Source organism: Dermacentor andersoni, chromosome 3, assembly GCF_023375885.2.
Source record: "Dermacentor andersoni chromosome 3, qqDerAnde1_hic_scaffold, whole genome shotgun sequence".
In the NCBI taxonomy this organism is placed as follows: Eukaryota; Metazoa; Arthropoda; class Arachnida; order Ixodida; family Ixodidae; genus Dermacentor; species Dermacentor andersoni.
This window is the reverse complement of record NC_092816.1, coordinates 112,894,667-112,966,755: the sequence shown is the minus strand read 5'-3', so window position 1 is coordinate 112,966,755 and position 72,089 is coordinate 112,894,667. Positions and strand designations below refer to the sequence as shown.

The window sequence follows — 72,089 nt, the reverse complement described above, 5'->3', positions numbered from 1 at the left end:
ATCTTGTAGACCAGCTGCAATGGCAAATGTTTTAGAATGAGAAACATATTATATATCAGTAGTTTATCAGTGTTGTGTTTTTTCGACTTGCTGCCTAGTCATAGGCAAATGTTCTCACGGCGCCTGAAGAAGATAAGCCGATAGCCCTAATTTCCAAGCCCCCGAACTAATAAAGTAGGCAATGATAGAGTGAGAGGAATAAAAAGACGGCGTCAGGAAATAAAACCCTCCTTGACAAGAAGGTAAGGAAAATTATCTAGTTTTTCAGCAGGTGAATGCGTCCTGATATCAATTATGGCGAACGCCTTGCATATACGATGGTCCCAACTGACCACCAAGTCAGTTTAAATAATTTTGCCTTTGCAAGGAAACCACCAGTCTTATTTTGGAATGCCCACATTGTTTAACTTTTTAGGTGACTGTCCTAACCGGCCAACCGTTGTTATAAAGTTATAACTGAGTTATAGTCGCAGCTATATGCATCAAAGCATTCCCTAATGTCGCCATACATTTTTTGTGATTGTGTACATTTCAACAAACCCGTTCTCAACGATTGGTCAGCGTCTTGACTTTCCAAACAATGTCAGTTAACTTAATAAGTAGCCGATGACTACAGATGAAATCTAGTTACCGGACGCAACTTAATCTAATCCAAAACTTGAACTCTTGAAAACTTTTCTTTTATTCGGCCCGCATCGCACTGTGGCAGGCATGGCCTGGAACCAAACACTTCCGTCTTTAGCACTAGAAGGCATAAACACAAAGTGATCACGCTAGAGGACATATCTTCATATAACAACCCTATTGGCTAAGACATTAGGTAAGCCGCTGAAAGAACGCAGGGAGTCTATCTAACCAACGCGTCGAAATAAATGTGTAGTCGTGGAAAAACACTGATGGATAGATTAAGGTAAAAGTGTAGATAAAAGACTTTCACAATTAGGATCACGAGCAAACCCTCATATTTGACAACTTTGTCTGGAGTGGATATGGTTGTTACTTTCTCATGCGATGCATGCTTGACCTTGTGTCTAAATATATTTAAATAATTGCACTAAAAATGAATAGATTGCATCTGAAACTGAAAATCTGCTTATTGCACTGGGTAATTCGCGATCTGTTCATAAGTAATGCCAGTGTGAGTAGGGCCGCTTTTAAATAGCTGCCTATTTACATGTCTCTATTTACTGAAATTTGTCAAAATGTTTTGTGTTTTCTTTGCAGATCATAAACAACACAAAGATGGTTTATCTTAGGCGTATGTTTGGCGTAGAAAGAAAATTCCTAGCATTCAAATGCGTTCGGTCTGGATTTGTTGCATATGATCGCCAGCAACAAGCGGTCCTGCGAACACTCGCATACGACTTCGTAAACGGCAGGTAAGCAGCTACTGGGAAGTAAGGAACCACATCATATAGCAAAAGCAAACTTACGAATGCCATGGTGTGCATTGTGCGGGGAGGATTGGTAAGAAGAGGCAATGCTTGGATGATGTGGTAAGCTCAGACTTGGAAGTGTTCGAGAATTCCTTTGCATGACTTGGAGTGACACTGGTGAGAATCGGTGGCACCGTGATACGCCTAGTCGCTGCAACACGCCTAGTGTCTGTAGCACTTTTACTACTTAAAAGAAAAGGCAGTCTGACATGGCACGTTCATGATGTGCCACTAACAGACCGTAATACAAGCAATTCAATTTGATAGATTAAAGGGATGCCAGCCTTTTAGAGAATAGCTAAAATGAACAAAAAGTCGTAAATACTTATTGCCTTATTGTTTTAGTGCAATAGCAGGTATAGGGACACTCGAGGTGAATTTTGGCCGTCCTTGTTGCACCGATATTCTAAGTAAAGCCGAGCTGCAGTAACATCCTACCGCACACCGTCTACAGTTGGTGCGAGAGAACGTGTTAGGAAGAGGGCTGCGAAGGACATTGGCTTAATGCGCGCAGTCTTCGCAAACGCGTTGAGCGCACGTCTCCTCCACTAGCTCCACCGTTGCTACGTATCGCTGTCAGCGTGGGTGAGTGCAAACGCGGCCCCGTGCGCGTTAGCTCCGAGAGAACTTGAGCCGGGTCCTAAGGCTGGTTGAGCAGATGCGACTGGTGACTTCACGCGCAGCTAGTCCGCCCAGTGTATTACCGCACGCCTGCTCTGCAAAAAAATATGTTTCGCCATTTTGCGGCAAATGTGCTGGTAATGTGTGATTGAACGTTTTTCCGTAAATAAAGAATGGTCATTTCCGCAGAGCGGTTAGCCGTAAAATAGACCGTAATAGAAAATACGACTGCTTTCGTATCTAAAAAACGGAATCCTCTGTATGCTGAATCTGTACTATAACCGTTAAAATAGAGGCGCTGCCCGTATTCAGAAAACGAAAAACTCTGTATGCTTAGTCTGTACTACATGTATGCGTAATCTATATTTCGTCTTACAGAGCATATTCATTGTTTCGAGAATTTACCATCGGGGACAAAATTCACCATGACGCACGAACATCGACCGAATTTTATTGGTGCGCTATCTGCTGTGATCGGCCGCGCCAAGATCTGCGTTCAATATGAGCATGCGTGACACTGTTTGCAGTGGTCTTGAACGCAGAGAGGCAATTTGGTTGACGCTTGCACTTCTAGGGCACTTTTGTCCACGAGAGTACACATCCTTTGGTGCAAATCTCATGAAGGCAACTCATATCTTAAGCAGCAGGTCCCCATTGAGAAAATTGTGTTGTCAAGGCATTGACATAGCTGAAAAGATAAAACACTTTGCACTTTGCGTTATGAGTGCATTGCATAGTATATGTAAAAAAGGTGCAAAATCTCAGTTCTCAAGTTCTTTAGGTCACAGAAGTAACTTGATTTTCTTCAATCACTCGTCTTGCACTTTTTGCTGGTGAAGGTTGTTCTTGGCCCCAAATGCATTGAAAGAATAAACTTGCTGCTGTTAGGAGAAACAAATAGTATTCGTGAATTTCCATCCCAAAGAAAGCGGCACGAAAGGATAATCACAGAACATTACAAAGGAGTACCTTCTGTGTTAGGAAAACATTTATCGTTAAAACAAGGTATCTTGGTGTAGCCGACATTTCAAGAAAAGCGCTTGTCATCAGGGTAGCAAATATTTTCCTTGGCAGCGCTTTAGTGCATAGCTCACTGGCCCCTGTCCTCATTGGGGGAAAAGAAGCTGTGCCTTTCACGTGGTTTTGCATTACTAGCTTTGTAGTGCATCTGCTTGTACTTCTGTCCGGAGACGTTCAGCTGAATCCTGGACCTCTGACAGAAGCTCAGCTTGCAAAGCTCATGAAAGCTGTTGATGTCATTCCTGTAATTGAAGAAAACCAGCAAAAACGTTTGAAGGAGGTTTCAGTTATCCAGTCAAATCAATGCGAATTCACGGAGAAACTAGATTGTTTGGCAACAAAGTTATCCAGAGTAGAAGAGGAGATTGAGTGCTTCAGAGGCACACAGACAGCTGTCACGTCCCTTCAGTCGAGTATTGAATCTTTGACACAATAAGTTGAAACTTTGTCAGAAAAAAACGACGACTTGGAAAACTGATCTAGGCGATGCACCCTTGTTTCTATAGCATTATGGATGCTTTTTCAGTGTCCGCAATGCCATAAAAAACAAGGTTGCATCGCCTAGATCGGTTTTCCAGGTTGTCGTTTTGTGGAAACCTTGGATGAGGCAGAAAAAAATGTTATCTGTTTGTGTAAGGATCTGCTTGGTATGAGCATGAGTCACAGTGACATTGAACGCGCTCACAGGATAGGGCGATACAGCGCGCAAATGCCACGAACGAGAAAGTTTACTTATTTTTTTGTCCTACAAAGCTAAACAGAAGGTCTTGCTTCAAGGTCGGACGCTTAAAGAAACAGCCTACGCTACGAGTGAGGACTACTCCGCGCAGGTTCGCTTAGAAAGAAGGCATCTAATTTCATTCTACAAAAAGGAAACGCACCCATTTAAGCTTCGGTTTAAACATTTGTACATTGGAAACAGCACCTACATCTTTGATAACGAGACAAAAGAGGTGGTACAGTGCAAATCCTAGCAAATCCACGAAGTTGACCATTCTGCGCATGTCAAACTTTGCGGCTTATAATTATCAACTTTCGCTGCATAAAAAATAAAGCTGATGAGTTCGCGCTCGTAATTTCACTGCATTGTCCGGACATTATCATTGGCACTGAATCCTGGCTGGATGACACAGTTTTAAATGCTAAAGTGTTCCCAATAGGCTACACGGTTTATCGTTCGGACAGGAACAGACACGTAGGGGGTGTATTCATACTTGTTTCGCATAAGTTTCAAAGCGGGCCGATCAATCTTTGCAACATAGACTGCAAGCTTGTCAAGTGTAAAGTTGCTTCACAAACTGGTAGGACAGTTACAATATCTCGTTCTACAGGCCCCCAGGAAATGACAGTGCAGCTATACCTAGTCTGTCTGAAGCAATGGCTTTAGTTTCGTATGACGTTGTTCTACAGGGCGGTGACTTCAACCTACTAGACATGTCCTGGGGCCGCGGTCTGCCGACCAATTTATTAAACCCATCGTTACATTCTGCATTGTTGGACCTCACAAAAAGCTTCAACTTTACTCAGTGCGTCGAGTCCCCAACCAGAGTTACTGCTCTGTCATGCAACACCCTCGATCTCCTCTTCACAAATGAAGCTGATCTGGCTTCTCCACGTATCTGTGTTGCCGGTATCAGCGACCACGCTGTCGTTTTAGCCATCGTTTCTTATCCACACCAAAATAGAGCTTGGCTTACTCCGAACCTGATACACTTTTCATCATCATCAGCCTGGTTATGCCCACTGCAGGGCAAAGGTCTCTCTCATACTTCTCCAACTACCCCGGTCATATACTAATTGTGGCCATGTTGTCCCTGCAAACTTCTTAATCTCATCCGCCCACCTAACTTTCTGCCGCCTTCTGCTACGCTTTCCTTCTCTTGGAATCTATTCCGTAATTCTTAATGACTAGCGGTTATCTTCCCTCCTCATTACGTGTCCTGCCCATGTCCATTTCTTTTTCTTGATTTCAACTAAAATATCATTAACTCGCGTCTGTTCCCTCACCCAATCTGCTCTTTTCTTATCCCTTAACGTTACACCTATCATTCTTCTTTCCATAGCTCGTTGTGTCGTCCTCAATTTAAGTAGAACCCTTTTCGTAAGCCTCCAGGTTTCTGCCCCGTACGTGAGTACTGGTAAGACACAGCTGTTATGAACTTTTCTCTTGAGGGATAATGGCAACCTGCTGTTCATGATCTGAGAATGCCTGCCAAACGCACCCCAGCCCATTCTTATTCTTCTGATTATTTCAGCCTCATGATCCGGATCCGCAGTCACTACCTGTCCTAAGTAGATGTATTCCCTTACCACTTCCAGTGCCTTACTACCTATTGTAAGCTGCTGTTCCCTTCCGAGAGTGTTAAACATTACTTTAGTTTTCTGCAGAATAATTTTTAGACCCACCCTTCGGCTTTGCCTCTCCAGGTCAGTGAGCATGCATTGCAGTTGGTCCTCTGAGTTACTAAGCAAGGCAATATCATCAGCGAATCGCAAGTTACTGAGGTATTCTCCATTAACTCTTATCCCCAATTCTTCCCAATCCATCTCTCTGAATACCTCCTGTGAACACGCTGTGAATAGCATCGGAGAGATCGTATCTCCCTGCCTGACGCCTTTCTTTATTGGGATTTTGTTGCTTTCTTTATGGAGGACTACCATGGCTGTGGAGCCGCTATAGATATCTTTCAGTATATTTACATACGGCTCGTCTACACCCTGATTCTGCAATGCCTCCATGACTGCTGAGGTTTCGACTGAATCAAACGCTTTCTTCTAATCAATGAAAGCTATATATAAAGGTTGGTTATATTCCGCACATTTTTCTATCACCGGATTGATAGTGTGAATATGGTCTATTCTTGAGTAGCCTTTACGGAATCCTGCCTGCTCCTTTGGTTGACGGAAGTCTAAGGTGTTCCTGATTCTATTTGCAATTACCTTAGTAAATACTTAGTAGGCAACGGACAGCAAACTGATCGGTGAATAATTTTTCAAGTTTTTGGCGTCCCCTTTCTTATGGATTAGGATTATGTTAGCGTTTTTTCAAGATACGGTACGCTCGAAGTCATGAGGCATTGCGTATACAGGGTGGCCAGTTTCTCTAGAACAATCTGCCCACCATCCTTCAACAAATCTGCTGTTACCTGATCCTCCCCAGCTGCCTTCCCCCTTTCCATAGCTCCCAAGGCTTTCTTTACTTCTTCCGGTGTGACGTGTGGGATTTCTAATTCCTCTAGACTATTCTCTCTTCCATTATCATCGTGGGTGCCACTTGTACTGTATAAATCTCTATAGAACTCCTCAGCCACTTGAACTATCTCATCCATATTAGTAATGATATTAGCGGCTTTGTCTCTTAACGCATACATCTGATTCTTGCCAATTCCTAGTATCTTCTGCACTGCTTTTATGCTTCCTCCGTTCCTGAGAGCGTGTTCAATTCTATCCATATTATACTTCCTTATGTCAGCTGTCTTACGCTTGTTGATTACCTTCGAAAGTTCTGCCAGTTCTATTCTAGCTGTAGGGTTAGAGGCTTTCATACATTGACATTTCTTGATGAGATCTTTCGTCTCCTGCGATAGCTTACTGGTATCCTGTCTAACGGAGTTACCACCGACTTCTATTGCACACTCCTTAATGATGCTCACAAGATTGTCCTTCATTGCTTCAACACTATGGTCCTCTTCCTGAGTTAAAGCCGAATGCCTGTTCTGTAGTTTGATCTGGAATTCCTCTATTTTCCCTCTTACCGCGAACTCATTGATCGACTTCTTATGTACCAGTTGCTTCCGTTCCCTCCTCATGTCTAGGCTAATTCGAGTTCTTACCATCCTATGGTCACTGCAGCGCACCTTGCTGAGCACGTCCACATCTTGTATGATGCCAGGGTAAGCGCAGAGTATGAGGTCTATTTCATTTCTAGTTTCGCCGTTCGGGCTCCTCCACGTCCACTTTCGGCTATCTCGCATGCGGAAGAAGGTATTCATTATCTGCATATTATTCTGTTCCGCATACTCTACTAATAACTCTCCCCTGCTATTCCTAGTGCCTATGCCATATTCCCCCACTGCCTTGTCTCCAGCCTGCTTCTAGCCTACCTTGGCATTGAAGTCGCCCATCAGTATACTGTATTTTGTTTTGACTTTACCCATCGCCGATTCCACGTCTTCATAGAAGCTTTCGACTTCCTGGTCATTATGACTGGACGTAGGGGCGTGGACCTGTACAACCTTCATTTTGTACCTCTTATTAGGTTTCACAACAAGACCTGCCACCCTCTCGTTAATGCTATAGAGTTCCTGTATGTTACCAGCTATGTTCTGATTAATCAGGAATCCGACTCCTAGTTCTCGTCTCTCCTCTAAGCCCCGGTAGCACAGGACGTGCCCGCTTTTTAGCACTGTATATGCTTCTTTTGGCCTCCTAACTTCACTGAGCCTTATTATATCCCATTTACTGCCCTCTAATTCCTCCAATAGCACTGCAAGACTCGCCTCACTAGATAACGTTCTAGCGTTAAACGTTGCCAGGTTCATATTCCAATGGCGGCCTGTCCGGAGCCAGGGATTCTTAGCACCCTATGCAGCGTCGCAGGTCTGACCGCCGCCGTGGTCACTTGCTTCGCAGCTGCTGGGGACTGAGGGCCGGGGTTTGATTGTTGTGTTCATATAGGAGGTTGCGGCCAAGTACTGCACCAGGGTGGCTAATCCGGCTCTGGTGAGGGAGTGCGTTACCGGTTCTGGTCACCGGGATCAGGCCACACTCCAGGCCTGTTTATGCAATTTTATCAACACGCGGATTTTCTTTTTAATCCGGTGGAAAATTGCGCGGCACCGGGATTCGAACGACGGACCTCTTGCACGCGAGGCGGGTGTTCTACCTCTACGCCACCGCTGTACCAACTATAGTTTTACGAGCATATACTTTTACGAGCAGGGAAACTACCAGGCTATGAACAGGGAATTAGCTGATTTCCTTCCAGCTTTCTCAGAGGTTTTTTCAGAAAAAATGTTACCATTGCTTGGAGCGTACTGAAAGATAAAATACTTGCACTAATTTCGGAGCACTATGTAAAAAATAGGTGAGGGGTGCAGACAGGACACAAGAGTAGAGAAGGGGACAACACAATCGCCGACTATCACCTGAAGGGAGCACTCAGGCGAAAAAAAAAGAAGACACAAAACTCATTGCAGTGCTCTCTTCAGTTGATAGTCGGCGTTCGTGTTATCCACTTCTCTACTCTTGTGTCCTGTCTGCACGCCTCACCTCTTTTTTGCATAATGAATCCTTACCAACTAGCTCAGCTTTCTGTCGTTTGAAGTTTTCGGAGCACATACCATCGAAATTTCTAACTGCCAAACGTCGGAAAGATAAACCATCGATCACGCCTGAAATCCGTCGCCTCCTTAGAAGAACATGCCTTTTTCAGAACCTCACAAAAAACAAAATGCCAGTTACTTGTGAAAAATTTTCTGTCCAGCTAATTTGCAAATCGGAAATTAGTGAAGCGAATTGTCATATTTTTAGTACTTTAGATGCAAATATTTGAAACAATGACACAATTATATGGAAGCTTGCAAAAAAACCAGTAAAGAGAAAATTGGTATACGATGCATCACGTCTGACACTGGCACGACAACAAATGATGAATTCAAAGCCACTGCTTTCAACGACTATTTCAGGTTCGCCTTTTCTGCTAATTCAGCGATGAATAATATTCATTTATCGGCTTGCGCCTCAGTTCTTCAGAAAATGCCCGATACCACTTTATCAATTGATGGTATTTTCAAATCCTTACCAGCCTAGGCACAAACAAAGCGACAGGTTTTGACGGCATACCCAATCGCGTGCTGAAAGAATGCGCTAGCTCTCTCAGCAATCTTCTTACAATGTATATGGCGTCATTATCTGAAGGAATCATGCCGGACGAATAGAAACTTGCTCATGTAGTTCCTATCCATAAGAAAAGACCAAAAAATACCTTGGAACAATATCGCCCAATTTCTCTCTTATGTGGCGCTTCGAAAATTATGGAACACATCGTATACAGCAACCTAATAAGGCACCTCAATTTGCAGAACTTTTTTTTACGCAGAACAGCATGGTTTTCGCCCCGGATTTTGTTGTGACACACAGTTAACGGAATTTCCTTTTGACATAAATGCATTAGGTCAATGTACTAGCGTTGACTGTTTGTTTTCACATTTCAAAAAAAAGCATTCGAGAGGGTACGACATGATTGTGTAATACACAAAGTTCAGCATTTAAAAATACTCGCTGACCTAATGAACTGGTTAATTAACTACTTCGTAAATCACACACAGATAACAGTGGTAAATGAATGTTGCTCATCTGCTGTTCCAGACACGTCCGGAGTACCGCACGGGTCTTTTCTGGGCCCATTATTATTTCTTATTTTTATTAACAATATCGCTGAAAACATCCAGTCGAACCTACGATTGTACGCAGATGACTGCGTTGTTTAGCGCTCGATAAACAATCCCAGTGACAGCAAAATCCTTCAAGAGGACCTTACTGGTGTGCCACTTGGTGCATGACACTAAGTGAATTAAAATTTAAGTACCCGTGTATTTCTAGGAAAAAAACTGACGTTTGCCATTCTCACAGGGTGAATAATTTGATCATTTTGAGCGTAACAGGGGCCAAGTACCTCGCCGTTCACTTCCCAAGCGATCATACTTGACAGCATCACATTGCAGAAATTGCCGCGAAAGGGAATTGCACACTCATCTTCTTGGCTCGAAATTTTCACCCCTGTCCTCTGGCAACCAAGGAGTAATTATACACGACATACGTAAGACCTATTCTTCAATATGCGTGCACGATATGGGACCCTTATCAGGACAACCTTAAATACATCTTAGATCACGTACAAAACCAAGCGGCACACTTTATCACTCAGAGCTATCGCAGATCTAGCAGCGTCACAGAAATGAAAATACGCCTAGCGCTTTCGACGTTAGCCGAACGCCGGCGTTACTTGCGTCTGAAATTTTTTCATAAGATCTTTTACAACAATACTGGCATTAATAAATACAAATAGATGCTCAACTCGCATTACATGTCCCATTGCCATGAACACACATTCAAAGTAAGGCCAATGAAGTCGAGAACGAACTTGTTAAAGTATTTTTTTTTTCCAAAAACCATCAATGAATGGAATGCTCTGCCTGAGGACACCGTTTCTAAAACATCAAATTTAGCTTTTTTCAATGAACTTCTTGACATGTGATCAGTTCGGGTGTTTTCATGTTTCTCTTTTCTTTTTCGTTCGCGTTTGCTCGCCTACTATATATATTTATACGAGTTTATATGTGTTTATCTATTCATGTATGCCCAGTATGTGTATATATGTACATATGGCCCTTTCCTTCTTTTTCCTTTTTGTTTTGGAGATACTTATGCTGCCTGCACTGCATTATTTGTTACCGTGTTTTGTTATGTAACCTTAATTACCACTGTTCTACTTTTTTATTATTTCCCCCGCACTGTAATCTTCTCTAAGTGAATGTGGAACTCTATAATAAATAAATAAATGAATAAATAAATAGGACAAGCCAAAGTGTTAAAATAAAGGCAGGAAGGGTGTGTTTAGCAGTGGTGATTGTGATGGAGTGGGTATGAGCACTGCTGTCAGTTCTTGCAAAGAGTACGTGTGATCAAAACAGAAAACGATCTACACATATAAGCGGTCATTAATACAGTAGATTTAGTCTTCCTAGAAGTCAAAATGTTTGCGCATTTGGAAAAAGGCAATGAAAAAATAAGGAATATAAATTTTGTATCAAGATGCATCTGGATAAGATCAGTGTAAATGGGAAATGAAGGCACATTGTGAATACATATTTTGTTGAAAGCCGATGAAGAAAAAATATATTGACGAAATATTAAAAAATAAAGACATTAAAATTAAACTGGGTACGACCATAAAACAGTAAACAACAGCATGCGGAAAAAATGGGATGGGCAATATGATAACCAGGTGCCAGATGGCGAAATGTTGAGCGCTGTTTATATTCACGGTGCTGTTGACGGCTTCAAGTTTATGTCTTCCTGTGGAACCTTTGTCTTACTTGAACAAGGAAATGGGTCATATTTTAAGCAAGTCTAAGTTCAAATGCTGCTCAAAGCTTCAGCATTATTATAATGAAAAAAAATAGCATGGGCAGTTCTCCTGCGTGGTGTTTCATTCACCAGAGATTTCCACAGCTGTAAGTTCAAAATTTAAAGGTCTAAATGGATCTTAGCTCCTGGCAAACGATTGGCTGGTCTTTTTTTCAGCAAAGATATCTACACATTATATATGTTGGCAGGAGCGCTAGCGAACTACATTATACTTGTTGCCAAAACTAAAGTGAAGTTTGGTAACAATGAGTCAAAGAAGCAAACAGCATTCCACAATACTTATTCAAGTCATCACGAAAAGTTGCTCAAGTTATTGTACACCCCCTACCCCATCATACGCACAATTATACACCACACTGACTCTCATGGTGGTCACCATGCTATTATAGCACTTGGCATCAAGCGAGGGAATTAGGGGGTAAGAGGGCACAATTCTTTTTGTTAGAACATAAAATGTGCTTTACATTAATGCTACATTCCAACTAACCGAGACGCAACCAATTTGCGAGATAGTGGCCAATGCATACGAAAGCTCATGAAATTCTGTGCAGTAGAATGTTGCTGATGAGGTGTTGTGCGTACAAGTGCACTCTTTCACACAAAATGACATCCTGCAGTGAAACCTTGTTCCAACACTAGAGTGTGAAAAACAGCACAGTGGAATGCAAAGAGTGCAAAATTTTTTGAAGATTACTAAAAACTATTCGATTATTCACTATGCTTACTGTTCAATAAAGATTCACAGACTATATTCTACGGGTCCTGTAAACATGCACCCTGCTTTTGCAGTCGTAGCAACAATGATCTGTGGCGCAGACAAGCAGAAATGCTTATAAAATTTATGCACGGGTATACCCTACAAATTCTACCCCATTTACTTTCCAATCTTGTAGAGGAGGAAAATGAAAAAAAAAACTATTTTCTTGTGAAGGATGCATACTCCAGAGTAAAAAAAACACTAGAGTACTCTAACCACTTCTGTTGCCGATGCCTGTGCAGTAGCAGTTACATATAATATGGTAGTTACAATTGTTTTTCCACAAGCACTATAAGCTGCTGCCACTTTACCAGTACACAGCGGTAATACATTTAGGGCAAGTCTAAGCACTTTCATGAATTTATCTCATATGAAACAATTGGAATGCAATATTCTGCAAATACTTCAAGCACTATATGCCATCCCTTACAATGAAACACCTCTGAAGAACCTAAATCGCCACCTGGGCGGTGACAAGGTAAAGAGTGTGTTCTGTGTAAAGTGGTGCACCTGTATGGCCTAAAGCTGTGGACAATGCATTTAGCATTAGTTGTGAAGGTTTCTAATTTAAATTCCACACAGTATAAAACTCCATGCAGTTTTGCAAAACGAAACCCCCCCCCCCCCGCCTTTTTGTTGTTTAAAAGTAATGACACGTAGGGTCATAACATGTACAGTATGGGCTTCATTCCCAATCAATCAAAGCGAATAGCACCACCCTAACTATTATGTGCCTTCTGTCTCACATTTGCTGTCAAAAATTGTTAATGTCGGATACTGCAATCCGCAGAGAAAGTGATTTCTAGAGCATCATAAAGTATTAAGTACTGTTATCTCAGTTCGTTCACTGCTGTTTAAGCATTATCGAGTCTTTAAAAAAATTAGTAATAAACACAACATGTATATCTCACGTGGCAACCCTCATGAGATATTTAGTAGTCTGAATTATAAAAGATTATAGATTTACAATGGAAGACAGATTTTATTTCACTGAAAGAATGGCCTCGTGCCAATGATTCTTTCATGTGGTGCTATATTTATTTGTATTTATTTCAGTTGGAATGTGTACGCATTGTCAGCGATATCGCTCGACATATGTTAGATTGACTGTTTTCCCAAGTTAGGCAAATTGGTATTCGCAAATAACGTTGTTGATGATACCAAGAACTTGCTTAGCATGAGTGTTTCTAACATTTGCAAGATGCGAGGCTCTTGAATGCATATATAAGCCTGGGGTGCATGCCGCCTTCTAATCTCATCAGCAAGAAGCATCTACAAGGTTTCTTATGATGAATGTAAATTTGCTAGTATGGGAGAAACAGGGAATTTAAACAGGTGAATTATGCAGCATAAGAATGATGTCAGCAAGAAGCAAGCATCAAGTAGCAATGTCGCTCGTTGCACATCGACTATCAAACACAAGAATTATTTGGGATGATTTAAAATTCTGGCAGTGAAATAAAATATGTATTTTAATCTATATCTAAACCCTTTGAGTTTAAATATAGATTACTACTACCTTCATCAGAAATGTTCATAATCATTATCATATCTAAGCCAAATAATCCTGGCCAATATTCAAGCCTTCATAAGCTGCTTTTTTTTACTGCTAATTTTCTGCAGGAAAGAGGTGTCCGTATGAAGATCATACCATATACTTATTTCCCGTTTTCTCATAAATGATAAGTGAAAAAATTCACACTTAAAATGCATTGAGCTCGAGCAAGTTCTATGTTTGAAGCTGTTGATTCTTTTCCCTTTGCCATCTTTGACCCACCTGGTAAGCTAAGTAGACAGAAAAGCTGCAGGAGAAAGGTGGTGGTGCCAAATTAGACTTTTGCCTCGGGGGAACTTTTCACGGTCACTGTAGGAACTTCCTGTGGTCTTGGTTTCTACAGTCAACTTCTGTGGCCTCGGAATCTTCCTTGAGGACCATGGTCATGTCTAAGAAACCTTGTCTCCACAGGCTGCATTAAGAATGATAATTTTCTAAGCTAACTCTTTTTCTTAAAAGAACACATTTAAGTTGTAAAAGTGGCTTTCCGACACAAAATTGCCACATGACTGGCCATTCAAAGCACTTTAAGTGTATTTGCAGGCTTCTTTCTAAAAAAAACACTTTTATGCAGCACACAATGAGAAACATAATCGTGTATCGGGAGGCTCTCATGTTGCTCTACAATTTCGCTCTCTAATTACGTATTTAGGCAAAATGCACGGCAAACATTACCTTTGTCCTGTCTAGTTACACGGCATTTACATATTTCTAAATCTTGGTGCATGATATCTGGAACAAACTGTTGATCAAAAAACAAACTTACATTTTTCACAATCATGTCGTGCTTGTTATTGGTGGCTATGGCTGCTTCAAGTGATTATTTCAGTAAGGTGCAAGCATATTTGAAGTTAAATTGTTTTGCAGCAAGAGCGTGCAATCAAGAAAACCAAGCAAAAGGTCAACTTGTGTTCACTATTCAGATGTTTAACTAAGAAGCTGCAGAAAAAGAAAACGGGACACAACACATAATAAACAATGAAAAATTTGAAAATGTCCACGGAACAAGAAACCAGTTGAAAATGTAGCAAAGAGCCACCAGCTTTAGTGGAGTACACCCTTGCTATGTATTCAAAGTCATTAAGTTCTTACCGCAATGCTCGGGCACCATATGAACGTAACAATCAGCAACTTTCAGTAGAATATTAACACCTTTAAATGAATTGGGCTCTGAAGGTTCTCGATCTGAAATCCTCATCGACTTCTTCTGGCATTTAATGTGTAGACCTCATTCTGTATTCTTAAAAGCCGGCTCTCAGAAAGCAAGCTAGCAGCCACACTTTCTCTAAAGGCAACATCAGCTTAAGTCTCAAGATGTGGTTCACCTGCAGATAAAGTGGATAGTGCATGGCAAACATCATGAACACTCTTACGTGTTGACCGGTGGGGACTCACTCATGCAGCCATGTAATTATGCGTTGCAGACGCGATATAGGCAGGTTGCGAACGTAGTTCCCGCGCCTACTGGGCGCCCCTCGCGGCGGCGAGTGCGCACTCAGCAGGATACGACTGGCCCGCTTGCGTTCGGAAAGCCTGTCTGTGCAGTGTTTCGCGCGTAGCTGTTGCCTTTTCTTAGCAATGCCGAAGTGCAACCCGAGCTGTTGCTTAGTGAGCTGCAACAGCATGTACATCCACTCACGAGGACCAAATTTTACACGTTTCCGAGCCGAACGTATGAAGCAGAACGGCGTCAACACTGGATCGCGCTCGTCCGACGGCTGTTTTATGTTCCGGCGTTATGCCAAGTGCGTTAACGCTGAATTCGTTGCTTTCACAGCAATGATGGACGCAAGGGGACACCGGCAGTGCGTACCAGGATACGTAGCAAAGAAAATAGTTTGTTTGCTCACTGTACTGCAGCAAAGCTGGGGAACTCTTTCTCAATCCTCTCCCATTCAAACAGCGCCAGTGCTTGCTAAGAGCTACGAGGAGGGGTTGCAACTGCCTCAGCTGGCACGCACCCTTCTGCGCCCAGCATATTAGCTAAGGGGCAGTTGAGATCACCAAAATATTTGACGACGTGGTTTATCGGAACCTCATTTGCATGCACTGAAAAATCGCAACAACATAAAAGTATCGAACTCCCAGTAACATGGGCGGAAATATTTTCCCAGCGTAGTCAAACACAACTGGTAAGTTCCTCACCTTTATTTGTGCTTGGGGAGAGCAACAATTGTAAACCTCGGGTAGGTTTTACGAGCCGTTCGTACGCCCCACGTTCTTGAATGAGATGTGTTGGATTCGCATTTGCCGTCCTGTATGTACAGGGAAACTACCGCGGCGTGCTTGCACTTACCTGCGATGCCAGCACGGCAATCGCAGCTCCCCGCTAGGATTTGTTTGCTATCGCCGATCTTCAAGAATGAATGACACCTATAATTTCATGCGTCCGCACCGTAGCTAACGAAGTAACTTACGCTGAGCTTCGCGCATCTCGCTGGTGCGGTATTTTTTGTTTGCGGAATACACCTAGCAGTCACTTCCGATAAGTGCGAGTTCAACATTTCCCTCACGTCGTAGACGTGCCCCACTTCAAATAGACGACTTCCTTTCTCTGAATTTTTTTCACGAAAAAGGCTGTCAAGATCTTGTAATTCCCGAAACCCGGCTAAAATAAATATCAGCACGCTATTTCGCGCTATCACTACTGTCAGACAGGGCGCCAAACACGCAGCGCGAGCTTCTTACGCCGTGAGTAATCCTACCGCATTCGAGCAACTATTCGTCAGATGGCGCTAGGGGTCCGAACGACAGGGCGCCTCCTAGCACTTGCAACGTGCCCCTATTGAAGCTTGTTTCATGATGTGTTTCGTGCTTCGAAGGCTTCTCCAGATATGAAAACTGTCACCACTACACAAATAAACGATGAGAATAAGAAAACTTCAACATGCTAAAAATATGTTGGCCATTTCCAAGCAACCAGCAGTCTTTTGGCTCCTAGCTTGCCTCGTGCCAATCTACCATGCCACAGTTATTGTTGTGCTCAGTACCTGTCACTTCAAAATGCAATGTGTTCAGAGCCCTTGGTCTTTGTTTCTCTACTTTGGAAACAGTTTATGAAGTGTTCAGTTGGCGTCCAGAAAGGGTGCACAAAACACTGTGCACCACTGAATTCTAATATGTTTTGCTGGATGCCGCTCTCCGCGCTGGATGGAGGTGAAGCCAATGGAAATGCAGTGCCGTGCAGTGGCTTATCCTGGAAGCAGGGAGTATGGTGCACTAACTAGTGTATGTGATCAAAGAATATTGCTGCCATAAAAACTTTTCTTTGTGGTTTTCCACATTTTAGGAGATGTTGTTTCTACATGTATGGTAAGAGATTTTATGACAATCTTAAAAGGGTTCTGCTGAAATTGAGGACGACGCAACGAGCTATGGAAAGAAGAATGATAGGTGTAACGTTAAGGGATAAGAAAAGAGCAGATTGGGTGAGGGAAGAAACGCGGGTAAATGACATCTTAGTTGAAATCAAGAAAAAGAAATGGGCATGGGCCGGACATGTAATGAGGAGGGAAGATAACCGATGGTCATTAAGGGTTACGGACTGGATTCCAAGGGAAGGGAAGCGTAGTAGGGGGCGGCAGAAAGTTAGGTGGGCGGATGGCATTAAGACGTTTGCAGGGACAACATGGCCACAATTAGTACATGACCGGGGTAGTTGGAGAAGTATGGGAGAGGTCTTTGTCCTGCAGTGGGCGTAACTAGGCTGATGATGATTATGATGATGATGATGATGATGATTATGATGATGATGAACCCGTATGTTATAGCGTTTTCTTACATAAAGTGTTTCCTCATTTACCAATGTTTCCAGTGCGCGCCACTTTTGTTAGCGACGCTGTGGGAGCTGCAATGGAAAAATTCTGAACATCTTCTCGAAACGCTGCTCTGGCCTGCTTGGGTAGTTTACGGCACAACAGGCATGTATCTTAGGGAAAGAAATGCCACGCATCCGTACAGACAAAGTGCTGCTGAAAAGTCGTGAAGCGCCAATTTCCAGGACAAAGTTCGCTTCATTCGAGGGCTCTTGATGTGCTACCCATCCCCTGCATTAGATATCAGTTGTGTGGACCCTTTTATACTGGTTTTCCTTTCTGGTCGGAAACTTGGCAACAGCGCACACCCTACTTTTCGAACTTGCAACATGTGCAGAAAAAGTCACATCACTGTGCGTTGATTCTATAGCTTTATATTTCTAAGCGAACCACCTAGACATCCTATAAAATCATTAAAAAATACAGTTGGCCCATATTTACTACCGTATATAAACAGACTATTTGATAGACGTGTGAAACATGTTACCAGCCCTTTGACATAATGCAACAATAGAAACATACACTGGAAAGCTACACTACAATTTAAGTTTACGTGACACTGTATGAGCATACAGCATGGTTAATGTATGCTCTAGCCATGTGTCAAGTAAAACGTAATTGTTAATTTTTTTATGGTGTAGTTCTCCTTATTCTGAGTTATGAAACGGCACAATCAATGTTCCAAGTTTACACATTGTTGGCTTTTGATTGCTTATGTGAATCGCTTCCTACTTACACATGCAGTGATCCCACTGCAAAAATAAAAATGAATTAGAAAAAGAAATGCCGTGATAACCTTCCACATTTTCTGAAGGCAGGAGTAATGACAAATAGCACGTGGTTGAAGCTACATAAATAATCAGTTTTCACACAGCTTAATCGTTCAGCAAGTAATAAAGAGGTACACTGTGTACCTCTGCATGACCAACGCAATCTGTTTACTTGAGAATGCAATGAGGCTAATGTTTGGTACTGTTCGGCAATGCAGTTTGAGTTTCTGCCATACAGAATTGTTTAGGTACTAGTAGCTTACTTTGCGATAAAATGTAATTTGGAGCACAGCTCATCTGCAGATAAATAATGCGACTGCGATTATGACACATGGAGAGGACTATGTGTATTTAGAAAATGAACATATAATGATTAAAACGTGATCCGTTGCCACAATTAAACAGAAAGCAACGCATAGACGTGGACGGCACTTCCATGCAACCAAGATGTTTCGACAGGTCGTGCTTCAGAAGTGCCTGCGACACATTTAAACAAGGCAAAGTGATGTTTCCTCGTGTCTGTTTGAACGTAGCTTCACACGCTGCAGCATTTCCAGTATTGCTGCCCAGTGGTTTAGCTCACCGCAATTTGAAGTGCCAGAATATATAAAGCGAGAAAACTGCACTATAGACTTGTCGCAAACAAGTGTTAGCGAAATCGGAAGCAACGGCTGGCAACATAGGAAGGAGAGATGGCGGCCGCGAAAGAAGGCAGTCGTCATGCTGTTGTGAACTCTCTTTTTTCTTTTAATTATCTATAAAGGAGCGCCCTTTAAAAATCTGTGTGTCCGAAGAAATTCCTAACATCTCAGAAGTGGGATACACTGAAACCTTCGTGGTGAAGCGATCCTGGAAGTCGATGTCGTGAGATTGCGTCGACGGTGATGCTCGCTGACTTTTCAATGGATGCTGCGTTGGTGCCCTCTTCGTGAGGTACTGACCGTAAAAGGGACCCTTTGTGCTGCCTTGAAAACGTGCATGCGGACGCCCTGTGTGACGTCTACGAGATGCAACGTTACCGTCTTAGTGAGGTACCGACAACGAAAACGTGAGCCTTCCTGCCGCCTCAAAAACGTGGGTGCAGACGCTCTGTGTGACGTCGGTAAGCCTAAACGCTTAGCTGGAGGCGAAATGTGTGTATACGCCTAGGGAGACGCCCAGACATCCGTGAAGATGGAATGTGGTGGCGGAACTCATGAAAACGAAATTATGCAAGCTCTGCTGAAGCAAAACCGGCGGTTACTGGACCGCCGGTACGTGGATCGCTTCAGGAAACCTGAAGCGTTCCACGTTATCTGGACCTGAATAAAGCTATCCACGATTTCGACAGCAAGGGCTCATCCCACGAATCTGGGCGTGGCTGGCGAGTATCGTTTCCATGGCGGTCCTGCACGGCGGGCCGGACAGCTTCAGACTAAAAAACGACGGGCTTGACAGGAAGGGACCTGCTCGATATTGTCTTCAGGCCCGTGTCGATGACCTCACTACGTGGGAGGACTTCAAGATTGCCTTCAAAAAGACATTTGTGGGCCAGACAAGCACGGGCGAAAAGTGTAAGCAAATGCACGAAAGAGTCCAGATGAAGGGAGAGTCCATCGCGTCATACTTTCTCGAAAAGACCTTGTTATGCAAGGGATTGGGCCTTGGTATGCAAGATACCAAGGAGCACGTTTTGGTGGGGCTGCAGTTTAGAGACGCATGCATCTCCTTGAAGGCGAAGGAACACAAGGACGAGGATGAATTGCTGGCAGACTTGCGAAGAGTGGATCAAATAAGCGAAGCTAGAATTCAGAAGTCACTAGGGGCTGAGCCACAAGTTAGTCATCCAGGTGCCACGACACCTCGTGCCAAGCCTCTGACCTCAAGATCTTGGACTGCCGCGCGTCCACCTGAGCAAGTGATCACAAATGCATTTGTCACAGACCAAGTAAGTGGTGGGTAGCCACCGAAGAAAACGCCAGAGCCGCCAGAGCGTGATCAAGTGAAGCGAAAATGCCACAGCTGCGGAAAGTATGGGCACATAGCAAGATACTGTCCAAAAGCAAATCCTGTTCGTAACTTCATGCTCAATGAGAACCCAACGAGTGACTGTCGTAAATCAAAGCTCCTCAAAACTGCTACCATCAATGGAACTCACCAGCTCTTGGTTATACCTGACCCGGGAAGTTCAGACTGTACATTGCGTCATTAAGCGGTTGTAAGGTGCAGCCAACAAGTTGTGTGCAGGGCCCCAGACTTGTATGGGTTTGGGAACCCCGACACATCTACAGTTCGGTCTATCTGGACCTCAGAGGTGGACATAGAAATCGATGACGTGGTATGCCGCAAGTTCAAGGTGATTGTCGTCAACAAGTGCGCCTTGCCCGTGGACATGCTGGTTGGTAGAACCTGGACGGAACAAGACCACATTGCAAACCTACGCCCGAGAGATGAACACAGGATTGGCTACCGAGATGATCTTCCATTTTATAACATCGGCCTTGGCCAGATGAAGCCTTCCAAGGAACCACTTCGTGTCGAGGAAACCATTGTGCCCCCCGAAAGAACTGTGTATTGGGTGGCAGTGGAGACCGGCGAGAATAAAGAAATCTGATCTTACCTAGTGAACCTAGTACTTCACATCAAAAACGGAACGGTTGAGATACGCATGTTGAACGACAAAGATGACGACCAACAGCTGATCAAGGAAAGTTTGTTGGCTCACGCTGAACTGCTTTAATAGAGCGAAGAGTCAACTCCCGGAGACCTGCGCCTCAGCTGAAGCCCATTGATAGTAGCTTGCTGAATGCCGGGAAAGACGTCAATGAACAAATGAACAAGTGTATGCACTGCTGAAGATGCTGAATGACTGCTTTGCACTGAATTTGTCAGAGTTGGGGTGTTGTAACGAACTGGAGATGACTATCACAGAGTATTCCGGAAACACTCCAGTCAGCTGCAAACCGTACATGATTAATGCAGAGGAAAGAGAAGCAATCCAAGAAATTGTCAAGGAGTGGAAAGCGACTGTCATTTTAACCAAAATATTCTCACCATACGGTAGTCCAGTGTTACTCGTAAAATGAAAATGGAGAAAATCGTCGTGTCATAGACTATCGACGGCTGAATAGCCAGACAGTGCCGGAACACTTTCCCTTGTCAAACATTGATGACCAGCTGCAACGACTGTCCAGAGCACGAGTGTACTGCGTGTTACACTGTGCAAATCGATACCTTCAGCTTCCACTGAGTGAAGAATCGAAGGCCAAAACTGCATTCATCACGCCTGATGACACCGGGCAGTTTGAGCGTATGATGTTCGGGTTGAGAAGCGGTCCTACTCTAGTTTAACGTCTAATGAACAATGTGCTCGGATCTCTGCGTAACACTGTAGTATTGCGTTACATGGACAACTTTCTGATTCCAGCCAAGGACTGGGAAGACTAGCTTGTTCGGCTCAAACAAGTACTTGATGCTCTGCGAGGTACTGGTCTAACCCTGAAGCTATCTAAGTGTGTGTTTGGAAGTGACGAACGCGACTACTGAGGTTTCAAGATTGTGAAAGGCTACCTGCAGCCAGGTGGAGTGAAACAACAAGCTACATTTGACGCTAGCACACCAACTGATGTTCAGAGGGTCACGAGATTTCTGGGTCTGACAGGATTTTTCAGACGGTTCATTCCCTACTATGCCCTGAAGGCAGAACCATTTTACTTCTGACCAAGCCTGACAAAAATTTATATGGGGAATGGAGCAACAGGAAGCTTTCGACCAGCTTCGAAGAGAGCTGACAGAGCCTCCGGTCCTTAAATTGTATGACCCTTCGGCTCCAACAGGACACCACATGGACGCAAGCAAACATGGACTGGCGGAAATGATCCTTCAACAAGATGAGTCAGGACACTGGCACTTGGTGTTTTGTGTCAGTAAACGCACCACTAAGGCTGAGAATTGCCATGCGGGAAAACTGGAGCTGATGGCAATAGTCTGGAGTATGGAAAAACTTCGTGCATTCCTCCTAGGTATTCTGTTGCCTCTGGTAACAGATTGCCAAGCCATTGTGTATGTGAATGCGCATAAAACCCTTAAACCAAAGATAGCAAGGTGGTTCGACTTACTTCAAGAGTATGACTTCGAGGTGAAGCACGGAGCAGGTGAGAAAATTGGCACACATGGACTATTTGAGTCGTGAACCCGCAGGAGCGCCGCAGTACACGCTCGATGAGGTTGTCGAGAAAAAAATCGAAGTGTGCGTTGCCTGGAGTTTAGAGGACCAAGTTGTGATCATACAGGGATCTGATGCGGACTTGGCTAACCTCGCACGAATTCTTGAGAAGCCAATCAAGGTAAGGATCAAGGAAGAAAGTGTCAAGGTCGAAAACCTATGACTGAAGGATGGAAGGCTGTTTTACGTGTAAGAAGACGGACGACTTTTTTTCGTGATGCCTAAGAGCATGTGTAAAACACTGTGTGTCAAGTTTCAAGACTTAGAGGGACATTTTAGTACAGACCGCACACTGACGAAAATGAAGGAACTTTATTGGTTTCCTCAGATGAAGCGCTACTTTGACCAGCAGATCCATACGTGTTTCGAGTGTCTGCTCACAAAGATTCCAGGAGGGAAGAAACCTGGACTTTGCACCCGATACCACCTCAGAAGAGACCATTTCAAGTTGTACGCATGGACCATGTTGGTCCGTTTGTGAGAAGTTCCAAGAAAAACCAGTGGATCTTGGTGTTGGTGGACAACCTGACCAAGCTTGTGCGTCCTGCCTCGTGCGAGACACCTGAGCGAGAAATGTACTGCGCTGCATGCAGAGTTTTATAACCGAGTTCGGACCACCGGAGCGCATCATCTCAGACCGTGGTTTCTGTTTCACGTCCCATGCCTTCGAAACCTTCTGTCAGGAAAGGGGTGTGGCTCGCACACTGAACCTTGCTCACCATCCAAGGGCTAACGGTAAGGTAGAGCGTGACAATCGAACTCTGGTACCGTGTATTATGGTTACAATCAAGGACCCGACCCCCAAGGACTGGGATCAGAATATCAAGGAGTTAGATAGCTACCTAAACACTGCATACAATGCCTCAAAAGGCACTAGCCCTTTCAGACTTCTGCATAACTATCAACCAAGAACGCAGGGTGGTGTCTTCAGATGGCTAAAGACAGAGAATAACGAATGGGTATGTCAGAAGCAACTTCAAGAGACAGCTCAAAAGGGAATAGTGAGCCAGCAAGAAAAGTCGGAGCAGTACTTCGACAAGCAGCACTTCACAGCGGACAAGCTGAGTGTTGGAGACATATTGGTCGTGCGCTGCGTTCCAGAGCACACCGGCGCCCCAACAAAAACCCAGAAGTTCAGAGGTCCACTGACTGCGATTAAAATACTCCCAGCGGACACTTACAGAGTGACCGAGATGAGCGGAAAGAAAAGGGTCTACGCGACTACTGCACACATCAGCCAACTGAAGAGATGGGATGAACGAAATGTCCGACCAATCAAGCACTGACGAGGAAGACAGCGTACGGACACGTAGTACGCATGCGTCTAAAAGACCTTTGTATCTTCGGGACTATACCGTGAAAACTGAGAACAGTTTGCTGTCAGAATGGCAGAGTTTTAGCGCAATCGGAAGGGAAGTCTGGCAACATAGGAGGGAGGAATGGCGGCCGCGAAAGAAGGCAGTCGTCACGCTATTGTGAACTCTTTTTTTTCTTTTATTTATCTATCAAAGAGTGGCCTTCTTTAAAAATCTGTGTGCGAAGAAATTCCTAACACAAGAATCTAGCGTGAAGTGCCTTCCAAGTCCAGAAACCATCGGAAAAGAATGTTGTATTTATGCAAATTCTAAGCTGCATGACACGTTTCAGATAATATTTTTTCATGATGCCCCAGTATGAAGGGTTTTATAGGCAAAGTCCAATGCATTTACCATTATTGCATACCATCACAGTGTGATGGTATGCAAAAGTTGACATTATTCAATCAGAGGCCTGTAAATTTAAGCATGCAGGGGCACCACTTGGTTAAACAATAGCGATCTATCTAGTCTATCTATATAAGTATTAGCCATGTATTTCTGACATTGTTCAAATGAAATCAATTTTCCCATTTAAGTCTGCCTCATACAAGGTTAGAACACAAGTATAAATTTTACAGTCACCTTAGCAGGAACACCTCATTTGAACCTCAGAGTAAATAAGACCTCTGTTGATGCCAGCCTTCTAGAACGCTGAACCTTGCTGCATTGTAGAACACATCTACAAATGTCCGACTTCATGTGTAACATCTTACTTCATTTGCTTACACAACTTATCAAGTGCAAATTAAAATTACTTCTTCTTGTCTAGCATTGTTGCTTTCTATACCACGATTGAATGACATGAATATATTAACAAATTAACGCAGAGAACCTAATTTGGCTTATATATTAACACCTTCAGATACTGCCACAGCTGCACTCTGTTACATGTGTTGCAATAGTGAAGGGGTGCTTGTCCACGAGCACTCCAATGTCACTAACAGTGATCCCCTAAACAGCTGAGTAGATGGTCATGATTCAGGTAACAAAAATCTGAGAGGAAAAAAATCCGCTCATTTTGAGAGCAACAATGTTGCGATAGCTTGAGAGAGATGGACCCATTGCAGGCAACAGACTTCTTCTCAGTTCCAGCAGGACAACGGCAACTAGTCTTTCAGCAAAACAATGAATAATTATAATGATAAATTACCTAGTTCATGCTAAGTAACAATACAATCTGATTTCCATGCATATCTATCTCTGCTCTTATAATACAACTCAATTGTTCTTATATAACAGTCTATGATGTTTGCATTCGCTTCTCTTGTGTGTCCACATTTTTTTTTTTTTTTTTTGCAAATGCTACCAAATTTGCTGCTTGCTTACTGACACGAATGCCTTGACTGCCCAGACATCATTCGAAGCAAAACGTCTTGCTACACCGCAAGCAGTTGCACCAAGGAAACACACAACACAGCAGCCAGAGCGAAGAACTTTTTTTTGTCACTACAATAAAAACGTGCACGCAAGCAAGAAAGTAACGCTTACACGTAGTGAGCCATTGTTATTATATTAGTTCCGTATTCTAACAGAAGTTCTTGCTTATCGGATACAGTATGCTCTCAAGCCGTTACAAGCGTCAATACAAGTGCGCAACTAAATGCAGTTTTATTCTATGCTTTCAACGCAATTGAGCAAGAGGTTAGAAGTGTCACACGAAAAATGGCGATCGCGATCAAGCCGATCACGCTACCACTGAAATCGAACTTAAATATCCTGATGCTTTTCTCCATTAGTGCGTCATTTTTCCCTAAGACGATGCTAACTGGCCTTTTGAAACAATATTTCCGTTCGCGACGCCGGCTTACCACGCATCATTTAACAGCTACGTTATGCAAACCAAATAATATTAAAATGGGCTTACCTCATGAACAAGTTACGAGCGCGCGTAGACTGCTGAACATCCGCTGAGAGCAGGCTATCGCGTGTCCAAGCGAATACGTGCACCCGAACACAGGACAACTTCTTCAATGCCGCAGTGTACAGAGATTTGTAGACGGAGTGAAACACATTCAGCGCAAATTTCCCCGCGCTGTGACAGTATAACGAACAATCAACCGTACACCACGCAGCGACAAATTCGGAACTTTGCCAATTCAAACATGCCGAGACTCAAGCAGCGTAAATATCCATCGCTTGTGTTCTTGGCTCCCGATGCATCAGTCTATCTTCCTTGGGGCCTTGTTCCAATCTTGAGTACAAATCAAGACGTATTTATGGTAAACTAACCATTTTTACCACATGAAACGATAAAAGTCGGCTGACTGCACATGCGAAGCTTTGTCTACCTGTTCTTTAGATCGGAAGCGCAGAGCGCGCTGCCTCCTGGTGCGGTACTCCATGAGCGCGGAGAACGAAACAGAACCCGTTTTATTTTCCCCATTGGTGCTCTAGTTGCTGGAACAGTAAAATAATTGCCTGACAAATAATTGAATGCTGAAAGAGGAAAGCGCTGTCTCTCCCACAAGGTAGTGCATTCTATACAAATAGAATGCTACAAGAAGAAAGGCAGGGAGGTCAATCGGACGGTTTGCTATTGGGGATAGCATACCCCAGTGTTGCAATGCGGTGCAAAGAAGGCACTGCGATTCGCCAATAATCTCGAGTATAGTGCTAATTTGGGCTGTTTAGTGCATGTATTCAGCAGGGAATAATGAGTTGTGTCATTTACCCATGAATAAAGCACATGGAACAAATGTGTTGCATGCTGGGGGAAAAGGAAATAAAGCTTGAATTGTTACGCCGACTCGGCACTGGGCGTTCCTACTTTTCCATTTCCTTTTTTTGTAAGTACTCGCAGTACCAGCACGGTATTAGGTCCTTCATCCTCAGTCACCTTCCTGTAGTTTGTACACAAGTCGGAGTCTACATGTTCGCGATCTTTATTCTGCCGTAGAAGAACGTGCGCGCTCACCGGACTTTTTTGAAGATCAAGCGCCAAATGTTTGAGATTACATCTTACCACAAGAATTGACAACGCATGAAAAGTGAAAATTATGCGTAATCGTTGTGTGTCAATGAATAGACAGTTATTGACAGATACGAGATACTTTAAATATACTATGAGAATGAGCTAAACCAACGACATTACAGTTCAGCAAAGCCATTTCCCTCTTGCGTTAATTGCTTCCCGCATTCGAAAGTTTCATCCGACCGTTGTACTTTGATCAATAGGCCGCCAGTTCCATTCGGGACCATTTGTTGCTATATGTAAACGCAGTTGCGGTCATTATACCACTCCCTCCACTGATTTATAGTGCGCACATCTTTGGCCTAGAGCACCAATATCATTCCCAGTACACCAGAACCTGAGTGCCGCAAGTTTGTTTGCATTGGCACTGATACCCACGGCTATTAGTTCACTTAAACATATATGCTGTACTGTTAACTGCAAAGCGCTTAATTTGAGAGCATTGTAAACACACACGTATATATGCGCATAGATCAGCGTTATACAGGGCCCGCATGCGAGGCAAACTGGGTATATATATATATATTTATACGATCTGTTATTGCAGCTCTTGGTAGAAGTTTAGCTCTCGCATATTGTGCAAACTTCATATTGTGTACAGTTTGCGTGTTCAATAAAATATTGTACGATGAAACATTGTGCGTACAAGAGTTCATTCCGACATGTAGCGTGTATAGTTTTCCTCGCGAAAATACGGATGTTCGCATAACAAAAATATGGAATTCTATCTGTTCCGTGCAGAACAGTGTAGCCGCTGTATTATTACAGTGAAATACCCGCAAGCTTAAAACAGGGACCACTTCCCATATATTAACGGGAGGTTTGGTGGTACTTTTGAAATACGACATACTTTCCGTATATTTACCAGCAATTCCCCGTGTAATAACAGAAATCCTCCGTAGAATGACGGACATATTTTACTGTGTAGTTGTGCAGTTTTGGAGGTCACATATTCTTCAGCTTCAGGGGCTCGTAGAATCGGGAGCTCAACGAAGCGTTCGTTCTCGGTGACGGCGCTCTTCAACACGCCACCATTGTGGCAGCGAGCATTCGTGGTCATCGAGTGAGATGTGATCTTTTTTGCCTGTGTGCGCAGACAAGCAAATATTTGCTGTAATATACACAGGCGGTAAAGCTACGACCGATGCTAGGAGTGTTCCGTAGTACCTTGCTATCTCATTCAATGAATCGCTTTTGGTACAAAACTACGACTTTTCAACTGCACAACTTTAGGGATCGGCTGACAGTTTTAGACTATCTTAAGTTTAGGCCCGCAATTTCGCTTAGTACTTCGGTAGAAAGCCGGTAAGAGAACCGGTCCGACTATGACAAAAATGCTGTTGCATGATTACGCGTGCAACCTCTTTCCAAAATAGTCTCCGATTTGTTTGTGTAGGTCACGGCACAACATTTCAGGTGTTTTAGGCGAAGGAAAATAAGAAATCCCGAGCACTCGCGCACACGAAGTGTCGCTCAAAAGTCGAAAGCGGTGCACCGCATCATTGACCAGCCCGTCGATTACATCTTTTCTTAGGTTTATCATACAAAGCGAAGCTCCCAGGCCTCATTTTCAGTTCCTCGTACGCGAGGCTCCCCGCAGCGACGCTTCCGCGCGTCATTTTCGGCTGAGCCCATGTGAGCTTGCTCGCGTAGAACCTGTCGTGCCTGATTTTCGGCAGCACACACTTGAGAGTCTTCGTGGCGAAGCTGCCGGGTCGCATTTTCGGAAGCACGCACTGGAGGCTCTTCACGGCGAAGCCTTTTGCGACGGTTTCTCGAGAACAATCAATGAGCTAAACTGTCCACCCGGTGTCGACGCAACCTGCGGCTTGTGCTGCTCTCTGCCAAGTGGTCTGAACGAACAATGAGCTAAGCTGCGGCTTCTGCTGCTCTCTGCCCAGTGGTATGCTGAGTCCGACGTTGCCTGGTTGCACCCGCGCGCGTAGGTCTAAAGTAGCTTCTTCAGCAACAGTTTGCACCTTACGTGAAGGCCCCGTAACGCGTTGCGAAGAAGTGACACAGGTATCGAGACTACGCGGCGCACATCTCGCATGCCATGATACATGTAACGGTACAATGCAAGCGGAAACTGGATGGTCCAAAGCACTCGGTCCGCACGACCAGCAACAAGAAAGGCCTCTTTATTACGGCGCGCCAGTCACTTCTTGTTCGCAATGTTTGTTCTCAATAGCGATGTGTGTTCTTTTCGTCATTGTGCTTGCCGCACTAGACACGCGACATTTCGCTCCCTTTCAAAGGATGCATCGTCCTAGTGTAAAAGTTAAGCTTGTGCATCAACGAACTATTACAACGCGAGTCACTTGAATAAGTATGGATCAACACACACCACAATATGTAATGCAATCCAAAGAGATTACGTATCGACGCGAAGCGGCGCGCCTGTGACATCGCGTGACTTCTCACGTGCTAGGCGATAGCTATGACGGACACCGAACAGCGGCGGCTTCGACAGTGACGGCGGCGGCTGCAACCGTCGCCTACCGAAACGGCCAATGAAATGAGTTCATAATAGCTCACGCTCTAAAAGGTCAACCAGGTGCTGGTGGTTACAAAATACGAGATACAAAATGAGTGAATAACGAACAAGAAAAAAGCCTCAAAGAGAGAGACAAGAAAGATATAAACACCACTAACTCAGCGAATCATTTTAACTACGTTGTATGTCGATTTTCTCTACTTTTGTGTCGACTTTTGCTTGACCGTTTCCTTTCCTTCACGCACGGTGCAACTGGTTTTTCACTTTTTTTGGTGCATTGCGATTCGTATCTGATTTGTGTGCCATACATCGTTTTCACCTTTAATAGGTAGAACGATATGTGGCTCGTTTGTTGTTGTTTTTTCAGTTCCTAATGTTTGATTTTATTGAACTTCTGAAGTTTTTTCCAGTCCTAAATTACTTATGTGACTCACACTTCAAGAGAAACAGTAGCAATCACCATCTAAATAACTAGACCCCCTTTTTACTTTAATTTAATAAATATAAAGAAAATTATTCTGGAACAATCTTGTACTTTGTCAATATGTGTCAACAGTTAAAAAAATGCCATGGAAGTTATAACTCACCGGCATTCGTCCTTTTATTTCAGTGCAAAAGAAACCAGGTAATATGCTTCGCTGTTTTTGATCTTTCTATGAGCAATGTCGTCTGGCCTTTTTAAAAGGGACACATTTTAAGCAGTGCGCTTGCAAGAACTTCGACATCTGTGATCCGTCTAGTGATTGTGAAGGTGAAGTGTCTAGATTTGGGCTTTCGCATTTGTGAATAATGCCTCTGCCGATTCTCAAGGTGAAGTATTCCGGCATGGTCTTTTTTATTTGTGAACGGACGCATGTGAAATGCGTATTATTATTGCTTTTAGACGTTGTCTGGCTGTTCTACATCTGTAATTGCTCAATTTTATGTGAAAAGCAGTGCGTTATGGGCGAGCGAGAAATTTAGGGGTTCTTACTGTGCTTTACAAACAGGGTAAGAGAAACAGCACGCAATATTTAGCGTAACATAATGTGAATTTACACAACTTTACCTTGTGTTGACAGCATTGCTGAGTGTATTTTTCCCCACTCATATCTAGAGGAGATTATAGAATGAGTTTACGCGTTGATCCCGTATTAGGAATAATTCAGGACTAACTGGCTTCCTGACAAAGTATTTATTACAGCTTAAAATCAGAATAGTAGTGCGTCATTCAAGAGGGCCGGCAAGTGTTTTTAACAATGCTCTGAACCTTCGTTTTGCGAACTCACTTAACGTGATACTTTAACCTTAAAGCAGAATACAATTGGATTTTCTCCTACCACAAAAGCTATAGATGCTTCAGAAACGAGTTTGCCGAATTTTACGCAACAAATTTTGTAAAGTCAAGGCGTCTTCAGAATATGTCAACGAGTATTAACACTTTCTTGGAATCTCTTGCTACGCAATACCCTCCTTGCATTATATTTGTGCTATGGTAATTTAATTTTTCTTTATGGAACAAAACAGTCGATACAATCTTAACTTACAAAAAAAGGTCTGCCTTTTGTTGAAGACCTGCCGCTTAATGCACGCAATTCAGAGCAGATCGTCAAGTTTAAAATAGTTGCTATAAACATTCTATATATCCCAGATTCTATTCTACATTCCCAGATATGAAGCAATACGGGGTGGGATTCCTAATCCATAAGGACATAGTGGCCAACATTGACAAATTTTACAGCATTAATGACAGGGTAGCCGTAGTCGTAAAGATATCCTCCAGATACGAAATGATAAAAAATGGGGGTTATATGTGCTGTCTGTCTGGCAAATTCAGAACACGATCGTTCTTCAAGTCTGTACCGGCACTATGAGTACTGGTATGTTTCACGACCACGCCCGAACTATGGTTTTCAAACATCAAATAATTCCCTGCTGAGCACGCTGAATAAAATGCACAGTTAATAATGAAAGCCGACGCACACTTTATAACAATTTGATTTTGAGTGTACTGAGTTAAATATTTAGATTAGTTTATCGTTTTCTGAAAGACGCTTTCATGCGTATAAGATGAATACTCGTATTTTACAGGTGTACAATTTGCTATTTCTGTCATGCTGTTATATTGAATCGGGGACGTGGGGCTAGTCAATGTGTTGTGATCTAGGTTCTTTTTTTTTTCGCACAATCCGCTTAATAACAGCTGTCCATATGTGGTGAACAGACTCAGCTCATTCCGAACAACTTTTCAACTCCGCTTTCAGTTTTGGAAAACTACGAAATTCCGCTCTTGCGTACTGCTCGTTCCTAGACTGTCTTCTTTAGACATCCCGGTCGCTCCACGGCAGCAATCTTCTGTAAATATTACGCTCATATCTGTGGAGTATGTACGCTTTACTAGGTGCGCCCTGTCTACTTCTCGAGATGCACCACATGCCTCTACCATTAATGCATTTTCTTTAAAGCTTATTCATGCGCAATTGTTTCTTTTTACTGCAAACGTAAGTTCGCAGGTAAGTATAGTTTAATATTAGCGCACGTTCTTATTGGTGGCACCTGTTATTGACTCGCCGCTATCAAGCACATGAGACGAAAGTGCCCAAAGGGACAGAAATGGTCCTAGCAATTCTGGCAGCCCAAAGTCATGAAGTCTATCGAATAGGAGCCCCTGAAACGCAGTATTGTATTATCATATTATAAAAACGCAAATTTACTCAGAGGCGGCCAGTAGCAGCGAATTTGTTAGGACACTCCACAGAAGCAAAATCACCATACTCCGAAGCCGCAGTGGAATGCTGACTGCCAAGTGCGCTATGTAGCAACAGATACTAGGGAGCTTACATGCAAGCCCTCTGTTTTGCACGTAGGCTCCTAACAGAGACGAGGACGAGTAGAGATGGGCCTCAGAAGCTGGTGCGCAACGGTAGTAGTGAGAGCTTGAATAACGGTATACAAGTGCGCCTTGCCAAACCAGTAATTTGACAGTTGATATGCGTGCAATATATTTTGCTACATTTGCAACTTCTACAAGCGCTTCCGATTCCAAATGAACTAGTTTGGTTTGTGAGACGAGTAAACGCACCAGTGGTACGAGGAGCTTATATGACGACGCAGTGGCAATGGAACAAATATCACCGTATTTGCTCTAGTGGACAATTTTCGAACAGCAGCATATTTCGGTTCTCATCCATGAATGAACAGATATGGCCTCTGAATTTTATCACCTAATGCGGCGCAAGTCCACGGAACGAATCCATGATTGTCAGGTGTTGACTACAATATTGTGCATGGACAAAAGGCCAACTGTTAATTATTAGAGACAACGATGGTTCGCTTCAAGACTCCTGCGTGTGCGGCCGCTAAACGCCGCCGCCCGAGAGAGTCTCACGCAGCAAGCAGTTTTGTAGTCGCACTCGCGAAGTGACCTCCACAGAGCGTTGGTCGTAGCCTTTAATTATTCTACATTTTCTGGTGCATTTATCAAATCTCATGGGGCAATGCTCTCGGGAGTCTGGGCTAACTCGTCTTCGACCACGTAACTGATGTGACTCTAAAGAGCAGCTAAGCATGTTGATAGCAATTTAGTAGCAGTAGCGTACTGTCTGATGTGATGTAAAGGTGTTGCTGAGTTCATGCAGAAATATCTTAGCTTTTGTTCAACGCATCACATTCGACGAAAACTATAGCAAGAATCATTGTTTTGCGGAGTGATTTGCGAGGCTGCACATATGGAATAAAAGAAGATGCGTTTGGACTTGGCTGCTACTTTGCAGCTAAATCAAATGCTTGTTCGTAAATCACTCTGAGTTAGATCAAAACTGAGCAGTTTTATCATCTCAGCCATCACGTCCCAGGATATAAATACAGTTCCGATAGCAAATCTTTGGCTGCCAGATTCCATAAAGAATAAGGTTAAAGATATCGAGCATGAATGACAATCCTACGTGCGGTGCTGAACTAAGCCGAAGCTACAGCTGCACATTGATGTTCCTTGGATCATTGTGTTTTGAACACGTATGCTAATGTTACACTTGACAGTGCACGAGCGGCATGAATCAGGGCCGGTATAACGTAAAACTATTCCAATCTGCGTTTGTTCCAAATCAGCCATCAGCCCTCCGTGAAAGGTCTAAATTGCTCGCGCCCTGCCCATATCGGTTTGGCGCCCGCCCTTGTGGACTAGAGCCGAATCATTCTGACCTATCAGGGGAGGCTAATGGCTGATTTGGAATAAAAAGAGGTTGGAATAGATTTACGTTATAGAGCCCCAGGTCTAGGAATCTTCCTCTGCAAGGAACTAAGGAATTCCGCAATAGAAAAATGGGAAGTTGAAGTCAAGCAGAGGAAGTAGTATTGCTTTTCGGCATTGACGGCAGCCTTATTGAGAACTTTCTTCCATACATCTCAGAGACGGCCGTGATACAGCACCGTTACAGTTGATGGCAGCGGCCAACAGTATGCACGCTCATCGTGATTACTGCCATAGGCCTTTCCGTCCCAAGACAAGGGCTGTAGGTAACATCACTTAGGCTCGGCATGATGGCATCTTGAGAACCGCAAAGTTTTAACGGGTTCTTCTCCTGGAGTGCTTGCATGATCTAGTTTAAGGCAGTCGCCACGCTCAACCTACGGGACTCCGCCTCATTGGTTCGTGCACTTGTGGCAAGCCTCCTCGGTAAGGCGCAGTAAAGCCTCGACTGCTTGTCGCCTGAAACGCGGTCGTCACTGCCTCAACAAGTATCAACACTTGCCCTTCATTTTGGGGTCGAGCATTTGGGACAGGTTGAACACGCGTCCCTCAAATCCGCACATCAGTGAAGTGAGACGCTTCAACAGGTGGCATATGACAAACCCAGGACTGTCCAAAAAGCCTGTACCCGTTGCGGTAAACACCCTGTCGATCTATTGGCAACATTTGTTTTTCTTGATTCCAATGACAACACTAACACTCAGACACATGTCCGCCGACCACCTTCGTCAGAGCAATTACATGTACCTGAGAAGCCGAAGCCGCGACCTCCGATATTTGTGCTCCTCTTCCCCGCCGTGCTCTCGTGTCTTACCAAGAGAATGCCCTTTCCTCACAGGTGGTTTTCCCGGACGCAACGCCATAGTGTCACCATGCATCGGATGGTTCTTCAGAACTCCCTGCTTCACCTCTTGATCAGCTTCTGACATGTTATCGCAAGAGACACGAACGTCATAGATGCTCGCAACCACGTGGTCCTTTTCTACTTTTTTTCTTCCATTTCCTTCCTTGAGTGACACTGCCCTCGGGTAACCACGCAGATTCTTGGCTTCTATATGAGCGATCGCGGTGGTTGAAGCTGGAGCTGCTGTGAGTGTCATTGCTGACTATATTCTACACTTTTTCTCCGCATGAGCGGCCACCTCCTAGGAACGTTAGGCGATTGGTGTCGTTCAACGGCGCAAATGCTTCTCATGCAGGACACATTTTGCTGTGCATACATGCGTTCGGCCAATACCCACCATTTGTGTTCCTCAGAAGCCTATGCCGCCCGCTAATACTTGGCTGCAACTGGTGTGCTGCCGCCAAGCTGCACATCACCTACTTAGCGCGATTATGACCTCCCCAAGTAGCAAGTGCGCTGGCGCCGACATTCGTGTCAACATGTACCTATACTTAAAGCTACATTGAGATTGCGCAGCCTCGCCACGGCAGTGCAACGTGGCAGTGCAGTTCGTCGCTGGTCTTTTCACCGCTGTGTCTGCGCTTGGGAATATGTTTACACGAGTGAGAACATGTTCCCGCTACATTTTGCAAGACCAACAGCTCTGGGCCGTCCAGCAGTTCCTCGGTGCACTCAAAAACCAGGGACCCAGTGAGTCGCCAACGGTGAGCGGAGACCCGCGCCGAGTAACGGCAACCTCGTAGATGACGTAGGCCCTCGTCGGGGCGCGCGAGCGCCCAACTGCAGGTACCAATACAGTTTGCTCCAACCCAATACAGTGTGTGTCTGGAAGCTATATTGTTCCACATGCATCGGCAACCTTCACGTAAATTGCCGTCAACCTTCGTTTCCTTTCTGCGACTCCGATAATCGAAGTCGTTGAAAGTCAAAGCCAGTTCGTTTGTCTTTTTTGGTGGAACAGTTTGAATTCCTATGCTTGGGACTGGTGCAAGTTGTTCGGGCAAGCTACTCGTAGTCGTGCCCATGGCGTGGAAGCCCGGCGATGAGGACGCGCTACTTCGCTACCTGGTTCGCCGTAAGAAAGGCCCCGTGCGCGTCGTTGCGCTCTCCACACGCCGGGCAAGAACTAGCCACAGCGGACCTACCACATTACGTTGTAGTTATACTGATGGCAGCATTGCTTTGTGAAAACAGTCTGTTCTCATTATTTCGAACTGCGCCTGCAAGACTTACTCGGAACACGTTTAAGTTCTTACCGAACTTCAGTGGAGAGGAACGCTCTACAAGATCTGTTGGTGAAACGCCGCTCGTGCATGGTTCTACGTCATCAGGCACGGAATTGATACCGCAGATCACCCGCCCATCTACCAGCAGCGGTGACGTGTTTCTTTTGCCGAGCGCCAGGTAAGCGCGAAGCAAGTTAATGATATGCGTTGCTGGGACGTGATACAAACATCACGTCATCCACAGTCATCTCCACTGATTCTAATAAAAAGAGACATGGATGCACCCGCTCCTGAAAGCTTAACAATCGCACTACGCTTGACGTACAACCCCTACCTCGGCTAAACGATGCACTTGATTGCCTGCGTGGAGAGAAGTATTTCTCCACTCTAGGCCTTCTCTCAGGCAACTGGCGAGTTAAACTTGATCCGTATACTGCTGAAAAGGGTTCATTCGTCACGCCACACGGGTTCTGTGAGTTCAGACGGCTTCCGTTTGGACTCTGTCATGCACCGGCCACTTTTCAACTTTTTATGAAGAGTGTTCTTAGACGCGTAAATTGGTCGATGGTGCTAGTCTAGTTTGACGACGTCATTGCGGACGTTCCAGCAGTATACAATGAATGTTTAGGACAAGATTCTATTTGAATTACAGGCCATACACAACGCCACTGAGGCAACGTCATTATTATCCGTCACAACACAAGTACCTATATACACTGATTTTTTGAGTGCCATGAAACAGCTGAAGAGAGTGAACAAAGCTAAAGATGTTTGCCAGAAAATAGAGAATTTTCCCAAAACTCCTCTTCCCATGTTCACGTTCCCTGGGTGCAAGGGCTCAGCTCTGACACTTTGAATGCGTTTTCAGATAGCAGAGCACATGACAAGACGAACAACATGCACACACCAATAAAACTTGTGCCAGACTTAATTGCGAGCTTCCTAGCTGCCAAAAAATTCCCTCCGACGCTACAAACGTGCCCTTATTCCTACGTGGGGCCACTCTACCCCGCAACCTCACAAGTATGGAGGAAGCTTCCTCAGGAGGATGTAGGCTAGCGTAGCACTCACCCCATTTATGACCAGCATATCGAAGGCATTCGTCAATGTCGACAGCCCCTGTCTGAACTTTATATCCCTGGCACACGACACGGATGTGTACCATCTGCTGCAGACTTGCCCAGGTACAAGACATATCCGCGAGCCCTTGCTGAAATGGTCTGGTCTCGCAGCGACCGACATGCTGATTTCTGCAAGTGCTGTCAAGAGGGCTCAAAATGCCGACGTTATGTGGACTTTCTGCATGTTCGAGGATTGCAATCGTATTTAGGGTTTTTTTTTCTTCTTTTTTCACTGACGCAAGGAAGCCCTCCTCGAAGTAAAAAAAAAGCACTACGCAATGGCATGTGAATACAATCACTAGAGAAATTTAGGGTTCTACAAAATATGAATACAAAACAAAATAATGCATTCAATAAAACTTTGTTAGCTGCCTTTTAAATCTGTCGAGGTAGGCTAGCTTAGCAGGACTCTTTGAAGAGCTATCAGACATTCTTTGGTGATATCATCGGCCTTAGTGAGATTAGGAGAACTAGTGAGGCTTATATATTGCTGACGGCCATGTACTCTGCTATTGGCGTTTCCCAGATATGAAGCAATACGGGGTGGGATTCCTAATCCATAAGGACATAGCGGCCAACATTGACAAATTTTACAGCATTAATGTAATGCACCGGCCACTTTTCGACTTTTTATGAAGAGTGTTCTTAGACGCGTAAATTGGTCGATGGTGCTAGTCTAGTTTGACGACGTCATTGCGGACGTTCCAGCAGTATACAATGAATGTTTAGGACAAGATTCTATTTGAATTACAGGCCATACTACGGCGACGACTACGGCTACACAGGGTAGCCGTAGTCGTAATCAAAGATCATAAGATGTATAGATTGAAGGTAGTACAAGCCTACGCTCCTATATCCAGTCACGATCATGAGGAAGTAAATCAGTTTTATGAAGATGTTGAATTAGCATTGAGAAAAAGTGCCAACTCAGCATACTGCATTAACGGGCGGCTTAAATGCAAAAGTACGGAAAAAGCAGGCTGGTGAACTCGCAATGGGCAACTACGGCATCGATGCTAGAAAAGCTAGAAAGGAGATGCTGGCAGAATTTCCACAAAGGAATAAGCTAAGAATTACGAACGCCTTTTCAAGAAGCCTAGGAACAGAAAGTAAACCTGAAAAAGCACTGATGGTGAAACAAGAAATGAAATTCATTTCATACATTCCGGTGATCCCAGCATAGTGCAGGATGTAGAATTGATAGCTAAGGTAGAGTGCAGTAATCATAGGTTAGTGAGAGCTAGGATTCACCTCAATTTTAAAAGAGAGAGTGAAATTGGCCAAGACGAAAAAGGTCAACTTAAAGGCAGTAAAGGTAAAAGAAGACAACTTCAGGCTAGTGCTTGCAAATAAATATGCAGCCTCAGAACCGAGAAATGAAGATGACATAGAGGTAATGAAGGAAGTCGTGACTAGGCTGGCTTCAAAGGCAGTAATTGAAGTGGGAGGCAAGGCACCAAGGCAACCAGTAGGCAAGCTCTCCCAAGTAAGAAAGGACCTAATAAAGACATGTCAAAGAATGAAAGTGTCCAACTCAAGAGATAAGACAGAATTTGTGAAGCTGTCAAAACTGATCGACACGGTGAAAATCAGTGATATTCAAAATTATAACGTGACAAAGACTGAAGAAGCCGTAATAAATGAACGCAGCCTGAAATCAGTGAGGTGTAAACTTGGCATAGGACAAACCAAGTTGTATGCACTGGAAAATAAGCAGGGTAATATCATATAAGCAGACAGATAAGCAGGGCAATCTCGAAGGTATAGTAAAAGTAGCGGAAGAATTCCATACTGACCTGTGCAGTACCCAGAGCACTCTGGATATCTCCATTCGAATCAGCAATGAACAGAATACGGAAACTCCACCAATAACTAGCGATGAGGTCAGCAGGGCTTTGCAAAACATGAAACGGGGAACAGCGGCAAGAGAGGATGGTATAACAGTCAGCTTAATCAAAGATGGCGGACATAATGCTTAGAAAACTGGCGACACTGTCTAGGAAGTGCCTATCTTTCTGCAAGGGTCGCAGAAAACTGGAAGAATTCAAACATACTAATCCACAAAAGGAAGATGTTGAAGAATAAAAAACATAGGCTCGTTAGCTTACTCCCAGAATTATATAAAATATTCTACAAGTTAACCCTCAATAGAATAAGGGTAGCACTGGACTTTAGCCAACCAACAAAACAGGCAGGTTTGAGGAAGGGATACTCTACAATGGATCACATCCATGTCATCAGTCAGGTAATCGAGAAATCTGCAGAGTACAATCAACCTCTATATATGGCTTTCATAGATTACGCAAAGGCATTTGATTCAGTACGGATACCAGCAGTCAAAGAGGCATTACATAATCAAGGAGTACAGACTACTTTCGTAAATATCCTGGCAAATATATGCAGAGATTCCATAGCTATCTTAATTCTCCTCAAGAAAAGTAGGAAGATACCTATAAAGACAGGGGTCATTCAAGGAGACACAATCCCGCCAATGCTATTCACTGTGCGCTTGGTAGAAACATTCAAGCATTTAAACTGAGAAGGCATAGGAGTAAGGATCGACGGTGAATACCTCAGCAACCTTTGGTTTGCCGATGACATTGTGTTATTCAGCAACACTGGAGACGAGTTAGAACAAATGATTGAGGACCTTAAGAGAGAAATGTAAACGTGGGGTTGAAGTATAATGCGCAGAAGACAAAGATAATGTTGAATAACCGGGCAAAGAACAAGACTTTAGGTTCGCCAGTCAGCCTCTAGTGTCTGTGAAGGAGCACGTTTATCTAAATCAATTAATCACAGGGAACCCTGATCATGAGAAGGAAATTCATGGAATAAAATGGGTTGGATCACATACGGCAGGCATTGTCAGCTCCTGACTGGAAGCTTACCATTATCATTGAAAAGGAAGGTGTATAATCAATGCATCTTACCGGTGCTGACATATGGGGCAGAGACTTGGACACGGACAAAGAAGCTTCAGAACATGTTAAGGACCGCACAAGGATCAATGGAACGAAGAATGCTTGGCATAATCTTGAGAGACAGAAAGAGTGCGGTTTGGATCAGAGAGCAAACGGGTATAGCCGATATTCTAATAGACATTAGGAGAAAAAATGGCGCTGGGCAGGTCATGTAATGCGCAGGTTAGATAACCATTGGACCATTAGGGCTACAGAATCGGTACCAAGAGAAGGGAAGCGCAGTAGAGGAAGGGAGAAGACTAGGTGGTGTGATGAAATTAGGAAATTCACGCGTACTAGTTGGAATCGATTGGCGCAAGACAAAGGTAATTGGAGATCTCAGGTAGAGGCCTTCGTCCAGCAGTGGACTTAAAAGAAGAAGATGATGATGCTGATGATTCGCTTGGCGGTACCGGTGAGACGAGAGCGTCAGCAATGAGGTAAGTTCTTAGGAACTTGTATGGCTTACCATGTGATTCGTACAAACTCACTTTTAGAGCGCTTTGCTTCAAACGCCAAGTTTTTATATTGCTGTAGTATGCTTCGTTACATGCATATTGTGGAACCATGGGTTTACAAATATATTGTGTGTTTCACTATGAACAAATCTTCATACAGGTCCTTATATATTTTGCTAAAAGTGGAGCGGAATGATACAGTGCATACTGTTTTAGACGTCCAATTAATAGGTGAGTAATGAACTCTCAGATATAAAACTAACTAAACTTTCTAGTCTATTCTGCGAATAATTCCACCACACAACACAAGAAAGCCATGGCATGAAAATGTTATTTCATCGCTGTATTTACAAGACACAGCGCTGGCCATGACAGAAAAATTCCAGCAAAGGATTTTTTTCTAAGCAATGGCTGTCCTCGTTCCGAAGTGCAGCGTCACACAAACGCCGGCAGAGAAAGCACTTTCCCTCTTTGCTAAATGTAGCAATCGGGAAATGTGCGATAGAGTTTAAACCATGGCACGTGAATGGCGGCAAACGTGATGCTGGATGACTTATTGGAGCATACGGGGAATATCTCGTAGTTGAGCCAGGACTTGACGTAGCGAGCCATAGTAAACCTCGTCACAGGGAAGGAGTTTCTCTCAGAAGCCTACACGACGACAGGTGAACCAAATGAGCTGAAGCGATTCCAGTGGAATGTGTCGCACGGGGCCGATGGCATTCAATGCACTATAGAGAACTTTTGCTGGCTAAGCTTTCCTAGAGGTTGGGAATTGCAACAGCTTAACAACGCAGTGGTTAATGCGACTAGAAGCACAAGAACAGCATATGCGCGCTTTCACGGTGTTCTCTGGAACCTATATCATTCACCGAGCTTATCTTTGGAGCTATTGGAACAAGTGGCAAAGGCGACAGGTCGGCAAATATTGAAGTAATAGAGCTTCATTGCAATAGCAAAGATATGTACAACGCAGGCGCATTTTTTGCCGTCGGCGTCGGCGTCACCATCGTCCTGGGTGATAACACTGTCGCCGCGGGCCGTATGCGCCTTGTGGGATGTAGGGAGGGGGGACAGCGATGTTTTCTGGCAGCAAACGCGGATTTCGCGACCACGCGCAAGGGAGAGCCGACGATCCCAGCTCAGTCCCGCGCGCGCATACGAGGAAACCGGGGAGTCCGCGCGGGAGGGAGGGGGAGGGTTGCGTTCTACTCCGGCATCAATTGCGTACTTTCCGCGGCCGCGCGTGCGTGGGGCGTGCTATCTTGAAAGCGACCTGCAGGCGGCTCATACCTTTGTGCTTGCCGCATTCTCGCCGCTCTGTTTGCGTTTAAGCGATAGGCAGCACAAAGGTCACTTCGCTTGCTGATGCGGCTGCAATTGATCGAGCCAAATTTTTGACAGCGAATGTCCACGGTCATCGAGTGTGATGTGTTCATGTTTGCTTATGCGCGCTGACATCATGCTTAACTTAGTGAGTGAATGTTCCCGAGTGTATGCAGCCAGTAAACTAAATCGGTAGTTCGTATAGCTGTCTACTAATTTGCTATCGCAATCAATGCTTCGCATTTCGGGCGAAACTGCGACCTTTTCAGGGGCTAAATTAGAAATCTGTAGAACGCTTAAGCTTCGCCTTTAATAATGAAAAGCGAAAGCATTCAAAGATCCCTTACTGCTACTCGCTCTCCCCGACGACTGCAGGTAATGTAACCGTAATGTTTACCGGGAAACGCTGGCGGCGAACGCTATGCCCGAATGGTAACTTTCCGGTAGAAACGCGGTCTCTTGCATGCGCCGATCTTGAAAATAGCTTGTCCACACACGCGGTAAGAAATTACATAATTTTCAAGTTTCTGTTATTGTTTCCCACTTTCAATGCAAATGTTGTTGCATGGCATTTCTTTGTGGGCTGTCATTTTCAAAATTCGGAGTAATAACTTTGTCAAGAATGCAAGACAAGGTAGGAGCAGCTTCAGCGATAAAATTGTGTTACAATATGACCCCAATATAACAGATGTCATCTAGCAAGGCTTGAAATATACGTTTACCTAAATATAAAGTGCAATTTTCGCTCACAGGACGTCAACGCCGGCTTTGATGCCGACACTGGATTTTCTGTGAAACAGGGCCTTTAACGCTATTACAAAAAAATTGCAAAACCCTCCTATTCTGCGTGTTCCAAGGCCTTAAGTTAACGCGCATGAATTTTCACAACACTTCGGGTGAACGATACGACTCGGCGCTTTTATATTTGGTAACAATGGTGGCCAAGTTAACGCTGAACGCGTAGTAAAGTTTGAGGTGTTTACGTTGTTTATATGATCAGAGAATATTTTCTTAGTTTTTGTTGTTCTTTATGTTATTGCGTTGTAAAACACGTGTCCTTTGTTTTCCAGCTTATCTGGTTGATGAAAACTAGGCACGTTTTCTACATTTGTTAAAAGTATGAAGCATGTTGCGAGTAGTTGTTGTACGTGCAGCTATTTATTCCGTCTTGCACCCGATTCCAGTGTGAGCTATGCGATATTGCCTACAGTTGAGCTATGTTTCCGCCATACTGCTTTACGCTATAAGTTCTATTGTTTTTGTTTTTTACTACTTGTGGTAGTTTCAGGCTGTTATTGACATTAGCGCTTGACGAAATGTCAGCGAAACACCACAATCGCTATGGAGTTGTCGACTGGAAAAGTGTCGGTGGTGATTCCACAGTGTTTCATGTAGTGCCTCAATACGCTGAGCCGCGGCAAACGTAACAGCTGCACACCGAGCTTCGAACCTGATCACATCGTGACCGTACGCGGACGGCACCTTTCACTTTCCCTTCGGGTATCATTATGGAGATGCAACCTCGTGAAGGTGATGAGGTCCTCCTCATCTGCGTTCAGCCTCACAGAGTGAGGTGAGGATAATGCGTGGATCGCAGTCAAAAATTCAGAAAGACGTGGTTGAGAGGTGCGGACGGACGTCACGAGGTGCAAACGAGTGGAGGCTGACAATGTCGAAGCGACGCTGAATCTAGAGATTGTGTGTGCAACTGCCACGGTGATTGGAGAGCGCTTTGCGCTTGGTCGCGAAGGCTTCTTACCCTCCAGATTACCTTTAGCTACCTGGGATTTCTGATGTGCACCTCAATCTAAGTACGCGAGCAGTTCCAGCAGGTTGTTACGGGCCGATCATGCCATGTCTTATTTCACGCCCTATTACGACGGTGCAATGTGCTGACGAAAGCAAGCGCCGACACCAGCAGGCGACTCGGTCAGTGCTTTGAAAGCAGCTCACACAACGATAAATATACACGTAATTCGCAAGTTATAATGCACAGTGGATTTCTGGCACATTATGAGCTCCAAAAATATATATTGCGTTGCTACATACCAATGTAAATGTAGAGAGAGAGTATGTCTGAGGGGAAGAAATTAGGCGATTTGAGAATAAATACGCCCCGGCACGAAAGTTGCTCCTCGTAGACCTTAAGCCGTAGTAAGGCATAACATAGTCCCGCGAAATCATTTTATAGCCTCATCCAAGCCGCAGCAGTACCATGGCCCCTGAGATCCTCTCCGACGCATCAAAAGCTCATGGTTTCGAGCGCCGCGGTGGGATGAAGGAGCCGGTAACGCCCACCATAGCTCTCTGCGTGCGAATGACATGACCAGAGCAAAACTTGCCAGCCCACGTAATCTAGTAGACAGTGGTCGAGAATAATCACATTTCTATTTAGCACTGCAATGACACGACTGATGTATATCTTTGCTGACGCTGCCGCCATGGAGATTGCGCTAAGGTTTGGATGCAGTGCTCCTGTTTATGTTTATGTTTGAATTTATGCATGAGTCATGCATTTCCAAAGTATATATATATACGTATATATAAATAAAATATCACCTTTATTTCTTGCGCACGTCAAGCCATGTAGAAAAGCCGAATGATGTGAAATTTATTCCAGGCGTTGAGCTCAATGTTCATCATCTCTTTTGAACCTCCCAAATAGGCCATTAAGTGTTCAGGCGAGTTCAGTATTTTCGTGCTCGTCAGTACAGCGTTTCTGCCTTGAGCGCTTGTATATTGGTGTACGTCTGCGTTTCCGGTACGACAATCACCAGCCTACCCGTCTTCCGCCTAATTTTACTAATTTTAGTGGCCGCCATCTCTGCTATGACGTCACACCGGGAGCCGCTATGTAGGATTTGGGAACCCGAAACTGGCACTATTTGTTCCCATGACGTCATAATTACGTGGTGCTACCTCTATCCGCCATATTGAACCATTACGTCATTATTAGCACTCGAGTTTGGCCGCCATTTTTTATTTCAGATTACGAAACTATGACGCCATATTTGATTTTGACGTCATAATCACGTGGTTTCACTTCAAGCCGCTATACTAGATTATGTCGCTATCATTAGCACCCAAATTCGGCACCATCTTGGATTTGAGATTCCTAAACTGTGCCACCATGCATGATTATGACATCATAATCACGTGAATTCACTTCTATCCGCCATATTCGATTACGACGTCATCATTTCCACCAGAATTCGGCCGCCATCTTGGATTATAACGTCACCAATCACCAATTGAGTTGCTATTGATATACTATGGGTGCCGCCTTCTTGGATTTCGGTGACGTCGCCAATCTATCACCGATTCAATATAGTAATGACGTCGCCAATCAATCACCACTTGGATGGCTATATCGATTTACTATGGGGGCCGCCATCTTGAATTCCTCGGACATTGAAAATTTCACTCCAATGGGAAGTGGTAGCAGACCACAAGGAATCAAGAAACGTGACGAATAAGAGTTAACGCTCTTAACAGGCGACCTCTGGACCCTTCAGTCACTGTGTGCTTTTACGGCATCACAACGTCCTGACGTCCTGCTTTAAGCTGCACCGTCAAGTGAGAGAAAACGTGTCAGAGGAAAGGCAGAGAGGTTGGCCTGAGCTAGTATGCACTTTGTACTGTGCTAGTCTGCACAGGAAAAATAACGAAAGGGCACAAAAAAGAGAGATCAAAGACAAACATGAGTGCCCGAAGAAGGGAAGCGTGTATGATAATAACGTAACAGAGTTCTTTCCTTGAATTGTTCAGTCAAACCGGTGCAGTTCAAATTGTCCAGAACAGCCCTTGACGCTGCTGTTGCTGTTATGCTGTCACACAGTGCGGACAAAATAGTACTCTTACTGTCAGGCGAAGTTAATTAAGGCATAGTAAATAATATAGAGCTAGTTAAGGGACTCGAACCCTCACCCTTTGGGGGTAGTTGTACAATCAACCTTCGATGGGAGTCGAACCCCCGAAATTTGTTGTTAATTATGACGAATGTATTGTAGGCACAGGTAATTAAGACCACATCAATTAAGGCACTGGAACCCCCGACCTTTGCTGGGAGAAAACGAGTAATAAGAAGTAACAGCCCTTTCTAATGAGCATGTCAAGTAGTTTAATGAATGTCTGTGGGCCACGCAGGCTTTCGCCATCATCCTTTGTGGCTTATGCTATAGCGATTGCCAATATTTACTCGGATGGCTTAGTGGACGTAGTATCAGCTTGAGTAGCGCATTTCAGCCAACATTTATAGCTTCGCACGGTGATGTTGCAATAGCCAGTATCTTGTGTCTTAAGATACAAGATACATTCTTTGATGTATAAAAACTATAGATACTGATACATGTCCTAAGGTAGTATCAGTATCTACACTCTAAGAACAGTTTACACCCTTTGGCCTGGCCCTTCTGCCACACAACAATAATCGTCATCTGCCTTGATGCTTTTCCTTTCTTTAACGATGCGAGCCCAGAACATTCCAGTAACGAACGGCACGCGCGTTATCAGCATAGAACAGTTTACACCCTTTGGAGTGCCCCTACTGATAACGCGCGTGCCGTTCGTTACTGGAAAGTTCCGGGCTCGCAGCGTTAAAGAAAGGAAACGCATCAAGGCAGATGACGATTATTGTTGTGTGGCAGAAGGGGCACGCCTAAAGGTGTACACTGTTCTTACAGTGTAAGGTAGTATCTAAGATACATTTATCTTCGATACTGCCCAGCACTCCTTTCAGACAATCTTTGCCTGCCAATGTCTGCTAGGGCAGAAACCAGCCCCTTCCGACGTGACGCATAGAAAGAACAGTCCGCATATATTTGGAGGACGCTTAACCTTCGCCTTTAAGAGTGGAACGCGACAGCATTCAAAGATCCCAGACTGCATCTCACGCTTCCGGGCAACTGCAGCTTATGCAACCGTAATGTTTAGCGGGAAACACTGGCGGCGAACGCTACGCACGAAGGCGAGCTTCCGGGTTGAAACGCGACCTCTTGCGTGGGCTGCGATAATTTATGCCCATATGGCTAATAATATTGTTGCACAAAAAACGTATATTTCCAAATATTTACGAGTATTTAAAAGCGAGCAGCAGAGGAGTCACAGCAGCCAATATGGTGAGGAGCCACCTCTACGTCTTCTTCATCGATGCTGGCCTAATGCGACAGACTTCTCTCTCGCGGCATTACCCGCCGGGCGAAAACGCTCGCACCATCCGGTAGGCTAGAGTGCAGCATCAACAGACGGGTTATACAGCCTTAGCCGAGCAACGTGAACTACATCAGTCTCGACCGGGGTAGAAGGCACCATTGGCTTTGCTGGTGCAATCTCATACGTTACGTCGTTAACTTGGCGCCGAAAGCGATAAGGAGCGTGGTAACGTGGTACAAGCTTCGCTGATAGACCAACTCGTCGAGTGAGCGACCAGAGGAGCACAAAGGATCCTGGAGCGTAGTACAGATCCTTATGACGACAGTCGTAACGCAATTTCTGTGATGCCTGCGACATCATAAAGCGGTCACGTGTGATATGACGTGCAGCGTTCGCACTTACGATGGCATCTTGGGCGTACTCCGATGGCTGTGGTGAAAGTATCTATGGGGAGTGTCGGTTCACGGCTACAAAGAAGACAAAACGGATAACACCTGCAGTATCGCGGCGTGACGTATTATATGCGAATGTAACAGAGGGTAATGTAGCATTCCAGACGCGGTGGTCGGTGCCAGCGTACATGGAGTGCATGTCGGTTATGGTGTGATTCAGTCGTTCGCTGAGACCGTTTGTCTGAGGATGATAGGCGGTGGTGACCTTGTGTTTTGTGGAACATGAGCAGAGGGAGTCATCGATGACACGGGACAAGAAGTAAGGACCGCGGTCGGCGAGCAGCTGACGAGGAGCTCTGTGATGCAGAATCCCATCGCGGAGAAGGAAGTTGGCAAAGATCGGTAGCACAGCTGGTTGGAAGCACACGTGTAATAGCGTAGCGCGTGGCATAGTCGCGACAGCGGCCCATTTTTCCCTGATGCTGAAGTAGGGAAAGGTCCGATCAGATCGAGGCCGACGCGGTAAAACGGCTCTACTGGGACATCGATAGGCTGAAGAAGGCCGGCAGGAAGCGTCGGTGGCCTCTTGCGTCGTTGACACAGCTCGCAGCTGCCAGCATACTTCTGCACGAAGGGATAATGCCCAGGCCAAAAGAAACGACGCCACACACGATCATAACTGCGCGTGACACCAAGGTGACCTGCTGTGGGTTCGTCGTGAAGCTGCTGGAGGACAGTGGAACGCGCGTGGGAAGGTACCCCCAGCTCAGGACCTCCGGGGTGTACATTGGGGCGGTACAAAATTCCGCTATGTAAAGTAAATATCAGGAGTGACTCGTCTGAAGGCCCGGATCTGAGACGGTCGATGATGGAACGTAAAGCCGAATCATGACGTTGATCATCGCCGGCATGAAGTCCGAGATACAAAGGATACAAGCATCGGTGTCAGAGTTGGTGTTGTCGGTAGGATCGACGGGACATCGGGACAGGCAGTCCGCGTCCTGATGTAATTGGCTAGACTTGTGCGCGACGGAAAGCGAGTACTCTTGTAACTGCAAAGCCCAGCGTCCAAGATCTTTCAGCCAGGAAAGCCAGCAGAGCGCATAGTGGTCAATTGCTTCTGTGAATGGACGGCCAAAGAGGTGCGGCTGAAATTTGGAGATGGCCCAAACAAGGCGGCATTCACGCTCGGCAATTGAATAATTGCGCTCTGGGGCAGATAGCAGGCGGCTAGAGTACGCTATGACGCAGTCACGACCATACTGGTGCTGGGCAACGACTGCTCCGATTCCGTATCCACTGACGTCCGTCCGAACTTCCGTAAGAGCAGAAGGGTCAAATTATGCCAACAGAGGAGAAGTTATGAGAAGGCGTATAAGCGCACAAAATGCATAGGCTTCGCTACGGCCCCACTAGAAAAGCGTGTCTTTCTTGAGAAGTTCGGTGAGTGGGCGGGCAATGTCAGCAAAATTTTTGACAAAGCGACGAAAGTAAGAACATAAGCCACTGAAGGAGCGAACGTCTTTGGTAGAGAAAGGTAGGGGGAAATGCTTCACGGCGCGAATTTCTTCAGGGTCAGGTCGGACTCCTATGCCATTAACAAGGTGTCCGAGCACCGTTGTTTCGCGGGGACCAATATGGCACTTGGATGAGTTGAGCTGAAGACCGGCACTGTGCAACACTTTGAGAATGGCCGACAGGTGCTTAATATGGCTGGAAAATATCGTTGAAAAACCAATGACGTCATCCAGGTAGCATAAGCATGTCGACCATTTGAAGCCTCGAAGGAGGGAATTCATCCTGCGCTCAAATGTGGTTGGAGCACTGTATAGACCGAAGGGCATAACCTTAAATTGGTATAGCCCGTCAGGTGTTACAAATGCGATTATCTCGCGGTCCATAGAATCTACGACAACTTGCCAATAGCCACACCGCAGATAGATGGATGAAAAATAACTCGCTCCATGGAGGCAGTCGAGGGCGTCATATATACGAGGCAACGCATATACATTGCTCTTAGTGATCTTGTTTAGGTGTCTGTAATGGACACACAAACGCCAAGTACTGTCTTTTTTCTTGACGAACACAACTGGAGCTGCCCATGGACTACTCGAGGGTTGTACAATGTCTTTTTCTGTCATCTTGTCGACTTATTTTTGTATAATCGCCCGTTCAGCAGCATAAACACGATACGGACGACGATGAATAGGGTTTGCGTCGCCGGAGCCAATTCGATGCATGACAACTGCAGTAGGGCCTAGCGGGCGGTTGTCGAAGTCAAAAACATCCCGATGGCAAAGGTCAGCAGCGTGTGCAGGTGAAAGGTCCGCAGCGATCATTTTGTTTAATTCAATGGTGGGTACGCTGATAGATCCTGCTGCGCTCGTAGGACATGAAGGGGCTTCAGGTGTTAGCCTGGAAATTTGACAGTCGCTTAGGGATGACAACGTTCTAAGCGCAATTGCGGAACGTAGAACATGGGCGGATAAGCCGAAGTTGAGCATAGGGAGATCAGCTTCATTGTTGATAATTTCGACAACCGTGTGTGGTAGGGTCCCATTATGTGCCAAGACAGCGTCAATAGCAGGGGATGCAACGTAATTCCCGTCAGCGACAGAAGGAGAGGGCCTCAAAAGAACATAAGTAGCGTACTGCCGTGGCAGTCGCACAAACTCGACAGTGCACAGTTGCGTAGGCCGTGCATCAATAGTCTCGTGGACAGAAGGGAGTTCAAGTTGAAGGACACCGGTGCCACAGTCGACAAGAACTGAATGTGCAGATGAAAAGTCAGTGCCCAAGATAACATCGTATGGCCACTGCTCAAGCACAACAAACAGAGCACTTGTCCGATGGCCAGATATATTGACGCGGGCAGTACATGTTCCAAAAACGGCAGGTGTGCTTCCATCGGTGACTCTTGCTGCACGTTGCACGGCAGGAGTCAGGGCATTCTTCAGCTTCTCACGAAGACTAGCACTCATCACCGAGATTTGTTTACCGGTGTCAATAAGGGCTTTAACAGTAGCACCGTCGACTTGGACTTCGAGCAAATTAGAGCGGGTAGGGACAATAAGACGAGGATATCGAAGCCGGGTCAAGAATGCAGCGTGACCTCCGGGCGCTGCACTCATTAGTTTTCGGTTGCGTTGCGTTCAGGGTTGGCAGGCGACGGGAAACGGCGGGCTTGCGGCGAAGGCGAAGGGAAGCGGCTGGCTTACGGCGGGCGTGATCGGCGGCCGCGCGGTGATGGTGACCTGCTATACACATTGGTGCGAGTGTCGACATAGGGCGCGTCAGTCGCTAGAGAGCACAAAGATGTTGTACGGGAGTAGCCTTCAGGACGAGTGTTCTGGGTGCTCCAGCCAGTCGGCGACGTCCGACGGCTTCAGAAGTGCCGCGCAGTATGCCCAACTAGAGAGCACGCGAAAACTATTGGGAGATCATCTGGCGTCCTCCACTCGGCGGGATTGCGGTATCGGGAATAAAAGGGCTGGCCCTCGGTGCGACTGGTGGAACTGATGGAGTGACTGGTGGAACTGGTGGAACGCGCACGGTGCAGACAGAGGAGAGTCCCAAATTAGCGACCGCCTGTAGAACCACAGCTTGAATAAAGGAAACCATAGGTTGGTTAGCAGTCGAGACATCGGACACGAGAGGGGCTGATGACATTGCTTCTATTTCACGACGAAGGGTACGTGTAAGTGACCGAAGGGGGCGATTGTAAATTCTCTGGTGGCTCTTCACATGATGACGATGTGGCAGTATAGGGGAGTCTGGTGAATTGCTGGGCAATACCGCGGGATTTGGCTTGTTCCAATCGCCGACACTCTTTCACGATGGCATCCATGGTAGCACAATCCCTGAATACCAGAAGGTTGAATGCGTCATCGGCGATGCCTACGAGCATGTGCTCGATCTTGTTCGCTTCGGACACGTTACTGTAACCTCTGCTGTAAAACGCTAGAATATCCTGAATGTATGAAATGCACTATTCAGTAGGTGACTGCGCGCGAGAATCAAGTTATTTTTTAGCGGCTAGCAGACGATCCAAGGGCTTGGCGGACAAGTCGTTCAGTTTTTATTTGCATGGGTCCTAGCTGGTGAGATTGTGCTCATGCGTCTCGTACCAGACGCGTGCAGTTCCCTTAAGCTAAAATACCACATTTGCCAGCATGAGGGTATCGTCCCAACTTTTCTTTTTGCTGATACGCTCGAAATAGGAAATCCAATTTTGATCTGCGCCACAGAAGGTGTCTAGATATTTTGGAAGCGATAAGATGACAGACGGTGGGGACGACTGCGGTGCGATTAGTTCCGGTGCGGTGGGTGCTTCAGTGGCCGTCGCCGAGGGAAAAACGCGGCAGCCACTTCGGAGTTACGTGCCGGAATGATGGTGACGAATAGGCAGGGTACCCAGCACCTCCACCAGAAATCTTGCACAAAAAACGCGTATTTACAAATATTTACAAGTACAGCGAGCAGCACAGGAGTCACAGCAGCCATTATGGCGAGGAGCCAACTCTAAGTTTTCTTCATCGATGTTGGCCTAATGCGACAGACTTCTTTTGTGTAACGGAAATATGCGTACCATGAAACTAACTGCACAGCTCTTTCCAACATACGCACACATAGTGAGCAAACTAAGCTTTGTGTGTACCCATTTATGTCCATGTGGAGTTATTTCCGTCCCGGCAACGAACGTTACCGCATGGCTGTCAGACTTCACGGCACCACGCCGCGATACGCTTCCAACCTCTCCTTGTTTCTCCTGTTTATTTTTATTACGGTAGCAATTATATGGACACTCCAGTCGTCGTCGGTGTCGGACTCGCTGTGATTTTCCATGCAAAGTCCAAGTATGATAACATCATGGCCGCACACCGTATGTACGTGTGCGAGTGAAAGCATGCGTGAACTGAGGTTGCTAGCTCGATCTGGCGCGCGCAAGGGATGAAGAAAGCGCGCCGCATTATCGCGCGAAAGGTACCGTAGGTGAGGGGGGTACGGAATTGTACTCCAGCGGGTGCCAATAACGCGGCTGAGCGCGGCCACGCGGGCCCTATATTGAAAGTTATCTGCCCTATGTACAGAGAGTCTAGCTGCGCCGAGGGCTGATAGCTTCGTGTGCGCTGTGTTTTTGCAGCTTAGCTAACGTTGAAGTGAGAGAAAGCACGAAGGTAAATTCTCTGGCTGCTTCTGCCACTCTTTATCACGCCAGCATTTTGATAGCCAGTGTCCGTGGTCACTCGGTGAGATGTGTTTGTTTGCCTGTGTACGCGTGAGACCATGCATGTTAATTTACTTAGTAAACGAATGTTTACGAGTTTATGCAACTGATAAAACTACTATCCTTACTTCGTAAACTGTCTGACAAATTACCCTTCGTGCTCAGCATTCGCTCGACCCTTGCACCCTGTCTTACTTTCACTAAATTCCTCATATCATAAGAAACAAACACTGGCACCACGGACAACATAGGGAAAATTATATTTCTTAACAAACGAAATAATAAACGATACATAATGGAAATGAAAGTGCATGAAAAAACAATTTGCCGCAGGTGGGGAACGATCCCACAACCTTCGCATTTCGCGTGCGATGCTCTACCAATTGCGCTACCGCGGCGCCATTTCCCCATCCACTTTCTTGGATATATATGTTTCCTAGCAGAACCCTAGGAGTGTTAGCCAGCGCCACCACTCACAAACCTCGGCGTCAGACGTGGAACGTCCTTTCTGCCGCAAGCGTCACGAGAACGTGATATTTTTGGCTGAGGGCAACTGGTCAAAAAACCCATGCATGCTACCTCAAGGTGTCAATATAGCCGCATTCGAGACCCTCGTTATGTAATAAACGAGAAAAAAGGGGGTTAACCAAGGGGTCCGATATTTATTAGTCATATCGTAAGAAGCCAGAACCTTCGCGAAATCCGAAGATTGTGGGATCGTTCCCCACGTGTAGTAAGTTGTTTTTTCATCAACTTCAACTTCCATTAATTTGTCGTTTCTTTATTTCATTTATTATGCTCAAGTATTTTCCCCTACTTTGTCCTTGGTGTCAGTGTTTGTTGACTTCTTATGATATTACTAATAAATATCGGACCCCTTGGTTAACCCCCAATCTTCTCATTTACTCTTTAAATTGCGTGCTACGAACAGTGGCAATCTTGCTTTCCGTGCGGTTGCAGTGATGCCTGGGCTTCCGCATGACTGAAAATACAAGTTGTTGTCACGGCTCTTGTCCTCCACTGAACATGCGGCACATATATGCACCTGTCATTTTGCATTTTGCAAATTCAGCGGTACTCCTGTTCGTTCTGCGCAGCAAACACACCTTCCAGACATGTAATGTCCAGCGGTATTTCCAAGAAGAATGTCAGGCGTCACACTTTATGCCATGTTCTTGTTAATCGTAGTCAGGCCGGGCGTATTGCGCTTTAGCGAATAATTCAGGCAGTGTTCTGCTTTTCTTACGACACAATGCTGGCGTGCTTGCCCTCAGGGCGCGCATGTTGACATAGCGTCAGCAGGAAGTTGGCATAATAACGTAAATAGCAACAATTTCTAAGGTGTTTCTCTTCTTAACATCTTGAATCTCTTTAGATGAAAATTTTCTCCCTACAAGGCATTTCAAATAGTAAATTTATTTATCGCATTGCATACCCACCATACGCGCACTTTTTGGGCGCAGCTCTTAGGCGCCCGTTGCTGCGTCCGTTCGTAACCGAGCGAATGAGCACAGCGAAGGATGGAAGAGCGAACGCGAGCCGCAGCGCGGGATGAAAGTATGCGATACCCAAGAGAACGCGAGGAGGAAAGTTGAAGAGGAAGGCGCAGGGGAGCCTTGAGGCGGAAAGCGGGACCGCAGGGTATGGCGAAAGCGTGAGAAGAAAAGCGCGGGGCCGCGCAAGACAGGCTCTGCGCCAACGATTGCCACGAGATGACGCCAGAGAAGCGCGCGTCGTCTGTTCACCGATGTGCGTCACCGATACCATATGTGCGAAAAAGGGTCTGCTTGGGCGGAGGTCTCCATGCGGCGGCTCCGGTGAATAGCGCCCACGCGTCGTCACCCACGCGCTGCCTCTCGCAGTCTCCCGATTAGCGAGGCAGTCGCGACACACTGCGCTCCGTTTGCAACATGCCCCACGAGACAAATTGACTACGCCAGCCGATATATCGCGAATTGAAAACATGTAAAGAACGGCGCTCATATTTCGAATTAGGGAGTATCGTAATCGCTGGTAATTTTTAATACGTTTCATTTCTAGAAATGGTGATTCAAATAATGTAACGTATTTTGGTGCGTCCGAGAAGAGAATGGTTCACGTGGTATCTTATTTAAAATGTTTCGCTTCTTAATCTTGTGCGGGTGCACCGTATTAAAATTCTAGTAATGTTTTCATTGCTCCATGTTCATAATTGCCCAATGTTACATCGCTAAATTTCAATGTATCGCTTACCAAGACATATCTCTTTATTGATTAGGCTGTGGATATGACAGTGTACATTAAAAGCATAGGCGGAATTACTAGTCGATGGGATGACCGGGTCGGGACGCCGTACCAGGTGCCGCACTCTTTGACGTGGCAACTGCCCAATATGGCAGTCTGTGCTTGATGTAGTAGTATTAAAACAAAACTCGTTAACTGATATGCATATAAAATTGAAGTAGGCAAACATCAACTTATAAGAACACGACTCGAATAGAAATAGTAAGCATATGGAACATCAAATAGACAAAGGCAGACGCGTGCGTGTACCATATGAGTGTTTCCTTTGGTAGAATCATCTAACCGTCCCTGTGACCACTAATGCGCAAAAACGGCAAAGCACCAGGAAAAAGCAATCAGCTTTAAACACGAGATCGATATTGCCCTAAAAACTTGTACAAATAAACTCGTAAAATTTTTAGAGCCTAGTTGCAAATAACCTTACCAGGAATGAGTGGCTACCGGGTGTTTAGCTTTCTAGGAACGCTAAATAAATTGCCGCCGAAAAATATCAGAAACTGCTTAAAGATTCGAACGCCGTGGACGCATGAATAATGTCCAATTTCAAAGAAAACGTCATTAGTCGTGCGATAAACGACATAACTACTAAATGACTAGACAATGTAAAACACTAAATGACGCACTACAAAAAAAAAAAACACACGCCGTAATGTAGGCTTCCACTTTGAAAGCACAAATGAAGCTTGCATTACCGATTGCAATTCTGGTTTGCTTCGAAAACATTTGCTATTGTTCCGATACTTTGGTTAGCAGTTGGAGAATAGTTACCAAATTTAAGCTGTTGGTTGTTGCGGAACATTTGGTTAGTTCGGAATACTGGAAACAGTGAATAGTTAATTTGAAATACGAACAGAAATAGCGTGTAATATCTGATTGCTATTAGAAAATTCCCATATTCACCAATTCTTAACATAAAAAACATGGATTTCAGCAGAAGACAGGGATTGTATCTGTGCCTGCTCTTGGTAACAGTCGAGCTTGTGTAAAATTCGATAACACAGCATTATGTGACTTCAAGAAAGATAATAAAGCGGAAAGCGCTGAAACAGTTCAGTGTGATGGAGTGCTTCGCGATCTCATGTAATTTGAATTACTTTTTCACAAGGTACTTAAATTAAAACGTAATCAGAACGTGTTGTAGCAAAATCAAAGCCTGTATTCTTTTATTCCACAGCCGCTTTTGGTTCAACGCCATGCTGATTGCGGACTGCTCTCCACCTATAAATTGTATCTTTATTTTCGTTCTTAACCTTTATGTGTATGTACGATTCTTTCACTTTTGATGAGTTCTTGACGTAAATTATCTTACTATTGTATTACCCCCTGATTGTTAGCACGCTGCCGGCCCCTTCTACAAGGGCAAGCGAAACTCAACAGATGTTACTGAAAAAATACCATCATACTCAACTAGTAGCAACACGGTAACATTGCGGAGTTGCTAATCAGCTTTTCTACGTCTTCAGCAACACTGCCTTTAATTAAATTCCGTCAGTTCACAGCTGGTTTATATGAAGACAATAAATTGTGCTTGTTCAGTAATGCCACGGTATATGGTAAGTTTTCTCTCCTGGGACAACTAAACTATTATTTAAACCCAGTGAATAAGGTGTTGCTGGCTGTAGGTGAGTTAGGGTAGAAGAACATTACATATTCAGGGTTAAGATGAGGGATGGCGCTGAACATGGTGAGGATGAGGAAGAACTCGTGTGTGGAGAAGCAGGACACAAACCAAGAAAAGAAGGTATTTACTTAACTCCGGACTACGTTTGAAACCACAAAATTTAGCAAGCGCTCGGGCATGAAGGTAGAACGCAACTGTCATAAGAAATGGCACTGATTTTTTTCCACAATGTGCCAGTAAGTGTGAAGTAGCTCTGCATGGGTCCCATATAGCGAAGCTCTTTTTTTAAGCGCAAGTGTTAACGAGCCAGCTCTTGTATTCGGCGGCGTTTGTCAGTGGCCGCGAAACATTCTATACATACAAACCTTGTTCTACTGTCACTAAAGTTGTCCATACTTTGTCATGCGTTCTTTACAAAATTGTTCCGCCGAAATTTGAGAATGACAGCCCACAAAGAAATGTTATGATATAAAACACCCAGAGCGAATGCCTTTTATGGTAAACCTTCTCAGACTGAATAATTAAAAGCCCAAAACAAAAACAAAAAAATGGCCCACTCAAGAGGCCGCGTTTCTACCAGAGAGCTCGCCTTCGCGCGTAGCGTTTTGCTCAGACGCCGTGGTGCCCGCAGTGCATGTTCGCGGCGTCTCTTCTTGGGAGACGCGCCAGGGGAGCGTTCTCGGCCGGGGCCACGGATAACTTCACAGTACCCCACCAAATTTGTTACCTTCTGATCAAGCAAGTCACCCGGCACACGTGGACATCAATTTCACCCAGGTGGGCCGATTTTTGGCGATTTTAGAGCACTTTTTCACCCCGCCACGGGGGCGATGCCGATGCCCAGGGGCGTGGAGACTGCTTCCCGAGGCAACGTGGCCGCCTCTACGCTAACCCAGCGTGGCTTTGACCCAGACGCGATGCCCTGGACGACGGTTCAGATGACAGAGGAGACAACTTCAGCGATTCTTTCGAATATTCAAAGTCAAGCTCTCCTCATAGAGGCCGCTCGCCGCTTGCAAGAGAAAGCCAAGATGGTGGCGCCCGCCGCCGCCCCTGCCTCCGGCATGCGGGACGCAAGGGCAAGGTCTTCACGAATTGGAAGCCTCGCCCCCCTAATAAAACCCAACCCGGACGACTACGTGATCGTTGTAAAGCCACGTGAGCATATTTCCTTGCATATTTCCTTGCGGGTCCAAGTGGGCAGAGGGCGCATCGATTCTCCCTTCGAGAGAAAAAAATCAGATTGTGATCCACACCCCGGACCTAGCGACGGCAGATCGAGTGATCGGGGATTTTGCTGTCACCATCGAACGCGGAGTGGTCACGCTCCACGGATATCTACGGCAAGATGGCGGACATGTTTGTCACGGTGTCATTGTGGTGTGCAACTCGGACACCACGGAGACACTTCAACAAAATATGCGCTGGAGAGCAGGCACCATTGTTGAGGTGAGAAAATTTGGCACATCGAACAAAGTGCGTGTTACCTTCGCCGGAAATGACAAACCGCATCTTATTCACTATGGCAACATGTTGGTGCCCATCCAAACCTACTCTCGTACAATCCCTGCCTGCGGCAAGTGCGGTGCCATCGGCCATAGGATAGACGCATGCCCAAACCTGAGACAGAACATTTGCGGCCTGTGCGGGCAACATATTCCACTCGTGGAGGGGGTGCGGGCCCCTCACGAATCCGTGCCCAACTTTTATTTTCATTTTGACGCAGACGCTGTACTAAGACGCCGTTATTTATGTTTTTTTTCCGCGTTATTCATTGGTCATTATTCCCATAGTCGTGCGGGTTTTATCACTGACTGGGCCTTAGGAATTTGAAGGGTGTTATGTTGTGGATAGTTTGATAGTGAAGCATAGACGGTACTTTTTATGTCTCGTTTTTTGTCCCGGTTGGTTTGGAAAAGACTATACTCGATGAATTGCATCCCGTGCTGCTCCACGCGTATTTCTTGTTTGCTCATTTGATATTTTGTGCCAGATATGATTCCCGAGTGGTCGATAGATTGCTGTTTTTTTTTACTTCTAATGTTTCGTGTGTGATTCGGCTTGATTAACCTACATAAGGCAGGCTTGTTGCGGAAATAAACTTAGTTGTGAGTGGCGCCGGTCCTGTCGTTTGTGTTCTTCTTCTTGAGTCCTAGTCTTCTGCGCCTTGCCTTTACTAATTCAAGCATGAACCAACTAGCCCAAGCAAGAGTTTTAATTACCGATCAAGGCAGGCACCCCTACACTCAGGAAATTCCTCCGTTCCAAATTGGCTATCCCCATCCTAATCACCCAGTGAAACTGTCAAGGTTTCAAGGCCCACGCTAAGCGGGCCGACCTACGATTTTTCCTCACAACGTTCGAGCACCTTCCTGCTGCGGTAGCCCTCCAGGAGCCAGGGAGCGGCGCCACAATTACAAATTACGCCTCATTTCAGCAGGACCCCCTCTCCCGTATCTCCGTGCATAAAAATTACACAGCCAACTTCGTTGACCTTGACGTCAAAACAGAATTCTCGTACCTGATGGTGACCCTTATTCCGCTACGGAAACAGGGCCCACCACTACACGTTCTCAACATTTATTGTTCCCCTAGACTAGCCAACACCACTTTCGCAGACCTTCTTATAGCCATGCCTTAAAGGCTGCGGTTAAGGATCCGCTGGTGATTGTGGGCGATTTCAACACCCCCAGCACACTTTGGGGATACGCGCGTGGAGAGAAACGTGGACGTAAGCTGGCGGAACTTATGTCCACGCTGGGCCTTACTCTCCACACCGACCCTGCCCACCCAACTCGCGTGGGTAACTCCGTGACCCGGGACACGTATCATGAGCTTACCCTCACCAGAAACATTCGATACGCAGACTAGGTCAACACCGAGGAAGCCCTCCGTGCATACTGCATACTCAATACAACTACACCACTGCATGCTCAATACAGCTATTCGCACCCATCCATTGGCAAGACCATTCGCACAGGCGAAATTGCAGGATTAGACCAAATTCCGACAAACGTACACCAACTCGACCTCAATTCAGGAGCAAGGGTACCATGTCTGCTCCCACAAATTGGTTTCGTCCCTTCACTCCACCGAAACACAAGTTCAACTCTCAGAGGCGACCCCAGAGGTGAACAACCACCTCCTACACCTTTGGGAGACCTGTCACAGCCTTGTCCGCCGATGGCGCCGGCAAAGAAGCAATCGGAAACTCAAACTTCGCATCGCCGACCTTACCCATCTAGCGGCAGAGTACACCGCCCAACTCGCTGACTCCAATTGGGTGAACCGATGCAACACGGCCGCGTAACAAATGTCCAGCCGGAGGAGGTGGCGCCTCTTCCGCACCCTAATAGACCCCACCCAAACACGAGCGGAAACAGAAAAACATCTCCAACGAGCCATTCACAGTTTCAATTGAGACACTTCAAAATTGGCATGCAAACTGCGAGATCAATACCTCTGTACTCGGTAGGACCCCCGAGGGCCCGCATGCTTGTATGCAGGTTTCGACAACGCGGAGATGGACCAACCGTTCCAGCTACACGACCTCAATGCGGGCCTGGCAAAAAATGAAGTGAGTAAAGCACCGGGACGGGACAAAAGGACAAAATCACAGTCAAATTACTTGTCAACCTTCCCGACTCTGCTTACTCCACACTCCTCGCTTACATCAACTCCATTTGGATCGGGGAAACACCGGTACCAATTGATTGGAAGACCGCTCTGGTCACCTTCATTCCCAAAGCTGTTAAAGCCATCAACACGGACAACCTCCGCCCCATCCCCTTTACTTCTTGTGTGGGAAAAATTAATGGAGACGATGGTGCGCGACAGGCTGTTAGAGTTTCTGGAGAACAAAAATGTTTTCGCAGACACCACGTTCGGGTTCCGCCCACACCGGTCCGCACAGGATGCCTTGCTTCAACTCGACCGAGAAATTCTCGACCTGATTGAATATCCACTCAATGACAAAGTAGTACTCGCATTGGATTTGAAGAAGGCCTTCGACAAGGTGACCCACGAAATTATTCTAACACATCTTTCCCAAACGGATTGCGGCCAAAGCACCTTTAACCACATTAGGCAATTTCTCATTGACCGACAATCATACATTCGGATTCAGTACAGCGAACACGGCCCATGCCAATTAGGCGCGCGAGAGACTACGCAGGGAGCAGTCCTCTCACCCCTCCTATTCAATTTGGCAATGATGAGACTTACCGCTCAGCTGGCGAAGGTCGACGGTATCTAGCACGCGCTGTGTGCCGACGACATCACCATCTGGACTAAACAGGGCTCGGTAGTAGAAATGGAGGCGAAACTGCAGCAAGCGACAGACATCGTAGAGAACTATGCCCGTCGATGCGGCCTTCAGTGCTCCTCGGCCAAATCTGAATTTGTGCACATACGCCCCTCACCAACGTGCACCACCAAAATCGTCCTCTCCTTTAGCAGTGGACCCATACCCGAACACGCCAAGATATGAGTACTGGGGCTCTTTATTCACAAAAAGCGCAGAGCTGACACAACATTGGCCAAATTGTGTAAGGTGGGGGACCAGGTGGGCCGGATGGCCCACCGGTTTTCGAACAAGCGCGGGGGGTTACGATGCAAAGACACCTTGCGGCTGGCCCATGCATTTGTAACCAGTCGAGTCCTATACTCGGCTCCATACCTCCGCCTACGCAAATTGGACGAGAATGCACTCGAAGTCAATCTCTCTAAAATCTACAAGCGGGCCCTCAACCTCCCGATCACTGCCTACAAAGAGGAACTCCTGGGCATGGGGATGGTGAACACCTTTAAGTAGCTGCGAGAGGCACACTTGATGAACCAACACACAAGACTCTCTAAAATGCTGTCGGGTCGTCGCCTCCTTGCCCGACTACACATCCATTATTCAATACATACGGAAGTACGCGTACATATCCCATCACAGTGGAGGTGTGCCCTGCACATGCGCCCTTTTCCGACCAACATGACACGACAGGACCATAGTGGCAGACGCCTCACGCGAGTGGAAGCCTTGGCTCGCCTCTACAGACACAAACACGAAGTCTTCTACGTGGACGCCTCCGGCCCATACCCTGGGGGTTGGTACACGGCCGCATTCGTCCACCAAAGCACTGCAGTAAACGGACTCACTTTCCGTGCACACACCATTAAACACGCGGAGGTGGTTGCCATCACGCTAGCCACCACAGATCAGCACTCGCGGGTCATCATCACCAATTCGAGGGGTGCCTGCCGCAATATGGAGCAGAAGTACATACCGTACCTTGCCTAGAAAATTTAGCAAAACAGCGACTATCTCGGTGCCCCATCGCACCGCACGATTATCTGGACTCCGGCTCACACGGGCCTCGATGGAAGCGAGACTGCCGATGCCGTCACCCGCACGCTCACTTTCCTGGCACCACTCTCGTTCCCCACCGGTCAGGACCCCAAACCCAATCCCGCCTATACTTTCAAAGAGATTGTTCAGCTCTACCAATCTGGCCATTCCATCTATCCTAAGCCCTGTAAGGGCCTCACAAAGGTAGAGGAGCACACTCTCCTTCGCCTTTACACCAAAACTTTACTGTGCCCGGCAGTCTCAAAATACTTTGACCCCGCTTGCACGGAGAAGTGCCCGCACTGTGAGAAAAGTCTTTAAACATTTTCCACGTGGTGTGGGCATGTCAAAAAACCCCAAAACTAACCCCCCTACCCAACCTTTCCCGTGAGGACTGGGAGGTAGCCCTGCTCGGCTGCTCTGACGTGACGGCCCAACGGGCCTTGGTCGTGCGGGCCCAGGCGGCGGCCGACGCCAATGGGCTCCCGTACGGGGGAGTCCGCCTAGTGTTTGTAAGGGGCATCGCCTTAAGGACAGCTCCCGCACCCTCCCTGTAGAAAACTTCTCCACGTAAATGTTTTTCAGACAGACAGTCTCTTCTTTGCATGTCTAGCAATGGCGCGTTCCCTGTGGCACACCAGGCGTCGCACCATCGAGATCAGCGTAGCGACCGTGTTCGCGCCCTTTCAGTTTCTACTTCGACGCCGTAGTGCTTGCTGTGCATGTTCGCAGCGTCCATACGCTTGCGCGTATCTTGCGGTCACCAAGTGAAACGTCGCTGTAACTTTTCTTGTTGGAAAATTATTTTATCAAGACATAATGAGCGGATACAAACGTGATTGCGCAATACTGTACCAAAGTCATTTTTGACAGAGAAGGGAATGAAAAACGCAAGCGGCACTGGGCGAAGAGAAAAAATCAACACGTTCATGTTCGTTATGTGGAATCCAAGTTATTTTCCGGTCAGCACAGTCTAAAGACTGTCGTGGTAATGCTTCAAATAATTTGGGAATTTATAACGTGTCGAAATTCTTCGTTTAGTTCTGTATATCAGTTAAGTGGGCTGTTCACTTTAAAGTGTTTTTTTTTTTGCCTTCATAGTACTTTATCGTCTTGCCTGCTGGAGTTCGCACAATTACACTTCTGTTACTTTATTACTCGAACGTGTTATCATTACTTGCATCATAAATCACAACTGATCTGTCAATAATTACTACAGTTTTATTAAATAGAAAACCAATCACTTTACGAAAAGCACTGCATTTGGCAACTGAATCTGGTAGCTAGCAACACATTTCACCTAAGAAGGAAGCATGCGGCTGCAATGAGTTTGGATTTATCCGTTCCAAAAAAACATGCGCGAATTTCGGGGCAGGATTGATATGATGTGTACAGGAAGACATATAATAACATATCTAATGCAATGCCAGTGAAGGTCGCTGGGGTAATATTTTGAACCTGGTGTCAACCTGAATATTAATGGCATGTCAACGCACGTTACAAATGAACCACCTTGATGTCAATCGTAACATGCAGCCTAAAGTGTTAGGTCAGCTGTAGTAGCCTAATAAAGTTCGCTGACTCTTTCGAGTATGCCACATCAGCCATCTCTATCAATCTGTGTGTGCCACAATAATTGTGCTAGTTTCCATATGAGTTTTTATTGTCCTCAAATCAGAAAAATCATTGGTATATGTAGTGTTAAGAAACCGAAATCTACCCATGTGGGCTGCGGCACGGCCACATCGTGCACAGCTTCAACTCCTCGGGCATGAAGTACACATGCTGTCTCCTTAATATTCATGATGGAGTGCGGCTGTGGAATATGTTATCCTGCAGCCGCCACCTGCTCCAGTGACATGTATATTCGCGTTTGCTGGAAGGCCGCTTTCGCCACGTAATGCGATGTGGAGAAAGTAGCGGCTTTGTAAACTTGACGTCACACAAAGGAACAGAAGCTGCAGGAAGTATATCACGCCTCTAAATATGTTGGCGAAAGACAAGCGACGCCGTAAGTCCTCGTCAAAGAAGTTTGCCATTTCTAAACTTAAATTTCTTTTACCAGTTCCAGTTATCAGTGGTGGCACCATACAAGGTACCCATTACCAATATGGGAATCTGGGCCATTACAAGTTTCAAGTGCTTTACAGCGACAGCATTTGTCTTATCCTGGGTTACCCAATAGGTAAGACTTCTGTGCGGTAATTACGTTTGTAAGTTTAAAAGTACTCGTGTTAACATGAAGATGTTTGTTAGGCGTTGACATGCGCCTGTAAACAGATATACTTGTAATTCAGCTGCTCGCATTAACAATTTAATTGTCACATTTGATTGCATGTATAGGCTTCTTAAAGGTAACCTAGAGAAGGTGGTTTTATTCATGCAAGCTCTAGGTACACCGCCTGGCACAAGTTCTTGCACGGCTTCCGCCCTACGAAGAGTAACATCTGCTCGAGAAAAAAAATTCGCCCGCTGTCAAGACATTTCACAGGAACCGATCTGCAGTTTTTGCGTTGCCTAAGGACATCACATCTTTCGCATGAATTCCCCTTTGCCCATCGTGAAGAAGATCCAATTATACTTCATGAGATTACATCATATTATCACCAAAGTAATGGTAATTTGTGGCCCACATTTGTCAAGTTAACTTTTGATAATCTTCAGCCTTAAAGCGTTACGCTAATAAAGAGCGGGGCAAATGGTGGCGCTTGTTTGTTGAAGCGCTAGTGAAAGCCCTTAATAAATGTAGTGCTGCGATAGCGTAAATGAACGTTGGAGCTTCGAATAATAAAAAAATGAACAATTTTTTTTCGGCAAGGTTCAGAATTTGCATGCTTGCCAAAAACTATGCGAACCTGTCCACTTTACCATTCAAAAAGGCGGTGTTGTAAAAAAAAATTGCGTAGAGCTATGCGTGCATGTGACATATGCATTTTGAATCTTTCTTGAATGCCAACAATATAACTATGTCGAATGCCACGTCCCACGGGTGTGGTATAGAAAATGCCATCCATCTGTGGACGAGTATATGTGAGCCAAACAGGCGCCGCGCGAATGAACGCGCAGGAGAGCATGCGTTGGTAATTCTGCAAAAAGAAGGAGCAAACTTGCCTGCTCATTGCATTGCATGCAAAAGATTTGAGCCAATGTTCAAGAACATTAGGATTCTAGGCAGGAACAAGAACAAAATAGTCCGTGTGTTTTTTGAAGTTTTTTACATCAAGAAAAAGGGTGATGATTGCGCAAGCGACACTTCTGTTGCATTTTATTATGCGGAAAAAAATTTTCTGTGCAGCTTTTGTTGATTTGAGGCAGGCTTGGTTTTCCATCTCCCCTCCTTCCTTTTTTGGCTTGCGTGCTTACTAAATCGTTTTTTCCTGTGATCGTCCTCTTGCACGCGTAACGTTTGCTAACATAATATAACCTGAAGCATCACGAAGGGATTAGGATATGAACAAGAAAACAACAATGACGGGACGAGCGCTGACTTACACAGGAAGTTTATTCCACGGAGCACCAGCCATTTATAATCTGTTGAAAACATTAGAGCCGTCATGCATGCTCCATAGGCACTACAAGTACAAGTCGTTATGCAGAGCAAACATCTCCATCTTTTAAGTGCTAAATGACGCCGCGGGAACACAGTTACCTTCTGCTTGACCTATGCAGTCTTCCTCTACAATTTCTTTTATTTTTTTGCATACTTCAGAAATCTGTTATTACGGAACCATGGAGCGCCTGCGCATTTATTACAGTGAGCGGCTAGATGGCTACCGTACCTGCTCTTTTTACGTTGCTTTTGTGTTCTGTTGCTCTATCATTGAAATATTGCCCAATGAACCCAATCACACCTTTCCACGCCTCAAATGTATTTCACAAGCGATATTTCAAGCACACGTCGTGAATTTGGTTTCGTGATCAGTAGAACATTGCGATTGCTTTCGATCTTTTATGACATTGCACAGGTTTCAAAGCTCGCACGGAGCGCAGAACACTAAGTTGATGTCTGTTGGCTACCTTTAATGTGTGGAAATCTTTGGCTATGTGTCCGGGGTCACTTCCTTCTCCATTCCCTTCGTCCTTCTATTTCGCGTCCAATAAATCCCGCAGCTACCACCTAGGCATGAGTAGCTGAATTTCTGTGAGTACATAAACTTCTCTAGGCTTTCCACCACCTACTCATGGACGCACAAGTACCTCCAATGTGAATTTTTTTCAGAAAGTCATTAGGTGCCAACACGCAGCCACCCAAAGCCGCGACGATAGAGTGCCATACAATAATTACTAGCTGGAACAATGGCACTAGTACCTACGGCAGCTGCAAGCGGGGTCGTTCAGCCAGCATGGGAGTGATAGTTAATACAAGGATTTACCTAAACGTCTGGCTTCATACGGCTTCGTGACTTTACAACTCTTGTTAAACAAACTATTGCTTTACAAATAATTGAACGAACATCCTTAAAGTTGTCCTAGCGCAAGGTTTGAACACAGTAGGCCTAGTACAGAAGTGCGATTTTGAAACCGTTGCACCATGGGCGCATGCATCGACAAGAGGCATAGAACCCACTTCTGGGGTGCGGTGTTGTAGGAATTATATTACTTTTTTTATGCCTATTGCCGTCATCACCGCTCACGCATTGGTCAAAAATGACCGGGCCGCGCCCATTTTATCTGTCAATTACGCAACGTCAGGAACCCGCGAAAACCAGAAACGGCATAGTGACGTTGACGCGCTCTTTAGGCGGAGAATAAGGCATAGATTTTTGGCAAGGCCAGAGGGAGGGTCCTTTCCAAAGGAATAAAAAATGGCTGCCCTTCTCATCGCTACGGCCGTGACTCTTTGCCATCACTGACGTGAACACGGAGAGCCAGACGACGCATTTGACATGCCGGATAACCATTTTCGACGGCATTTTCGCCTCTCGAAGGGAACGGTGCGGTTGTTGTTCGAAAAAGTGGCTGGGGAACAAGAAGCGGAGCGAGCGACGGGAATTGTCGGTGGAGCGGAAGGTGTTGTGTGCGCTGCGCTTCTTTGCCACCGGGAGCTTCCTAACGTCCGTTGGGAGCGAGGAGACGATCCGTGTGTCCCAGTCGATGGTCAGCGAGTGCGTGCGACAGGTGGCAGAGGCTGTCGTAAACAAGGGAGCCCCCAACAAGTGGGTACATTTTCCGAAGATGGCCGAGGAAAAGGCAGCCGCGAAGGAGGGTTTCCTTCGGCGTGGTGTTATCCCCGGCGTCATCGGATGCGTCGACGGCAGCCTCATAGCCATTGTCGCGCCCAAGGCTGAGCGCAAGACTGCATTCATGTGCCGTAAGGGATCTACGCCCTCAACTGCATGTTCGTAAGTAAACTTCACATTTTCTGGTGCCGATCCTTTTTGACAGTTACGTTGCTCTTGTCAACGGCCACTTTCTCTGTTTACGTTTTACCTCAGGTCTGCGACGCGGACATGAAGGTCATGGCCGTGGACCTTCTGCGACCTGGGTCGGACCACGACGCTTTCGTCTGGCGGACGACATGACTGCGCCGGCAGTTCCAAGCGGGGCGCATCGTGAATCCCGGGGAATACCTCTTCGGTGAGACAACAGATTTTTTTTGGCACACTCACGCTTCAGTAGCGCAGAAAGTCGTGTCCGCTCCAACCCAAACTTTTACCCAAATTACAAGCACATGAGTGAATGGGGAGTAAAAAAAATGAAGACATTGACTGCCATCATTGGCAATGTTCGAAGTGTTAAGTTACAAGCACATTATGTGCCTGCGAGGAGCAGACGAAAGCAACACGTATTAGTAATGCTACCGTACCCAGTGCCTGCCAGAAGCAGAAGAAATGAACACACATTAGTGCTACTACTACTACTGTAATTGACAATAGTGAACTTGTAAATTGGTTAACAGTTTGTGTCGGGTATGGACATGTTCAACTCATGCTTTTACTTAGGGCTCACAACTTCTGAAGTCTGCTTTTATTGAATGATGCTGTAGCTTTCTTCAGATGACAGCTTGCCTCGCGCCAAAGGAGTATTCAAGGTACTATTTCCATCTTCGTGCAGGTGACAGTGGCTACCCCTTGGAGCCGTGGCTCCTGACCCCAGTTCCCGGCCATCCTCCAGTGCACACAGCCGACGGTCAGATAAACACAGCACATGGCGCTATGCGTTCCGTAGTGGAGAGGTGCCTTGGGCTCTTAAACAGCCGTTTCCGCTGTCTTCAGCGATATCACACCCTGCTCTACGAGCCGGAACGTGCAGCCAACATTTTAGCGGAATGTGCTGTGTTCCACAACCTTCGCCTTTCTGAAGGCGACATAGAACTGGGCGATGACTGCCATGACGACAGCAGCAGCAGCAGTAGTGAGCTCGAGGGTAACGGTGACCCCATTGCACACGGTCTGGCCCGAAACATGGGGTCTAGAATAAATTATTTGAGAGGGCGGGCTGTTCGTGACACTGTGATTGGCATGTTTCGCACAACCCGTGTGCAGCACATGCGTTGCCTGAGGAGTGTGCGGCGGCAGCCGCGACGTCAACAGCAGCGTCAGTATCGCTAGGTGCATGCACACAGTTGTAGCGTAACACATGCCAAATAATTGCATTGTGCATTTCATGCTGCGAAATTGCAGTAACGTTTCCCATGCTAATTTGTAGTTGACGTCCACGTAATACAAAGCATTCATGATTTGTTCAGAAATATAAAAGTTGTGTCGTGAAGGGCTATATAAAACCTTCAGTTATACCACGTGAAAGAGTATGTTTAGCGGTGACATATTAGGTTATTTTTTTTTTATTTATTAAATACTGCGGACACGTGGTCCAAGCAGGGGAGGTGAGATATGGTACATACAATGAAAATCAGACTGACAAAACCAATAGAACCGTGAAATTACAAGATTACGAAGTTGATTCAATTTACGCAATTCCATTCACTTACAGTTCGAGGAAAAAAGAAAACTTGTATGTGTTTGATCTTGCAAAGTAAGGGGTTAATTCGTCATCTCTGCGGTGGCGTGTAGTTCTGGTCGATAGCTGCGATAAATGTTCAGACAGGTCAAGGGATAAATTGTTGGTGTGAAGTAGTTTAAGGAATTCAAGTCTCTGTTTCTTTCTTTCCAAAATTTCCAAAAGTTCGGTGGGGGAATCAGATCTGGAAAATTTGTTAAATATAAATCTGACCGCTTTTGTCTGAATTCTCTCAAAGCTATTGATATTAGTTTTTGTGTATGGATCCCAAACTATGCAAGAATATTCCAGCTTAGGTCTAATTATGGAGGTGTAGCATAGCATTTTGACATTAGATGGGGCTTTCTTAAGCTTTTGTCTCAACAGGCATAGTTTTCTGAAGGCTTAAGCGCTAGTGTTAGTCATGTGATCATTCAATGATAGTGTATTGTTAAGGGCCACTCCTAGGTATTTATAGCTAGTGACTTCATGAAGAGGTGATGGACCTAACTTATATATATAACGCAGGGGTGATTTCTTATGTGTCATTACGCTTTTAGTACGCTTTTATCTGTGTTTAGTGTCATTCCCCAGCACCTGCACCTTGCAAGAATATTATTTAAACTACAACATAAACTAGTTTGGTCATGGAGAATAACAACATATTTAAACAGCACACAGTCATCGGAAATTAATCGAATCTGCACGCCACCTTCAACCGTGTTAACAATATCATTAATATATAGAACAAAAAGAAGAGGACTCAGCACGCTGCCCTGAGGAACAACCGATGTGACCGGAAGGCAGCCCGATTTTTCGCCGTTTATCTCACCGAATTGTTCCCGGTTAGACAAATAAGCAGAAAAGCAAGAGGTAAACATCTGAAGGATTTCTGCATTTTCAAGATTTAGAATTTATATATCATGAGGGACCGTATCGAATGCCTTACGGAAGTCAAGGAAAATTGTGTTTATTTGTCCGTTCTTGTCAAGGGTTGATGCAAAGGAATGAACTACTGGGACCAGCTGTGTGACAGTCGAATACCCTCTTCTGAACCCGTGCTGAAAATTAGTTAAAATTGAATGCTTTTCTAGATATGTGGTTATGCTTTTTGCTATGATATGTTCAATAAGTTTGCAAAATGATGACGTTACAGAAATAGCACGGTAATTATCTACAAGTAGACGGTCTCCCTTTTTATGAATTGGTGCTATTCGGGCTGTTCTCCGGTAATTCGGTAATTCAGACGACAATAATGAAGCTCAGAATACTATAACAGCAAACTTTGATAACGTTACGGCATATCTACGGAGAAACAAATTAGGGATATTATCAGGCCCACTTGAACATTTCTGTTTTAGGTTCAGCACCATAGACAGTACACCAGCATACGATATCAAATTAACATCAAATGGTTGGTACACTTGGCGGTTACGTGAATAAATACTGGGTTTTGAGAAGCCACTGTGAAAAACATATTAAAGTGATGAGCAAGTTCAACCTTCTCCCTAACCATCTGTCCATTTATTGTCATTTGGGATATTGGTTTCTTCTTCTCGGCAATGTAATTCTAAAATTTACTTGGATCGTTTGTAATAAAATTAGGCAGAGATGAGTTAAAATAATAATCCTTCGATCTACACACGGCAAGTGCAAGCTTGCCTTGTAGTTCAGATATTAAGTTTGGCTGCGTACGGGCCTTTTTTAATCTCTTAATTTGACGTTTCATATGAATGATGTTGCGATTGAACCATGGTGCTTGCTTCTGAACTTGTTTTTTCTCATTTGGTGCCCCTCCTATTCTTATTTGATGCCCCTCCTATTCATCGCCGCCCATATCGAGAATCACTGGCTAAGCGTCAAGTTATCCATGCCAAAGTTCGCAAAATGCTTGCCAAGAACATTATTGAACCGTCATGTAGTCCATGGGCGTCACCTGTTGTACTGGTAAAAAAGAAGGATGGATCATGGCGCGTTTGCGTGGATTAACGGCACCATAACAGGATTACCAAAAAGGAGGTGTATCCCCTAGCTCGGATTGATGACGCCCTTGACTGCCTCCACGGTGCTCGCTATTACTCCTCTACTGACCTTCGCTCCGGCTACTGGCAGATTGCCGTGGACGTCCTCGACCGCGAGAAGACTGCCTTTGTAACACCCGACGGTCTTTATCAATTCAAAGTGGTGCCATTCGGACTATGTAACGTTCCTACCACTTTTGAACGCATGATGGACTCCCTTCTTCACAGTTTCAAATGGTCCACATGCCTGTGCTACTTGGACGACGTCATAGTATTCTCCCCAAGGTTCGCTACGCAACTCCAGCGCCTCTCTGCAGTCCTGGACGTTTTTCGTCGAGCCGATATGCAGCTCAACGCATCGAAGTGCCCATTCGGCCGTCGCCAGATTACCGTTCTTGGACATCTCGTTGACGACAACGGAGTGCAACCGGACCCAGGCAAGATCCATGCTGTTACGCACTTCCCTGTTCCAAAGTGTCAAGGATGTGCGCAGCTTCATTGGCCTTTGCTCGTACTTCCGCCGTTTCGTGAAAAATTTCGCGACCATAGCACGACCACTAACCGAGCTTTTGAAGAAAGGTAGGGCGACAACGAGGCCTATGCATTCTCGCATCTAATCGATCTTCTCACAACCCCTCAAGTTCTGGGGCATTTCGATCCTTCTGCGTCTACAGAAGTTCGTACTGATGCCAGAGGTCACGGAATTGGCGCAGTACTGGCACAAAGCCAGCGTGGCCACGACCATGTTATCGTTTACGCCAGCAGGCTCCTCTCGCCCGCGGAGCGCAACTATTCCATCACTGAGCGTGAGTGTCTGGCCCCAGTTTGGGCTGTTGCGAAGTTCCGCCCATACTTATATGGCCGACCCTTTCCCATTGTCACAGATCATCACGTGCTTTGCTGGTTATGCTCACTGAAATATCCTACAGGAAGACTTGGTCGCTCGGCCTTACGCCTCCAAGAATATTCTTACTCTGTCACCTACAAGTCTGGCCGACTACACAAGGACGCTGACTGCCTGTCTCACTACCCGGTAGACGAGCCTGACGACGCCGACAATAGTACCCCCAACGGCATTTTCTCTGTGTCTGCCTTCGCTAACATCGCCGATGAGCAGTACCGAGACCTATCACTGCGAGTACTCATTGAGCGTCTGCGCTCTGCACCTACCAACGCATCCGTTCGCCGATGTGTCCTCCAGGGAGGCAGTCTGTACCGAAGGAACTTCCTCCCTGACGGCTCTGATCTTCTTCTTGTGGTGCCAAAACATCTACGACAGACTGTGCTCTTTGAGATGCATGACGCACCCACTGCAGGACATCTTGGGGTAACCCGCACGTACAACCGCGTCCGCCGCCGCTTCTATTGGCCTGGTCTCGCTCGCTCCGTCCGACGCTATGTTGCTGCCTGTGATCCCTGCCAGCGTCGGAAAACACCTCAGGTGCTACCTGCCGGTCATCTCCAGCCGATCACCGTCCCTGAGGAATCCTTCTTTCGCGTTGGATTAGACCTCCTCGGTCCCTTTCTCACGTCATCCTCTGGGAACAAATGGGTAGCCGTCGCAACTGATTACGCCATCCCATACGCTATCACGCGGGCTCTCCCTACCAGTTGCGCCACTGACGTCGCGGACTTTCTCTTGCGTGACATTATCTTACTTCATGGCGCCCCACGACAGCTGCTTACTGACCGTGATCGTAACTTCCTCTCGAAAGTTATCGCCCACATTGTGCTTT

General features: G+C 45.5%; 1 pseudogene; it reads left to right on the top strand.

Annotated features, from left to right (window-relative positions):
• Nucleotides 1–19,298: 19,298 nt before the first annotated feature.
• LOC126540247 (uncharacterized) lies at nucleotides 19,299–66,915 on the top strand (annotated as a pseudogene).
• Nucleotides 66,916–72,089: the final 5,174 nt, after the last annotated feature.